The sequence below is a fragment of the Monodon monoceros genome, unplaced genomic scaffold (genome assembly GCF_005190385.1).
Source record: "Monodon monoceros isolate NGI ecotype Baffin Bay Population unplaced genomic scaffold, NGI_Narwhal_1 Super_Scaffold_20, whole genome shotgun sequence".
In the NCBI taxonomy this organism is placed as follows: domain Eukaryota; kingdom Metazoa; phylum Chordata; class Mammalia; order Artiodactyla; family Monodontidae; genus Monodon; species Monodon monoceros.
Genome location: NW_021703777.1, coordinates 46,423,411 through 46,495,499, shown reverse-complemented (window position 1 = coordinate 46,495,499; position 72,089 = coordinate 46,423,411). Strand labels below are relative to the sequence as shown.

Here is a 72,089-nt window from a genome sequence, read left to right as displayed (position 1 = left end):
ATTTTTTCGGCCGCACAGTCGCCTTCCTCCTTATTATTATTTCCCCAGAAGAAGACTCTGGAGAGGAAGCTCCTCTGAGGAAAGCAGAGAAAAGAGAGAAGCCCCAAACGTGCTGAAGTAAAAGAAGCCAAGGCCTCAGGAAAGACTAGAAAAAGATTTCTGTTTTCAGTGACTACACTAAAACTATTGGACTGGAAAATTAAGCATCTTAAACTCCACCGACTAGAAATTGTTCTCCTTGTCAGCAGTGAACATATTGGTTTATAGGTTATCCATGTTTGCAAAATACAAGCAATAACTACATTATTCTTACCTCTTAGTTTTTATGATCACAGGATACTTACGCAAGAAAAGTTCTAAAATAGGTTGTTCCAATAATACCTATCATACTGCAATACCAGAAGAATCAGCTCCATCTTCTAAATTACAGTGAAGAGCATTTAAATAAGTTGAGATTGTTATAAACCAAATGGAGACATTAATGACCCCTTTTATACTCACTGGAAAACTTACAAAGCAAGGCGCATTTACAAAGTGAACTTTAAAAGAAATTATAAAAAACTGAGGGGTTTCCCTGGTGGCGCAGTGGTTGAGAGTCCGCCTGCCGATGCAGGGGACGCGGGTTCGTGCCCCGGTCCGGGAAGATCCCACATGCTGCGGAGCGGCTGGGCCCGTGAGCCATGGCCGCTGAGCCTGCGCGTCCGGAGCCTGTGCTCCGCGGCGGGAGAGGCCACAACAGTGAGAGGCCCGCGTACCGCAAAAAGAAAAAAAAAACTGAAAGCTTCATTTTATTCTCTGGCAGTGGTTATTTATTCGTTTTTAATGGAGATATAATTGACATTATATTAGTTTCAGGTTATATAACATAATGACTCGATATTTGTATATATTGCAAAATGATCACCACAGTAAGTTCAGTTAACATCCATCACCTCACATAGTTACAAAACTTTTTTCTTTTGATGAGAACCTTCACGATCCACTCAGCTTTCTAACAACAACAACAGCAAAAGAAATTATAAAGATTAAAACAAAACAAAGTTATGGGGAGTCTGACTATAGGTAATACTTTAAAGGTATTATAAGCTAAATTACCTAACCAAAAAACTCTTTTTTAACTGTAATATGTACTTCAGCAACCGATGAAAATTAGTTTGATAAGTATCTCACTGTTTCTCCCGTTATCATCATATAGATACTAGTTTAAACGATGTGCTTCCCCTAAAACTTTCAACATGATTCCAGGCTCAAAATTCCAATTAAAAGTTTACAGGATGTTCCTATAACTCTAGAACTCCACAGACACAAGTTCACTCAGCTACAGGAACCTTGTATTCTGAGGATGCAATGTAAGTAACAAATCCCACAGGCTGCATTCACTGGTTATTTCTTTAGCCATTCTGTACAATACTGCCTCCTGTTTGTGCTACTCACCTTGCCTGTAACATAGGAACTTTGGTTTCTCATATGCAATCAGTGGCTTACACCTGTTGTTCCCAAACATCTGTGTGCAAAGTTGCTGCTGCTGCTTCTACAAAGGAAAAAAAAGGGAGGGAGGGAGAGGACATAAAGACATGAAGACGCTGGGAACGTTGCCTGGGAAATGGAGAGAGAGAAAACGTCATGCTCTGTTTCTTCACTATATTAAAAGATAAAAAGTAAAACAATATTTCCTTTATTCACTTCATAGCAAATTTTCATTCTAAGAACAGCCAGGCTTAAATAAAACCTGTATTTGAAATCCTCACTAAGTATAAAATTCTATATTTTGTAATAAACTTGCTTTCGTTTTGGTTCGTGGGGCGTAATCAGAAAAGGGCCAACCTTGGGCAAACTTGAAGACAGCTCAGGGCTGTGTTTGAACCTCACCTCCCTCCCTGGACCCCCTCCTTCATTATGACAGGCTCGCCCCTCACAGCTGTTCAGTGAGTTCACGGCTCTCCACTGCCAAAAACCAGCCCAGCTCTGGCTGGGCTTTCTCTCCCCAGACATTTGAACTTTTGCAACCCAAAATTTAACTGCTCTGCAGTCCAGTCCCTAAAGATCTTGCTAGGTGATATATAAACCTCAGGAAAACCAAGACAAACTAAAGAGGGAGTAACAGCTTCGGTGCATCTATTATAGAAAGTGGGCTACTCCTGGCATGTTTCCTAGTGAGGGCCTTTTTCAAAATAACTCCAGGTAAAATTACATAATTCCCGCCCTTGAACATGCAGAGAGTTGCCTACATGAAAAGCAGCCCACAACTGCAATGAAAAGCGTATGCCTTTGTGACTTTGGGTTAGTAAATTTTTCTTTTAAAATACAGTGGTACCTAGAAGGTTTATTGACTTGGGGGGAAAGTTTTCAAGCACTAATATGTCAAAGTGAACTAGTTTATCACATGTGTTCCTCTTAGCACATAGGTGGGATTGTCTGCTTTTGAAGCAATGGCAGCCTGTTGGGAGTGTGTGATTTTTTTATGCATCTTTTATGATCTTTTATACACGCTTAAATGCATCTTTTGCTTTGTGGCAGAATGTAAGTCTAAAGTTTTAATTATGCTAAAAAGGCATAACCTGAATAGAATCATCCAGCAAACCCAAATTGAAAACATTTATAAAACAACTGCCCTGTAATCTCCAAAAAATGTAGATTTCATGGTAGACAAAGTTTAAAGACGATTAAAGAGACGTGACAACTAAATGTAACATGGTCCTGGAGGTAAGGAGGAAAGGGATTGCCATAAAGGATATTATTGGGACAACTAGCAAATTTTTTATGTGAACCATGTTTTAGGTAATAGTCTTATATCAGTGTTAAATTTTTTGATAATTATGTAAGAGAAGATCCTTATATAAAAATCTGTAGTATTTGGAGGTAAAGGAATATGATTTCTGCAACTGTCTTAAATTATTCAGGAAAAAAACACCTGTGTGTGTGTGTGTGAGAGAGAGAGAGAGAGAGAGAGAGAGAAAGAGAGAGAAAGAGAGAGAGAGAGAGAGAGAGGGAGGGAGGGAGGGAGGGAAAGTACAAAAAGTGGCAAGATGTTTTTACAATTGATGTATTTGGGTGAAAGGCATATGGCCTTTCTTTGTACCATTCTTGCAACTCTTCTGTAGTTTGAAATTATTTCAAAATGAAAGTAAAAAGACATTATTAAAAACAATACAGGATTTAGCAACAGGGGTTTAGTTGTGGAGAAGGAAGTGGCCAGTTCAGGACCTCAGGGGACAGACGGGGAGGTGACAGAGTTAGAAGAGACTGGGGGGTGGAGGACAAAGAGAAGGAAGGTTAAAAAGAAGACTAGATCGTGGGGGAAATATCCTGGGAAAAGCTGCGTTGAAAGTGCTTCTTTCAACGTAATTACTAATCATTTTCTTCCCTTTGACAGCATAAATAAACATTTGAGTTCTAAACCACCCCCAGAATAAAACACAAAAAATTAATCTTGAATTTATCCATGCCTTAAAGATAAGTTAAAAATAAAATTCTACAGGACTTCCCTGGTGGTCCAGTGGTTAAGAATCCATCTTGCAATGCAGGGGACGCTGGTTCAGTCCCTGGTCGGGGAACTAAGATCCCACATGCCTCAGGGCAAGTAAGCCCGTGCGCCGCAACTACTGAGCCCACACGCCACAACTGGAGAGAAGCCCACACACCGCAAGGAAGTGCGCCGCAATGAAAGATCCCGCGTGCTGCAACTAAGACCCCATGCAGCCAAAAAACAAATAAATAAATAAAATTTAAAAAATATAATCCTATTCCTACAGCCCACAATACCACCAACCTTGTAATGATTCACACATTGGTTATAAGAGTTACAGGGCGTGTAGACTGGTTGAGCTGGGACTCATGTTCCCTGATATTTGTGGAGGGTAGATTTTAATTGGGGAAGGAGGGGGAGTTTGTTTGGAACTTTGGGTCTCAATGGGAGAAATAAAAGGTATAAGATGGCACATACTTCCACAACTACCACTTGAATTGAACTGGAGCCGAGTAGTCAGAATCAGCAGCAGAAGCTGAACAAAATGTGTTTAAAAGAAACTTTAGGAGCCTCTGAACATAGCAGAGCTGCTTTGGGGCCAACGTGACAAAGTGTCACACAGATTTGAGAAGGGGGCCCTTCTCCCCACCTCTGCATAGAACTCACTCCTTCTCTGGAAGATAGCTGCTACTTTTGAAAAGTCAGGAGACAGTAGCATTCTCGTAGTAGGTGGCGGTTTCATCACGGTTGGGGGGTAGGGTGGTGTGCTGTCCACCTCAGCAGTGATGAAATGCCTTCTGGGGCTTTGTGGGCAGCAGGTGTCGACAAGGGACAGCCAAATCAGAAAGGAAGGCTATGCAGGCTGCATGGATCTGCTACTGAATGATTGGTTTGTGGCACATTCACACACTGGGGTTTGCTAAGTTCCTGATTAAAAATGAAAAATTAAGAAAGAGCCATCTTATTTTGTAAATGTTACCCTATGGTGTTTGGAAAATTATTTGAAGAGGTGTGTTAGTTTGCTTGGACTGCTTTTACAAAATACCACAGACTGGGTGGCTTAAACAATAGAAATTTATCTCCTCACAGTTCTGAAGGCTGAAAGTCTAAGATCCAGACATCAGCAGGATGAGTTTCCCCTGAGGCCTCTCTCCTTGGCTTGCAGATGGCCACACTCTTGCTGCCTCTTCACATGGCCTTTTCTCTGTGCCTGTGTGCCCCTGGTGTCTCTCTTGTGTGTCCAAATATTCTCTTCTTAATAAGGACATCAGTCAGATTGGATTAGGGCCCACCATAATGGGCCTGAATCACCTTTTCAAAGGTACTATCTCCAAATATATCACATCCTGAAGTACTGGCGGTTAGGATTTCTTTTTTTTTTTTTTTTTTGCGGTACGCGGGCCTCTCACTGTTGCGGCCTCTCCCGTTGCGGAGCACAGGCTCCGGACGCGCAGGCTCAGCGGCCATGGCTCACGGGCCCAGCCGCTCCGCGGCATGTGGGATCTTCCTGGACCGGGGCACGAACCCGTGTCCCCTGCATCGGCAGGCGGACTCTCAACCACTGCGCCACCAGGGAAGCCCTGGTTAGGATTTCAGCATGTGAATTTGAAGGGGATAAATTCAGCCCATAACAGCAGGTATCCAATTTTGATAACAGTAATTACAAACTCTCAGAAGAGCTGCATAATCTAGAGAGAGCTGCCTCTGATTCTAAAGAAAACAGGGGTTACAATGCTCAGGTACTTTTTTTATTGAACTATAGTTGCTGTACAATATTATATAAATTACAGGTGTACGATACAGTGATTCACACTTTTTAAAGGTTATACTCCATTTATAGTTATTATAAAACATTGGCTATATTCCCCGTGTTGTACAATATATCCTTGTAGCTTATTTTATACCTAATAGTTTGTACCTCTCATTCCCCTCCCCCTATATTGCCCCTCCCCCGCTCCCTCTCCCCACTGGTAACCACTAGTTCATTCTCTATATCTGTGTGTCAGCTTCATTTTTGTTATAGTCACTAGTTTGTTGTATTTTTTAGATTCCACATATAAGTAATATCATACAGTATTTGTCTTTCCTGTCTGACTTATTTCACTTAGCATAATGTTCTCCAAGTCCATCCATGTTGCTGCAAATGGCAAAATTTCATTCTTTTTTATGGCTGAATAGCATTCCATTGTATATATGTATACCACATCTTTTTTATTTATTTATTTATTTTTGGCTGTGTTGGGTCTTCATCGCTGCACGCAGGCTTTTCTCTAGTTGCGGCGAAGGGGTACTATTCTTCATTGTGGTAAGTGGGCCTCTCATTGCAGTGGCTTCTCTTGTTGTGGATCACGGGCTCTAGGGCACATGGGCTTCAGTAGTTGTGGCATGCGGGCTCAGTAGTTGTGGTTTGCGGGGTCTAGAGCACAGGCTCAGTAGTTGTGGTGCACGGGCTTAGTTGCTGTGCGACGTGTGGGATCTTCCTGGACCAGGGCTCGAACCCGTGTCCCCTGTATTGGCAGGCAGATTCTTAACCACTGTGCCACCAGAGAAGTCCCACCACATCTTTCTCCATTCATCTGTTGATGGACACTTAGGCTGCTTCCATATCTTGGCAATTGCAAATAATGCTGCTATGAACATTGGGGTACATGTATCTTTTCAAATTAGTGTTTTTGTTTTTTTCAGATATATACCCAGGAGTTGGATTGATGGAACATCTGGTAGCTTTATTTTCAGTTTTTTAAGGAACCTCCATACTGTTTTCCATAGTAGCTGTACCAATTTACATTCCCACCAACAGTGTAGGAGGGTCCCCTTTTCTCCACACCCTAATCAACACTTGTTACTTGTGTTCTTTTTGATGATAGCCATTCTGACAGGTGTGAGGTGGTATCTCATTGTGGTTTTGATCTGCATTTCCCTGATGATTAGTGATGTTGAGCCTTTTCATGTGCCTGTTGGCCATCTGCATGTCTTCTTTGGAAAAATGTCTATTCAGTCCTGCCCATTTTTTAATCAAGTTGTTTGTTTTTTTGATGTTGAATTGTATGAATGCTCAGGTACTTTTATACGTAAGAAAAAAATAAAGAAAACCACTTCTTTCCTTTTTCAAGCACAGAGCATATTTGACTAATTTTTATAATAAAATGTAAGTAAATATCAGGTTCCAATAGGAACTTCCTTGTTCTAAACAGCAGAAGGACCAAAGCATTGAGGAGTGGGAGGTACAAACGAGCAGACACAACTGAAGCAGTGTATTTGGGGCAATAAATTCTGTATACCTGAGCGACTCCTAGAGTTATCACCAAGTAAAAGCACTGAGTCATCATAAAACAGCTCTAAACTGGAAACAGCATGAATGTCTACCAACAGTAGAAAGGGTAAATAATGATCATCTCATATCCTAGAATACAACACAGCCATGAAAAACAGCAGATTGCTGCTTCACACAACAACATAAATGAATCTCACAATTTTGTGTTGAGTGAAAGAAGCCAAACACAAAAGAATACATACAGTAAGATTCCATTTATATGAAATTCAGGAACAAGCAAAACCAACCCATGGTGATGTGATAGAGGTCAGAATAGTGATGACTTCTGAGGGGATACTGGCTGCGTAAGGGCAAGAGGGAGCCTGCTGGGAGCTGAAAATATTCCATTTCTTAATCTGGGTGATGGTTACACAAGGTGTACACATTTCTAAAAATTCATCAAGCTGTATGTTTAAGATTTATGTATTTTACAATATGTAAATTATCTATCAATTGAAAATGTTTTAAATGCTGCAGTGCAGAGGAAATCAGTAAAGGTATGCTAATTATAACTGTAGATTTAATTTGTTAAACAAGCTTTCAAATATTTCATTGACTGGTAGTTAGCAAGGTTATATTAAGTAATATTTCACTGATAAGTCAGACATAGAAAGACAAATACTGTATAATATCACTTATATGTGGAATCTAAAAAAGCCAAATTCACAGAGAGTAGAGTGACTGGGAGAGGTGGAGAAATGGGGAGATATTGGTCAAAAGGCACAAACTTCCACTTCTAAGATTAACAAGTCCTAGGGATCTAATGTACAGTGTGGTGATTATAGCTAATAATACTCTATTATATATTTTAAAGTTGCTAAAAGAGTAGATCCTAAATGTTCTCATCACAAAAAAGAAATGGTAATTGTGTAACGGGATGGAGGTGGTAGCTAATGCTTTGGTGGTGACCGTTTTGCAACAGGTAAGTGTTACAAAATCAACATGTTGTACACCTTAAACTTACACAATGTGATATGTCAATTACACCTTAATAAAGCGGGGAGGGGGAGGCACTATTTCACTGAAATATCACCTCATAACAGTAAGCAGAAGGGACTTCCCTGGTGGTGCAGTGGATAAGACTCCATGCTTCCAATGCAGGGGACCCAGGTTCTGATCCATGGTCAGGGAATTAGATCCCACATGCTGCGACTAAGAGTTCACATGCCACAATTAAGGGACCTGTGCGCCGCAACTAAGGAACCTGTGTGCTGCAACTAAGGAACTGCGCGCTGCAACTAAGACCCAGCACCACCAAATAAATAAATATTAAAAAAAAAAAAACAGTAAGCAGAAGACTTTGCATATTTTTTAGCACGAAGCAATATGTATTTGTCTTTCCCAACTAAGGCAAATTTAAACCAGAAAATTTTTAACAGCCTCAAATATAACCCTATAGTTGGCTATCAAAAGAACCAGAAAAAGAGAGAAACACACATTCTGAACAAAAGATATCTCCCACAATGTTGACATTGGAAATTTATGATAAGCATGAATTGGACAGTAGCAGTTCAATGATTTGTGTAGAAGGGGCCATCTATACTAATACATCTGAAACCTCTTGACACAGATGTCCAGGTCCTTAACAGTGGCCGCATGACTTGGCCTCCCTACGCCTCATCCCCAGCCTCTTCCTCTCTGACCTCATCTCACACTACTCTTTTCCCTTCTCACTCCACTCCAGACACACTGCCCTCCTTGCTGGTCCTCACACCAAACACACTCCCTTCTGAGGACCTGTGCCCTGGTGGTCCCTCTGGCTACAGTTCCTTTGACCCAGATAATCCAGGTTATCCATAAGGGGTCCTCCCCTCACTCCTTTCAGGACCTTCATAAAATGCCACCTCTCAGTTCCTGGCCACCCGAATTAAATGTGCATGCACAGACCTACTTCCTCTTCCCATTCCTGGCTTTATTTTTATCCCTAGCATGAATCACATTCAATCATTCTATATGTATTCATAGTTACCTCTTTTATTATTTGTCTTTCACATCAGAAAGTAAGCTCTTTAAAAGCAGTGATTTGTATCTATTGTGTTCGTTCCTTTATCTCCAGGACTTAAAATAATCCTTGCATATAGTAGGGATTCAATAAATATTTGTTAAATAAATGAACTTTTAAGGCTCCTGGTATTTTTTTTTTGTTTTTTGTTTTTTAGGCTCCTGGTATTTTAACCCTATTTGCTTCCAAATCAATTCCCACATGTCAGAGGAAGTCTCAGGATTTTAAAATCTTCTCCAGCAAAAAAAGAACTTCTATTGAGGAGAGAAAGATAAGGTATAAACATCTCTCTCAAATAAAACAGTTACTGGCCACTGGTGCATGCTTTCAAACTTCTTTGAAGAATTTTAACATGAGCCTTTCTCTTTTCAGTGCTGATAAATTTTTTCCCTTTCAGTAGTTCGTTAGAAAATAGGTCAGAATGGTAACCAGAGACAGAGAATGCTCCAATTTAATTGCTCACTTAATTTTGTAATTTTTTCAGGCTTTTATTAGTAGAATCTATCACTTTTTTCAAAATCTGAGTCCAATCCTCTTTGTAAAATCTCTCCAGGCTAGGTCAAGACATACAGATTTCCTGGGAAAGCTATTATCTGAGATGCCGCTTCAAACTGTTATTCTTTAAATGTCTGTTCAACAAGCAAGGAGAAACTGATTTTCTGACAACAAAATTTATAGATATCTTGGCTTATGTTCTAAATAGGTGATTTATTACATGTTCTGCACATAGTAAACACTTTACCTTTTTTTGGAAAAATCTTTCACCATGTTCCTTTACTTGGGGAATTAGATGCCCACCATCACTCAGAATAGAGGTAGATTTCATATAGTCATAGAATTGTGTGTAAAATATGTCTTAAGTTTCTGTTTCCATGCCGGCAAAGTATTTCTCTTTTTCTATAGCCTCTTTTCAGTTTTCATTGGTGATTTATTTTTTCAAATCAACATGTTGAGAGGTATATTGAGGACTTTATTTTTAGACACATAATAGATAACTTGTTTCCCCTAAACAACATGCCCTACACTTTTGTAAATTCAGAACTCCAGTGGACTGACTGCTGACTTAACATACATCTTAGCTGACTGATACCAAGGTTGGAAATGTGCCTCAGGCTGTACCATGCGGACTCCCTATGCTGCATTCCAATATAATCAAGAAAAGTGGCCAGAGCCACAGTGTGGACTAATTTTCCAATTTCCATTCATTGTGAGCATCAACTTACATTTTGCTGCTTGTAAATCACACTTGAAAACCATATTTCCAACTCATTCCAAAGATGTTCAGCGCCCTTTTGTTGGATTAGCTCTCTTGGAAGTAGCCTGAGCAGCCTTCCTGCCACTCTGCATTTGCCCATCTGCTCCCATTTCATCGTTGTGAGGCAAATTTACTTTCATAACTCTTCAGGGTTTTTTTCTTTTGCTCAGGATTCTCAGTGAAGTCCACAGCTCCTCCTCATTGCCCCCACGCTCCCACCAGCCTAGCTCTCCTCCAGCCACTGGTTCTGCCTTGCTGACCTCTGAGTCACCAGCCACCTGCTGACAGTAGGGGAGCCCTGATCCAATCAGAGAGACAAACGCCACGTGCGTTGGGTCTCCTCGGCTCCCACTATGCTTCCTAAACCTTTAAGACCGGACTAACAGAAAGTTTAACTATCAATGTCCACCAGGGCGCGCCCCTCCACGGCCGGCACCATCTGATGGCCCGTCTATTACAGTTCTTCCTTGCCACCCCTGCGGTTCAAATAGATTACGCAATCCTTAACACTGGGCCCTTAAAAACGGGGAAAGAAGACGGCTTATTGCATGGACAAAAGAGCAGATAATACCTCTCAGGTGAAATTTATCGCAGGTTTTAGCGCTTCTCTCCTTGGGAAGGAAATCGCTCTCTACTGCCCCCTCTTGCATCACGCTTGACAGCCCTGGGCAGTCCTGGGCGGAGCCAAAGGAGTAAGGTGTCGTCGTAGTGAAATGGATGTAAGGCCAGCTGCAGCAACCCTCGAGCTCAGACCTTTCACAACCCTCCTTAAATAATTCCTGTCCATCCGAACAGAGCTGACGTCTTCATTCCTCTGCCCTAGATGGGAAAAAGTGCTTCTCCCGCATTAACTTATTTCCTCCCAAGACTCAGCAGAAGAAAGGGGATCTGAACACCTTACTTAGGATAAGTATAATTTAAAATACATTCTTCTGGCTGGGCTGCATTTCCCAGTTTAAAATAATTTTTGATCTACAATATACTTTGAGCCAAGCTATATTATCTGAATCTGGTGTTTACCTTTGTTTTCAGGAAGTATGAAACACATCTACAAAGGAAAATCTCCAACAGTCAAGCTAAAATCTGCCTCACTTTTTCTTTTTTTTTTGCGGTACGCAGGCCTCTCACTGCTGTGGCCTCTCCCGTTGCGGAGCACAGGCTCCGGACGCGCAGGCTCAGCGGCCATGGCTCACGGGCCCAACCGCTCTGCGGCACGTGGGATCTTCGCAGACCGAGGCAGGAACCCGTGTCCCCTGCATCGGCAGGCAGACTCTCAACCACTGCGCCACCAGGGAAGCCCTGCCTCACTTTTTAAGACCTTTAGTATCCTTTCTTCAAAGAAGGAACCCAAGTGACCAATAAATATCTAAAAAGGAAAAACTATATGAAAACATGTGTAACCTCAGTAGTAATCAAGAAAATGTAAACTAAAGCAAGACAATCTTCACTCAGCAGATTGGTCCACATGGAAATTATTAGTAGTATTATCTACCATAGTCCAGGCGTGGGGAGGTACTTTCCCAGACACTGTTGGTGAGAATGGAAATTGGTACGGCATTTTTGGAGGACAATTTGGCAGAATGGGTGAAAATCTAAAAGGAAGCATACATTTGCAGCTTCACAACATCCTTATCTGGTGAGCACTGTGACTGTTTTCTCCAGCATCCATGTCCTGTATGCCTCCCCAGCTATGCGGAAGCCTGGTGGTTCCATGGGTAGGCTGTCATTAGCCTAACCCAATGAGTATAATCCTGTTTCCTTTTGCTCTTGTTATTAATTCAGGCAAAGGAATTTAACAGAGCCCCAAGCCAATCAGTGCACACCATTCCCCTGGCTACAATGCTTGATTCAAGGTGAGCAGTATCCAAATCTGGCTTAATAAGAGTAAAGTGAAGTTTTGTTTATGGCTGGAGAAACATCCTTCCTCCTCTGTAAGTGGATGAGGATGTGTGTAGCTCCAGGAGCCTAAGCTCCCAAAGTTTTTATTATCTAAACAAAAAAAATTTTAATTGATTCCAGATCTAAGTAATCATGACCATATATCTATTTCAACAAACACCCATGGCTCTATCATTTATTGAGTGACACTGAGTAACCTTCTTAACTTTCAAAGCCTATGCAGTAAGTCCCCTACATACGAATGAGTTCCGTTCCAAGAGCGCGTTCGTTAAGTCCTGTTTGTTCATAAAGCCAACAGGGTTAGCCGAGGTGCCCAACTAACACAGTCGGCTATAGAGTACTGTACTGGAATAGGTTTGTAATATTTTTCACACAAATAATACATAAAAAACAAACCCAAAAAATAAAGAAAACATTTTAAATCTTACAGTACAGTACCTTGAAAAGTACAGTAGTACCAGCTACATCACTGCTGCTTTTACGCTTGCTTCCAGGCATCCTGGGCTTGAAATAAAGATACTGTACTACCGTACGCTATACAGTACTGTACGATGAAGTACACAACAGCGCAACCACTGGTAGAGGATGCACGCGCGTGACAATGTACGCCAGACACGTGAACTAACTTACGTGACTGGACACACGAACGCACGTTCACAACTTCGAAAGTTCAAAAATTGAAGGTAGAGGACTTACTGCACTTTGCCTCTAAACCATGACTAACATTCCTACCTTCACAGGGTTACTATTATTATCGTCACGTAGAAATCACAGAGCTAGATGGTGTGGAACAGAAATAGACAAATAAGATGTGGTTCCCCACCTTTAGAGACACAGAAATTTTGGTGGGGGCGGTGACACTGGGTACTGTACTTGCCCGTGTGCCTTCAGAATCTGGCCCTGACTCTTCTGGAGGGTCTAGGAGCAATTTAATAAACAGCTTTTCTACTTAAAAAATATACAGTGGAGGAGACAGACAGGTAGGTATACATGTAAGCAAAAGGAGTGATGATCTAAGGAAGAAGACTAAACGCAGGTTCAGGAGGGAAGTAACCAATGGGAACATTGCTGTGGGATGGAAGGATTGTTTTAAATTCTAGTGGCAATGTTAATGGAGATTGCTTTCCAGAACTAGAGGCATGGAGATAGCTAAATGGAGGTAAACTGACATTAAAAACCTGTTCTCTTGACTGATAAGAGAGCCTACCCTAGTGTAGGGACAGGAAGACATGCTGAATTGAAATATTTTGGTTTCATTTCCCTGACTCCTTCTTTTTTTTTCTGATTTAATTTTGTTTTTTAATTTTTTTTAAATTTACCTTTGGCTGTGCTGGGTCTTTGTTGCTGCGCACAGTCTTTCTCCAGTTGCAGCAAGCAGGGGCTATTCTTCGGTGCACGGGCTTCTTATTGGGTGCAGTGGCTTCTCTTGTTGCGGAGCACGGGCTCTAGGTGCGTGGGCTTCAGTAGTTGCGGCACACAGGCTCAGTAGTTGTGGCTCACGGGCTTCGTTGCTCCATGGCATGTGGGATCTTCCCGGACCAGGGCTCGAACCCATGTTCCCTGCATTGGCAGGCGGATTCTTAACCACTGCACCACCAGGGAAGCCCGACTCTTATTTAATTCACATTAACCAACAATACAGTTTTCAAAGTTTTGCTAGAACCTTCCTCACTTCTACAGGAAGTGATCTGGCATGCCAAAGTACAACAAGTAAGGATTAAATAAGGCTATGCCATGGGGGGAAATAAAATTTCACTGAAAGCAAAGGAAAATGACATTTGGTGGATGGGTTTTTGTTTTGTTTTCTGTTTCTCAGCATATAATAGAGTCGATATCAGATATCCACAAACATCTACAAACACAAACCTCTAAATCACAAGTTACTTACAAGTGATGATGAGTGATTTGTGGGAAGGCACTTCTCAGAAAGACGTGTTAAGAAATAGATAAGCTTTATGGTAATTACATTTTCAAGTTACTTCATGTCTGAAGCTATAAAGAGAGAAAATAAGACCCTTTAAAAAGCAATGTGAGAACATAATTTTTCATTCACATAGAGGAGTGTTAAGGACCCATTTCCAATTCTAAAACACAACACAAAACAATAGAGAAAAATCCATTTAGCCTAATTCTCTAGGACTAGCCTTAAAACCTTAAAAGCAGTGATGCTGGTGTTTCTAATTCCTGCCAGTGGTTCGGTTACATAGAGGAGCATTTAGAAAACAAGTGAAGCACATTTTTCCGTCTAGTCTGACTCATAATTTAGTACAGATCCAGCCTTATATTGTAGCACAACTAAAATAAAGGAACCAATAATGAGAGAGTCACATAAGAAAACACATCTTCTGTGTCCCCATTTCTATAGGAAGTCAGCTATTCTAACCAAGCAAGGATTCTCAATCAGGAGAACCAGGTTCTAAGCGTAAGTCTGTCACAACTTTTACCAAGTCATCTTTACAAGACATGCTACTTTAGGACCAGGTTGCTTGTATCACTGGCTGTACAAGAAAATTAACTTGCCACCCCTATATACAAAATTTCAAAAAGATAATTAACAGATTATTTCAAACTTATTTGTTAAAACTGTACGGTGTTGTATACATTATTCATGGTCTCTTAAATAAATTCAAGTAAAAACCATTTATGGAGCTCAGTAAGATATAATATTTATTAATTTTAAAACATACATACACACAGCAAGCCCACTTCCCCCCCACCAGTACATATACATATTTTCTATTAGTAAGTGGCTTAATCACATCCTTGTAGGTGAGACAAAGTAAAGTAATCTTAAACTGAAAAAAGGGATTATTTTGGTTCAGTGTCTATGGCCCCAATTTGCAAAATCTTCTTTTTCAAGTTCTGCCACGGTTCTAACCAGATATGATCCTCAAGTCTCAAGTTGGACTTATAGTGAATAACTTTTAGTTCTTTAATTCTAAAGTTCACAAAATGTTTTAATAAACAAAAAATACCAAAAGCAAATGAGAAGGTAATTGATCTTGGACCCTCAGACACTGGGGTGATATTTTCACACTGATCTTTACATAAAAATAACACTGAAATAAGCTAGAGAAACACTTGGCTTTTAGGTATTATCTGCTTTCCACGCTAGAGTCTGTTGACAATATTTTTCAGAGTAAAAATAAAATAACAATATTTTAATGTGAAGCCTACAAATACTTACACACTAATTTTGTTCAGCACGTTAGCCACACCAATCTAGTCAAACACCTGGTCAGAGTTTAAAGATAGAGCTTCAAAACCAAGACCAAATTTCAGTTGAACCACCTATAGACTCTACATTGGAGTCCCTTATTTTGCCTCTGGAGTGTCCTACTCTTTTGAAAGCCCAAGTGTCTAAGGTCAGAATTTCAATATTAAGCTCTTTAGAGTAATAGAGAAAAGTGCTAGTTAAATGTTTGGGCTAAGTTCTAGCCAGTGCCTTTTAGAAAAAACAACATATTGCTCATTGGTTAAGGCAAAAAAAAAGTCCACACAAGTTCTGGCCCCCTTAACAACCATCCTCTAAGATAATGAACGCAGAGCACAACTTACAACCCAGAAACCAAAACCTGCAGTCCAATTGGTTTCACTCTCCCACCTAAAAGTTGTGGACCAGCGCATTAGAAAAGATGCGTGGGCTGTAGGTAAATGATTTTGCACCTTGTGAAAAGCTTTGGGGGAGGCCTTGGAGGACCCAAGGAGACAGAAACGTCTCTAGGTTCTGTCTGATATCACCTTCAAACTATCATTGGGACAAGAGTGAAGTCCTAACAGTGGATATTCCCTCCCCAAAACTTCTCCAGCTGGGGAGTTCCATAGCAACTGGCCCAGAAAAGAGTAATCAGCCCTAGTCAGTTGGTAACCCAGCTTCCATCCCCAAATTTTGTATGTCTACCTCTTTTTTTTAATGAGAAGCACAGTACGCAGCTCCAAGGTAAACGTACAAAATTCTCCTTCACCACTCTTGTTCCAATCACGTTCCTACACACAAGAACATTAGCACCAGAATCTTATAAAACAGAGGACTACCCAATGCCAGAGTCATACTAGGTCGTTAGAAATAAAAGGCTTCTTTGCGACATTTGCTTTAGTGTGGTTCTTAGAAGATCAGCAGAGAGGCCAGATTCCCACAATAACACTGATCAAACATCAACAATAATCACAGAAACCAAAGATGTACATCCATCCACAGAGAGCAGTTACATTTCTCCTTAAAGCCTAGAAACAAGCAAGATTTTTAAATGTGTTTTATAGTTAAGTTAGGGTAAAGGAAACATTTTCTCCTACTGATCCTAGGTTTTTTTTCCATTTTCTTCAACTGATCCTAGTTTTTATCACCTACCACCACCAAACCCACTCCCAAATAAATGTACACATTTATACAAATAACACACAAGATTCAATGCATAAATAACATGACCTTTTAAATGCTTCTCTCTTTCTCCCTTTTTTTTTTACTCACTTTAAATACACGATCTACTAATATTAAATACACATTCACGTAACAAGAACTCTATCACTATTCTTTCATTGGATACATGTTGAAATAGCCATCAGTGGACTTGAAAAGTGATGGGATAACATTTGGGAAGGGACAGTTGTTCAATGTTCCTTTGAAACACATGGATGTCTTTGTCTTTTCTTCTGCTGCAAGGCCTTTCTCAGAAAATGTAGTCAGTTCAGAAGTCAAGGCTCAAAACCACAAATCTCTGCTTCTAGGATATCAGTACTTTTGTTGCACAAGGATGTCATCTCAAGTGCTAGGGCAGCATCTAAAAGCAAAGGGGGATATATGCCACCAAATAGTTTACATATATTCTTTCGAGAAATTGATTTCTACCTCACTTGCTTTCTCATATTGTATATGTTGACAGTATTGGTAGGTATTACATGGTCTAAGAAAACCTTAGATCATATGTATAAAAAACAAGATTTTAAAGACAGTCTTCAGGATAATTATCCACCAAAACTACCATGTATAGCACAACATCTCCTTTTGTGTAAATAATGACTAATTTTGACAAAATAGATACAAGTTTTATAGAGCTTGCAGTTTATGCAGTATGTATAGCAAATGCATTGCAATGACTTCTACTAGGCCCTTGGAAGGGACCTGTAAAAATGAGAAATTAAAACTTAAGATTTATGCACATCACAGTAAATTCACATTTGATGTCACAGACATTCAAAATGCTTTGTGGAGGTTAACAGGTTAATTCCAAAAACACACTTATAAGAATGCAGGATTTTATTTTTGAATGACTTGTGTGAACTCACATAGCAAATTATCACCCAAAAATGTCTGATTTTTTTCTCTTTTTTTTTTGGTTTTGGTTTTTCAGTACTAAAAAGTTATATTTAAAATGAAGGCAATCACTTGGTATGATCCCACTTTATTAGGAAAAAGATTACCAAGCAATCATTTACTCTTTCTTGCTTTACAAATCCAAAGGGCAAATGACTGATACGGGAGATAAGTATTTATCCTTCTGGAGCACTTGTCACCCTAAGTTCACATTACTGTATCAATAAAATACAGGAGATTAGTTTAAAAGCAAGAGATGCAAGCGCTATGAAAAGGGATTTCATCACAGAGACAAAGCTACTCCTGTTTTTTTAAGTAGTACAATTCTTTGTCTATCAAGAGTCCTCATAGAATCAATCATTGGAGTATGTTTCAGCTGTAGAATTTGTTGCTTCAGCAAGCTACAAAATATTTCCCATGAAAGGTTACACAGCTTCAAGGGTGAGAGATCAGACCTACCCAGCTCAGAACCAAAATGACAGTCAGTGCTGGTGTTCCACTCGAGGCAAATCGGCCTCTGAATCATCTGACAGGGGAGATCCTGATACCTACAAGTTAATAATTGAGCATATAGAGTCTCAGTAATTGTAAAAGTCTTACTTCCTCAAAATCCCAATTCTTGTTCAAATATCAGACGATTAGAACTTGGGAACTAGTCGTAGCTCAAGTTGCTTACACAGAAGAAGATGAAGTAAAGGCTTCATCTTATTCTTTGACCTCTTTGTTGATACATATGTTAAAAGATACTTCTGATGTGCCAGGGCAATGTAAACCCACTATAACCCATGTCTACCTATCACCAAAATAAATGAACAAACAAAACAAAACAAAACCTTTTAGAAAAAATAGAAAAACAACTGAGGATTAAGGAAAAGAGTCAAAACTTGGAGATGTATCCCTTCACAAGGGGGTAGGTTTCTAATTTTGTTTGTTTTTCACTTCTATGACTTTGCCCAAAGGGCAAGCCCTAGTCTCAGAGTCGTAAAGAAGTGCAAGAAGCTAAAAGTCTGAAAGGAACCCCATCTTTATAGTCAGAGAAACCAGAGAAAGGGGTCCCTGCAGGGCAAAAAGTATGGGCGGGGGGACTCCAGAGGGAAGAGAACTAGAGAAGGGGACCCTCTAATTCTATGTATAAACCCACAGAAGTCTCCATGCAGTTCCTGAGGTATGCATGCATGGGATAGCTCCCAACAGCATGGCAATTGTCTAAATTCAATTTAGAGAAGTGAATGAGATTTTAATCACTTGTACAAGCCTCCAACTAAGCCCTGAACTACACAGGTGCAGGACAGATGCAAACTAGGATGACAAAGACTTAGAGAACTGAGGTTTAAACCGCCTCTCACAGAAGGTAAGGCAGAATTTACAGTGTAAACAAAACTTGGGTGACTGCTTACTAAAATAAAAATTTCAACATTCTCCTGAAGATTATAACAAGACCCAGAGACTATACAATACAACGTTTACAATATCCGAGATACAATTCAAAATTACTGGACATAAAAAGATCCAGGAAAGTGTGATTCATTCTCAAGGGAAAAGGCAGTCAAAAGATAAAGGCAATCCTGAGGTGGCCCAGATGCTGGAAATTTATATATACTTGAAATGAATGAAGGGACAGGAATTCTTAGTAGAGAAATAGAATTTCTAAAAAAGAACTAAGTGGATATTTTAGAACTAAAAAATACATTATCTGAAATTCTAAAATTACTAGCAGAATGGAAGTGACAAAGTAGTCAAAGAACTTGAGGAAGGATCCATAGAAATTACTCAATCTGAAAAATAGAATGAAGAAAGACTGAAGAAAGTGAACAGTCTCAGGAACCTGTGAGAAAATACCTACCAAAAGGTCTAACATATATGTCATTCATTAGAACTTCAGAAGGAGAAGAGAAAGAAATTAGGCAGGAAAAAAATGTTTGAAGAAATAGTGACCAAAAACTTCCCAAATTTGGTAATAGAGATAAATTTACAGATTCAAGAAGCTTAGCAAACTCCAAAAGGATCCATTCAGAGAAAACTATGCCTAGACATATTATATTCAAACTAATAAACACAAAAGGTAAAGATTAGATCTTGAAAGCAGCTAGAGAAAAATGAAACATTACTTAAGGGTAACAATTCAAATACCTGAGAATTTCCCACCAGAAATCGTAGAGATCAGAAGACGAAGAAATAATACCTTTATAGTCCTGAGAGAAAAAGAAATATTTTAAACCTACCAACTCAAATTCTATATCCAGTGAAAATATATTTCAGGAAAGAAGGCAAAATAATGTCATTCCCAAATGAAAGAAAACTAAAAGAGTTTGTCACCATCAGACCTGCTCTGCAAGAAACACTAAAGGAGGTCTTTCAGATTGAAGGAAAATAATACCAGAAAAAAAAACTGTAATCTTTAAGAACGAAGAACAACAGAAACAGTAAGTAGCTAGGTAAACATAGAAAACTACTTTCTTCCCATAAAATACTTATGACTATTGAAAGCAAAAGGTACTAACATAGCATAGTGAGGTTTTCAATGTATGTGAACAAAATACAAATGCAAACTGTAACATAAAGTTCAGGTGGGAGGAACGGAAATACATTTGCAAGGTTTCTACATTTTATAAGTGGTACAATATTTACTCTAAGTAGACTATGAAAGATTAGTTATGTATACTGTAATCCCTAGAGAAGTCACTAAAAAATAATGCAAAGAGGTATCTTCAAAAAGCCAATACTAACAATATTCAAATACAAAAGAAGGCTGGAAAGGGAAAACAGAGGAACCAAAAAACAACTAATGAAAAGACAGAGCTAGATCCAAACATATCAATAATCACATTAATGTTAATGGCCTAAATATTTAGTGGTAGGCAGGATTCTAAAGATATTCCACTAAGATTCCTGTCCCTGGCTAGTCAATCGAACTAATTTAGCTATTGCTGTGAAGGGACTTGGCACATGGAATTAATGCTGTTAATCAGCTGACCCTAAGACAGGGAGATTATCCTGGTGGGCCCAAGAAATCACATGTGCCCTTAAAGTGGGAAGAACGTCAGAAAGATGAGGCAGAAGGGGACGTAAGAGAGAGTCAAGGAGTAAGAAAGGTTCAACCACTGTTGCTGGCTTTGAGGATCATGGAATTAGGCCATGAGCCAAGGAATGTGAGTGGCCTCAAGAAGTTGAGAACGAGAACAACTCCCAGGAGCCAGCCAGCAGGGAAACAGGGACCTCAGTCCCACAACCACATGGAACTAGACGCTGCCAACAACGTGAAGGAGCCTGGAAACGGATACCCGCGCGAGCCTCCAGAAAGAAATGCAGCCCTGCTGACATCTTGGTTTCAGCCCATGAGACTCTTAAGGAGAGCAGCAGCTGTGCCTGGACTTCTGACCTATGGAAGCGATAATAAATGGAGATTGTTTTAAGTTGGTAGTAATTTGTTAGCAGAAATAGAAAACAAACAGACATTCCAATTAAAAGAATCAGAATTGAGAGAATAGCTACAAAGGGAAGACCCTAATTTATATGCTGTTGGCAAAAGAAACACTTTAAATACAAAACCAGATAGGTTGAAAGTAAATGAAAGTAGAAAGATGTACTATGGAAACAAATAAGTGGAAGTAGGCTGGAGTGACTACTTTAATCTCAGATAAAATAGACTTCAAGGCACAGAGCACCATGAGAGAAAGAGACATTTCATAATGATAAAAGGGAGAATGTATCAGGAAGACAAAGCAAGTATAAATGTGTATGTACCTAATAAGACAGATTTAAAATACATGAAGCAAAAATAGATGTAAGAGAAAAATAGACAATTCCACAATCATAGTAAAAGATTTTGACAGCACTCTTTCAGGAACTGATGGAACTAAACAAAAAAATCATCAAGGATATAGAATGTCTAAACACTATCAACCTTAATTGGATTTCACATTTATAGAATACTGTATCCAACAACTAAAGAATATACATTATTTTCAAGAGAACAAGGTTCATTCACCAAGATAGACCATGTGCTGGGCCATAAAACACATCTCAGTGAATCTAAAAAAATCAAAATCATACAGAGTATATTCTCTGACCATATGGAATTAAATTACAAATTAATAATAAAATATCTAAGGAACGCCCAAATATCTAACTATTAAACAACACATTTCTAAATAATTACTGGGTTAAAGAAGAAATTACAAGGAAAAATGTTTTCATGTTTGAATGGAATGATAATGAAAATACAACATATCGAAATTTGTGGGATGAAGAAAACAGTGCTTAGACGAAAAACTCTGAAGCTATGTATATAAGTACATAAGACATGTAAGCATGTAGGGGGTGAGGGAGTGGAGACAGATTCCATGGATTAAGTAATATTGTACTTACAAAATCTATCTTACAGATTGTTCCAGAGGTACATAATAGAGTTTCATAAATGTGAAAATGTTTGTGTTATGTACAGAAACAAAATGTAGTTCAGTGCATAGATGAATACCATAAAGACTGCAAAGCAGGTCACAGCCTCTGCCAGCAGGCCTTTTGCTTTCAGTCTCCTGTTCTCTTTCCACTCAGATTTTCCAGACATAAGCTCGTGTTACTTTGGTGTTAATTTGTGTTTTTCACTACACCTACTTTCTTCTTTATTTTAAATGCAAATGGAAATTTAACAAATAAACTGAGAGTAAAAATGCAGAACCAGTGTATAAATATAAAAGGATTAGTTCCGAACGAGAAATAAAAATATTGAAGGAGTGGGAAGGCATCCAAAGCCTTTCTTCCATTGCATGAAACTAGATTGAGCTATGTCAACCCTGAAACGTGATTTGAACAACAGTGTGCTCACAAAGAGCAAGTGGAAAATCCTGCAGCTTTAAAATCCATATTTAAGTTTAGAAGTATACGGGAATTTCCTGAGACTCTGTAGTCCCTCAATGTAAAATCTGTGGCAGTGATTCATCTTCACACAACAGGAATTTGTTTAGCTTTGACGATGTTGCTCCCGAAATTGCTGGCAAGAGATAAGGCAAAAGCAGCAGCAGTCTGTAAATGTTTTCTTCAGAATCACTGGGTAACTGCCTCTGCAATTTGTTATCCTCAACAATATCATTCCCCTTGTTTGCAGAGCTCTACAAAATAATTTAAAGAGTAACAGTAGGAAAAAGCATCGGCATAGAGAAGGAGGCTACCTACAGGGGCTGTCTATGAAATGGAAATCCTTAAACAATGAGGATGGAGAATTCCAAAACAAAAGTTGCCTAGCATCAAGCAAAGGTGAAAATCTGTTTGAAGAAGTAAAGGGAAAGTTCAATGATTCATATCCCAAGTTTGTAGTTAGTTAGGGATGGCTCAGAAGATTAAAAAGTTGGCCAGTTTTCTTAGTGATATGACTGTTGTTGATATAAAAGTAGCAGAAACATAAATATTCTGAAGAGATAAGAGGAATTATAGCAAAAGACTATATGGAATAGAAAATCTTTAGCATGGATGGAATGGATTGCCCCGGGGAAAAGTGTCAAATGGAGAATACATTTTAAGATAATAAAAACTATTCCAGGGCTTCCCTGGTGGCGCAGTGGTTGAGAGCCCGCCGATGCAAGGGACGCGGGTTCGTGCCCCGGTCCGGGAGGAGCCCACATGCCGCGGAGCGGCTGGGCCCATGAGCCATGGCCGCTGAGCCTGCGCGTCCGGAGCCTGTGCTCCGCAACGGGAGAGGCCACAGCAGTGAGACGCCCGCGTACCGCAAAAAAAAAAAAAAAAAAAAAAAAAACAAACTATTCCAAAAAGAGTTTCACTCTTTGAAAGGTAACAACTTTGGTATTAATGCAGTGAAATATCATAAACTACCATAAAGCCTATAGTTATATTAAAGCCATAGCTAGGCTACACACACGCATGCACACACACACACAATTTTTTAATCTATGAAAAACTGATCACTGTAAACTGGGAAATGTTCATGTAAATATATATGTAATAAGGGTACTTAATGCAATGAACCATAAAACAAAATTTAACAAGCAAAATTTTATAAATCCCACTAATAAACCTGCCCAATTCTTAAGAGCAAACTCTCCATAGGACACTTTAAAAGGAAATATGAGAGAGACCCGAGTTCCATGCGTCCTACAGAGGGTATTTCTATACCTGATGTAATGCAGTATTGAAGGTGTGCAAGTCAATAGCGACCAGAGAAGGAATTCGAGATTCTGAAAGATTTTTGTTCTCCTTCTTTATTAGCCTGGAATTTCGAGCTAGATAAAAATAACCATAAACACAGTGAGAAAATCAGACGTTTTTGTTAGTTCTTCACATTCAGTATCTGTCCCTTGGTATGTACTTCTTGTACATAAGTCTGTACATTTTCACATACTTAAATATGTAAAGTTACTATAAATTTTTAATATTGTGTTAGTTTACTTAACATACATTTTAAATAATGTAAACAAAAGGGCTGAAAAAGTAAAAGCGTTACAAACATACCGATGCCTTCCAAGGCTTTTAGTTCACGGAGATGATTATAGTTTAGTTCAGGCAAACGGACATCTCTCTTTGAGTATTCCCTTCTTTTCTTATTTGCCTGAAGTAGACTCTTTTCACTAGCAACCTAATATCATCAGAATGGTTAACACAAATGAATTAGCCTCCAGGTAAGCTTGCCCCCTTTCATGACTACTATGTTCATATCCTAAAATTTATAGAATTGAAAAGCTAGAATAATACAAAATTTGAAGAACACTAATAACATACAAAACAATTTCATCCAGTTATTTCAAACCTCTTCCTCTTTAAATCTATTAAAATTACTAACAAGCAGATTGGTTGGTTGCTATGAGTTTCTCCTTCTCCCTCCACCAAACTTCAGTGTAAGTCCTGGCAAGTAGTACAAGGTTAAAAGATGGCCATCCATGTCCTGGTCTTTCAGGCCAGCAAGGTCAGGTCTTATGACACTTGCTGGGCTTTTTAGCATAGTTGCTGTTGCCACATGAATTTTGAATAGTACATCTTGTCATGTATATCACATCTCCTAGCACATTTTTCACTTTCCCAATGATAATCTTGTGACTCATTTTTTTACATCTGTCCTTGTCTTACTCCTCACTGTTAGCAAATATCATTTTCCTAGAAATACAGTTTATTAAGTATAAAATTATAACTTCAATCATATTCCTAATCTTTCTAAGCACTATTACTTCATATTTGATAAAGTCTGGAAAAATAATAAAGAGAAGAACAGCACAGCAGCACCTCAATTCTGCACCTTTATGAATTTGACAAGTTCCCAATCTGTTTCATTTGAGAATCACAGAAACTCTACATTCTTTTCCACATTTTCAAAACAGATGATACATAGAGAGATTATATGATTTACTAAAAGGAAAGAAACCAATATAGATAATGAAATCCTATGTATGTCCATGTATATCCACATATATGTATGTATACTGAAATATACACACAAAGAGTATAATGACAGTGTTAAGCCACTGAGATTCCAGATACCTCGAGCTTAATATTCTGTGAATTATGCTACTCTGCCTCTCAGAAAGTCTTCAAAAGTCCTGTAGTGAGCTTTTGAGTGTCTTTCTTTTGGCTGTTTCTATTTGCTCTCTCTCTTTTTTTTAAAATAAATTTATTTATTTATTTATTTATTTATTTATGGCTGCGTTGGGTCTTCGTTGCTGCACATGGGCTTGCTCTAGTTGCAGAGAGCGGACGCTACTCTTTGTTGCAGTGCGTGGGCTTCTCATTGCAGTGGCTTCTCTTGATGCAGAGCACGGGGTCTAGGCAAGCGGGCTTCAGCAGTTGTGGCACACGGGCTCAGTAGTTGTGGCTCAAGGGCTTAGTTACTCCGTGGCATGTGGGATCTTCCTGGACCAGGGCTCGAACCCATTACCCCTGCATTGGCAGGTGGATTCTCAACCACCGTGCCACCAGGGAAGCCCCCTCTATTTGCTCTTTTAATAGAATGAGTGCTAAGGCTCAAGGTTCAAATCAGCTGTAAAATAAAATAGTTTTAAAAAAAACTATCTGCAAGTATAAAACAATAAAATAATGAGTCCAAACTACTAGGTTTATATACTCAAAAAGTAGCACATGGACTTCCCTGGTGGTGCAGTTGCTAAGAATCTGGCTGCCAATGCAGGGAACATGGGTTCGAGCCCTGGTCCGGGAAGATCCCACATGCTGCGGAGCGACTAAGCCTGTGTGCCACAGGCTTCGTCCTGAGTTCTAGAGCCCGCAGGCCACAACTACTGAAGCCCGTGCGCCTATAGCCCGTGCTCCGCAACAAGAGAAGCCACTGCAATGAGAAGCCCACACATAGCAATGAAGACCCAACGCAGCCAAAAATTAATTAATTAATTTACAAAAAAAAAAAAAAAAGTGACACATAATATACATAAGAGATGTTTATAATAATATATGTATTCACATCTCAGAATCAGGGCATAAAGCATGGGAGAAGGCTATTGATGTTCAACCTAGAAGCTGAAGAAAGTTTAGCCTTAGTTCTGCCTCGGTTAATTTTCATTAAGAAAAGACTCCAGTGGGTCTTCTCCCTACTAATCTTTACCTCCTTTCTTGATTGCCTATTCCAAAGAAGGATAAACAGAAATGAGATCTAAGATTATCAGCCAGCACTGATAATGCAATGCCTGAAAGAAGGCTAATATCAATTCCAGCAAAATGGTATTGAGCCGGCTACTTTGAAAAGACTTGCTGATCAAAATAATCTTCCAGAGCAGACCAGGAAGGTAAAACACAAAAATATCCACAAATAAATGAGTAGGATATATCAAAAAGGAAAGTATTATTGGTAGTGAAATTATAGGCTAAGAATAGTTAAAAGAAAAACAATTGCAATCATCAGAGATATGAAAAGAAGGCTATATTTTTCAGCTCTGAGGATAATGGGAGAGGTAGAGAAGGGAAATGTGTGAGAAAAATACTCTGGGGAATACATCCATACCTCCCCCTCCCTGGCAGAAAAATCTATTCACCACATTTCTTAAGCAGCTTCAATGCGTTAGACACTGTTCTAGGTGTGGGGCAGAGAAGTGAGGAAAACAAACAAAGCACAAATCCTTCCTTGGAAGTTTACATTTGGGGTGGTGGGCAGGGGGAGGGAGAGACAGACCATATATAAATAAGAGAATAGAGGATGTCGGGTAAGGCAATGGAAAAAAAACAATTAAGCAAGGGGAGGGGAGAGAATAATAGACAAAATGAATTAAAATATTTGGGAAGACCTCACAATAAGGCTTCATGTAAGCCAAGGAGGAGAAAAAGCAAATTCTTTGGATTATCTGGGGAAAGAATGTTCTAAAACAGAGGAAATAGCAAGTGCAAAAACCCATATGTGGGAGTATATGTTCCAGGAATAACAAGGCAATCAATGTGGTTGGAATGGAGTGATCAAAAATGAGAGTAGCCAGGGATGGGATAGAGGGATGAGGGAGTGAGTCACTCAGGGACTAACAGGCCCTAAAAGCACTTTGGTCTTTACTCAGAGATGAGAAGCCAATGGAGGGTTTTGAGTGGAAGAACAATGATGATTCAACTTAACTTTAAAAAGAAGCATTCTGGTAGCTGTGTTCAGCATAATAACGCTCCTCTGAACCTTCAGAAGACCTCTGAATCTTGACATGCTTCTACTACTGCAATCTGACACTGTTTTAATGTGTTGATTCTCTACTAAACCACGAGATTCCTGAAGAGAAAGACTGACATTCTTCTTCAGTGACTTAAACATAATAGATAATCAATATTTATTAAATGAATAAATAGACTATTTCCACCAGAAACCTGGTGTGGGTGAGATAAGACAACTTATCTTCTCATCTACTCTAAAAAAGAACTGATCACCAAGCATTAGGTTAAGAAACTTTACCATTACTGAAAAAACTAAAACATATCATTTTAATAATAACATCTTTTTTTATTGAAGTATAATTGATTTACAATATTGGGTTAATTTCTGCTGTACAGCAAGGTGATTCAGTTATACGTATATATATCTTTTTTATATTCTTTTCCATTATCTCAGGATATTGAATATACTTCCCTGTGCTACACAGTAGGATCTTGTTGTTTATCCATTCTATATAATAACAACATCTTATATTTAAATTTCCAGACTTATGAAACTTAAACTTGTCTCTCACATTTATGATTTTGACATGCTGGGATGATATATACATAATTAAGTTTCCACTTTATGATACGTCTCTCAATAAAACTCTCAGTTCTTCACTATCATATTTACTATTAATAGAAGTCTAGAAATGACTAATGTTTGCTCTTCTGCCTCTGAAACAGATCACTTACCGATGTGGTCACATTAATATTATAAACTCCTGCTGGAGAATGTTTATTTGGTTTAGCAAATGGAATACAATACTTCTTGGTTTTCTCATCCACTCTGTAACAAAAGCCACAAAAAAATTTGCGTTAGACCCAGCAGTAATTTTTTTTTCAAGCACAAAATCAAAAGACCCAACACCAAGTGACATGCAGTTTAATCAGAATTTAATGCCTATTCTTAAACATACAATGCTCACAGATCTGGTGAAACATTCTGTCCTTTACCACTACCCTCATGCCTCCCACCCAGCCTTCAATGCCAATGAATTACCTTCCTTTCTGCGAAATTCCCAACAGGAGCTCCTTTGTACTATTACATGCCCACAGCCATGCCATGAAGCAGCAGACGCTCAAAACCAATTATCTCTTTTATAATGACAAACTCCTTTTGTGTTATTAGACTAAATAACTATAGATTCCTTCACCTTAAATAATACAACCTTATTTTCTTAGGACTCAGGTAAATTTTTTGATCAAATGCTAATCATTTTTATCACATTAGCCAAGAAGTCTTTTGAAACAGTAACCTGACAAAAATGAATAGGATTCAGAAACCTGAGAGTAATAATACATGTGGCTGAATCGATAAATATTTGCAATTTGTAAAGATGTCCTTTCCTTAAACAACATTTTGTTCTTATTTTCCTAATTCATACCTGTAACTCTGAACTCCTGAGATAGTTCCCATTCCAGAATTAATAGTGGGAGCCACTGCAGAAAGGTTGTACGTAAGTGGAGGAATTGCCATGCCTGGATTTCTTGTGTGGCCCACGCTGCCATTACTGCAATCTCGGAGGCTTGTTGAAGGCACTGTTTTGATGTGGCTCATCCCATTGTCATTGAGACAGCTGGCATTTGAAGCTCGACTGACTTTTTCAACTTTTTCTCCATCCATTTTTGAGCCTTTTATTTTAAATGCTTTAGAATCCTTAATTTTGGGATCAGCATTTGTATCCTGTTACAAAAATGTTAATAACATTAATGATCTGAGGAGAATGAAAAATCACCTTTTCCTATAAAGTACTTTATCAACGAAAGCAGAATTCCAGAGATATCCCCTTTTTTAAAAAAATTTTTGGCTGCACTGTGCAGCATGTGAGATCTTAGTTCCCTGACCAGAGATCAGACCAGGGCCCCCTGCATTGGAAGTCTTAACCACTGGACTGCCAGGGAAGCCCGAGATATCACCTTCTTGTGCTCCAGTTTTTCTTATTCTACCTATGGAATTATAATTAAACCCGGGATTCTCAGTCAGACATCTATTTCAAATGAAAATGAAACTCACACTAGCTCTGAGATATATATATATATCTCAGATTTAATGATATACACACATATCACATTTATATTTCAGTGGAAAACAATGGAAGAGGACTCAAACATGCTCGCTTTTGTACTCATATATTTAGAGTCAGGGAACACAGAATTGAGGACTCATTCTTCTTTGGGTTCACTTGAGAAATGGGAGTGGGTTGGTGGTAGATTTGAATTATCTTACCAAGAACAGATTCTGGATAAATTACCAAGAAAAGTAAACTTTAAATAAATTGAGTACCCAAATCTCAAATTTTAAATGCTCTACTTTATATAAAATTCTAAAAATTACATTTTTCTTTCCTATCATTTAGGGCAAAGAAATGGTGTGTGCATGTGTTTGTGTCCATGTGTTTGCGTGTGGGTGTGCACACATGTGTCTAAATGCTCTTGGATGAGAGTGATTTCCTGACAAGCCCTATTGCACAGACTGGCACACAGTAGGCATTCAGTACATGATATGCTAAGATTTTTTTTAAACAGGTAATGTCTACAGAAAAGATACACTTTTACAAGTAAGCTAAAAGTTAACTTGTTAGCCACTCAGGAAACTTTTAAGATCTTCATTATTCCCTGCCCCCCACCCCCCAAATTTAAGGATATATTAAATTTAAAATTTAATACCCATTAAAACATGGAAATTTACCTGTACCACAAGTGTTTTTCTCTCTTCACCCAAGGAATCATCTTTTTCCTTTTCCTTCTTTCTGTTTTGGGGTTTTTTAGATAAAGAAATGTTTCTGGCATCTTTCTGTACTTTTAACTGCAGTTCCTGAGAAAACCTACATAAAAATTACATGTGTCAATAAAATAAGATTGTATGAGACAGATAAATCTAGAAAAAAAAATGGTTTTCAAGATATTTATTTTTAAAAATTGAGTATTAAACTCAACTGTGTTTTCAAAACAAGAAATGAGGTAGTCTGCAGAACTGGGAATCCCTGAGAACATTTCAGGAGGTTCACGAGGTCAAAGCTCTTATCTTATTACGAAGGCGACTTCTTTTTCACCATGTTGACATTTGCACTGATGGTATAAAAAGCAGTGGGGGGTAAAACTGCAGGTGGCTTACCAAGAATTGAAGCAGTGGCACCAAACTTTACTAGCAGTTATTGTATCCTTCCTAGCCACACATTCTCAGGTTAAAAGGGGTGGGGGGCAGTTTTGTTTAAGAATGTCCCTGATGGAGCAGTAAAAAATATATATATTTATTTAATTAAATCTAAACCCCTGAACATATCTTTTTCCACATTCTGTGTGACAAAATAGGAATATGCATAAAGTACCTCTGCTACAAATCAAAGTGCAATGGTTGTCTGAAGAAAAGTACTTGTGTAACTGGTTGAGATACAAGCTAAACTAGCCACTTTTTTCATGGGACAACATTATTACTTGAAAGACTGACAGAAAAAAAAATTATTATTATTATTCAGACTTGTGGTATTCAGCAGATATTTTCTTTTTAAAAAATGAACAAAGGAGGTTGTTACTTCAAGGAAAACAACTGATAATATTTGCATCAATGATAAAATTCAAATTTTTATGCAAAATTAGAATTCTGTTCAACTTGTCTCCACTACCATGAACTTAGCAGATTCCTAATACTACAGACTTTTCTGATGAGAGAGAATATGACTTTTTGATATTGTATAATGAAATATCAACATTCTAAAGCTCTGCATAACTTAGCAAAACAATATTTTCCAAATGACTAAGGCATCATGCTACAAAAGCATGCATGGGTAAAAGGTCAATTCAAAGTGCAAGTTAGACAAGTGGATTTTAATGTAACGGGATAAGAAGTTCATTGGTATGGTTTCAGATTCCACAATGCAAGCAACGTTAAAGAAACTACCACTGTCAGTTTTGGTATAGAATCAAAGAAGAATACCCACAGTAATCTAAAAGGGCTATTAAAATACTCTTCCATTTTCCAGCTACATATTTGTGTGAGGCCAGAGTTTCTCCACTTATTTCAACCAAAACAACATATCACAACTAGTCGAATGCAGAAGCAAATATGAGAACCCAGCTATCTTTTATTCAACTAGATAGTAAATAGATTTGCAAAAATATAAAGCAATGTCATTGCCACTCATCTCACTACTTTCTGTTTTGTCAGCTGCTCTGATGCCAGCAGCTGGAACAGCACAGGAGACCATGCCAGCCGCTCTGGCACCTACAGGTTTGGCACATCAAGGTCTCCAGCACATCAGCAGTGTCAGCAGTGTCATAGGACTGGGTATGGTATGAGTTCAGCAGCAACACGAGATGGCACCATTGCAAATGCATCAGCACCCAAGATGATGGCATCACACAGCTGGTAGCAACACAGAAATCAGTGACCTGAGTGGTAGATGTCACCAGGGGGAGACAGAAAGAAAGCATGAAGGGACTGCTTCGTGAAAACCAAGAGCCCTAATTTACTGAATGCAGGGGACCACTCTTAGGAATACATTATTGCTAAGGGTGAATGGAGGTAGGGTGGTAAATATTTGAGCTCCTGTAATAGTAGGTGGGTAGAGTAATAAGAGAAATACTGTTTGTTACTGTTATGTACTGTATGGGGGCCTTATTTTAACTCTAGGTTGGTATGACCTAGAAAACACAGTACTATACCTCTCAGCAAATCCATCCTTATGAAAGAAATCATGGTGCAGGAGCTCAGCACAGAAGGGCCTTTTGTCTGGGTCAATATGTAAGCATTTCTGGGAAACCAAGGAATACATACAGTTCATATCAAAGAAAAACTGCCTACATTTACATTTCTAAATATAGAAAATTCCTTTTCACAGTCAATGAATTTTAAACATCTATAATAAATGATAAAGAATAAAGCACAAATCTAGACTATGACTACCAATGATTGCTAATATCACAAAAAGAAAGAACACCAGACATTCAGTGTCTCTGGACAGAAATATACAAACCTCTTACGAAGTAGTCTTGCCAAAAAATCAACCTGATTCTGACTGAGCTCTAGGTCTGCTGTGAGTTTATACAAAATACAGGACACAAAGGAACATATTAAACTACATTATGTGGAAAATTCTAAGGGACAAACAACCTATTTTCTTTAACAGATAAATGGCAAGGTTTAAACAAAAAACAAAGAGATGAAGAAGAGCTTGTAAATTAGGAATCTTAAAAGACATATCAACCAATTGAGAACTCTAGTCTTCATGTGGATCCTAATTCAAAGAAATTACGAGAAAATTAATGAAATTTTGAGCACTGATTAGATATTTTACAATACTAAAGAATTTTTGTGAATTTTTAAAATTTAAAGTACTTACAGAATGGAAGGGAAAGAACCTACTCTGTGCTTATTACTGTGCTAGATACTTGACATAGATGATTTTATCTACGTTCTTTCATTTTATTATAGATTTTATTATATCTTGTTCTGATTCACTGGAACCACTCACTGCCAGTAAGAATAGAAGGGACTTATCAATAAGTAGCTTTAAATGAACAAGAAAATTCTGCAAATAATTAGGGCATTTATAAGTGAAATAATATAATATCTGGAATTTGCTTCAAAATACTCCAAAAAAAAAAGTTGCTGAGTGTGTGGACAGGATAGATGAAATATTTTCCAAATATTGTTAATTGTTGTAGCTAATGACTAGCTCGTGAGATTCATTACACCACTGCTTTTTCTACTTTCTTTTCTATGTTTGAGATTTCTTATAATAAAATGTTTAAAAAGTTATATGATTCTACCATAAGGGATATAAGTTGCACAATATTGTTTTGCTTTTATTCCCTTTAAATCTCTTCACAGATCATAAAGCTTGTCTCAATGAAAAATATTTGTATCTGTTAGACTATGTAGAAAAATAACAATGTATTATTCTAAGAACTTGTTATAATTAGTTATAAGCTTACTAAGCTTTTTTAAATGAGTTATTTAAAGAAGTAAAAAAGCAAAAAATATCTTGGGTAAATGTTATGTGACCCTGCTCTTTTAGAGATACTTAGTTTATCAACACTTTTGGACAATCCTAACTAATAAGAAATTTTTGAGCGAATAATTCCAAAAGGTCCACTTTTAGAGACCATTTGATCCAGTGAGGATCTCCCTAAAGTCTTCCTCAATCAAATACAAGGCAAAGGTGATGATCATTTAAAAATTAGCTTCAGTGAATCTAGTGGTTAAGCAAAAGCCCCTTTTTAACAATACACTACAGGCCATGCCTATGCCTTACACTTTAATATTTTCCTGCTTCTCTACCCTTCTTTTTATTTTCTTACCCTATTTTTCTTCTCTTTTCCACTTACACAAGGCTTGCATTTTAAATGTTAAACATTAAAAACATGTCATTATGAGAATGTTTTCACACTTAAGACTTGCCAGATAGTATGAAATGGGTTTCTTAAAACAAGCAAAATTTTCAGGTCTTTATCTCTAAAGTCCCTCCATCCCCACGCCCCCCAAATAAAACTCTTAAAATGTACAAAAATTTAAATCATCAGAGGAAACTGTTGTCCTAAAAGATCAACTGGACAAGAAAAAACGAAGAGAAAATCAAATTTCCATAATGTAAATTCCCTGTCAGAAAGTGCAAAGAAAAAGTACGATTACCTTTGCTAAATCTATCACAACTTCAGGGAGCCTGGGATAGCGTCTTTCAAGAGGAACCGTTTCTTTGACTTCAGGCAACCTTACTCCAGCAAACACAGGATTTTTATAAAACAGCTCCTGATGTCTCGGAATGAGATTACCTGGTAGTGAGAATGGTACACATCTCTGTCATTACGCATCATGGGACAGGTGGTGTGGAGTAGAGATGAGTGTAACACAGCTTGTAGAGCGGGGACTCTCTCCGCATGCAAAAACAACCGAACACACAGTGTTCTTATTGTGGTGGCGCCTGGCAGTCTTTAGGTGGCTTTGACATAAGTCAGCGCAAAGGAATTAACATTCTTATCTCAACATACTCATTCAGAAAAGTTCACACGCTACTATACATAGAACTGAAGATGCCAGGGAGTATAGGAAAAGCACAGGTAAAGAACATTGTATAATTTCTTAGATATAAGTACCAGCACTGCATTTCTAACTACAAAGCATAAAGTGCTGACCAAAGATGAAAATATTAATAGTCATATGGTCAGAATCTAATCTAGATAAATAAGTTCCACCCTTTAAGAATTTAATTTTTGCCCAGTGTATCTGTATCTAAGGGCTGATTTGATCACTTTTATCTTTTCTCTCAACTTTAATACCTAACCTAATATAAAATATATATGAAAATTCTGCTATAAGAAACCATTGTATTGTTTATTGAACTTCTAACCTGGAAACTAAAATCTAAGAGTTAAATAACCCTCAAGTAATTACCCATTATTTCTATTTTACAAACTCCATCACCCAACAGAAAGTTGATATTTCAACAAATGTAAGATGACTTTGATAGTCTAGCTTTGAAATTCTGTCCAAAGCACTAGCAACAAAAGTCAGAACTGCAGCAAGATTAAATTACTTTGGAAGGGGCTTCCCTGGTGGCGCAGTGGTTGAGAGTCAGCCTGCCGATGCAGGGGACACGGGTTTGTGCCCCGGTCCGAGAAGATCCCACATGCCGCGGAGCGGCTGGGCCCGTGAGCCATGGCCGCTGAGCCTGCGCGTCCGGAGCCTGTGCTCCGCAACGGGAGAGGCCACAACAGTGAGAGACCCACGTACCGAAAAAAAAAAAAAAATTACTTTGGAAGTCCCTGTGTCTCTCAGTTTGAAGATGAGAAAGAGGGTAATAGATATATAACACAAATGCTTGCTGACCCAAAGATAATATGATCATTTGTATTTTCTCTACATGTGATTTATTGAATGCAAAAGTGCAGAGAGAATGTACAATGTTTGCTTTTTTCTTTAGCGGGGGAGTTGGCAGGAGGGCAGGTGAGAGCATGATTAGGACAATATGTCAGATAGACAAAAGCCAGACTGAGAATGACTGAATATATATATAAAGAGAGAGATAGATGAGTTTTTCCTACTTGCTCCCTACACCCATTCAAAACACGTATCATCTTTAATGTACCAACAGCTTGTAAAATAAATATAAACAATCACTAAAATTTAAAATGCAGACGTATAATCTTACCCAAACACACCATAATATGATATAACTGATCGATATCAGAATCTCCAGGAAAAAGGGGTTCCCCCATGAGCATTTCAGTTACCAGACAGCCAATGGCCCACACATCAACAGCCCTGAAAGAAAAGCAATGTGGTATAAAACCTGGCATCTTACTATGCTTACTATGACTGAATCTGTTCTGCATATTACTATTTGGTGTTCTTGGTACTGAAAACGTAGTAGTAAGCCTTAGATTACTCTACAAAATACATTTCCCTATAAACTTAAAGTGTTAATTTCCAATTTTACATATATCAAATTTCCAGAAACTTCAATCATGTGACATGAGGGAAAAGACTTCCGAAGACTCAAAACAGTTGTTAAGTATACTTTATTCTGAAAATAAGCCTTTTGGGTTTCCATTCAGTGGCTACTCATTTTTTGTTCACACATAATTTTGACAAGGTTCCTCAGTCTATCCCACCATACGCTGAAAACAGCACACCAGAAGGAGAAGGATGTTGCGAACACAAACAACAAGGAGAACTGAAAGCTAATAGGGGGAAATAGAAAAACTGTCTTAAAAATCGGTCACAAAAACTTAAAGAATATTCCGGCATCATTACCATAGGGACAACTACCTTGAAATTGCTTAAGGTCATAGTGGAATTATAACATGGTACAAAAGTGACAGTATGGCGGTAAAACGAGAGCTCAGAGTAATTAAGAAAATATTAAATGAATTGTACTCTGAAAGCAGAGAAATTGCAAAACATATTTTAAAACAATTTCTATCAAAATCAGTAAAACTTCCAATCCCTTCTTCTTTGAAGAATTCATTTATGAAGACGATTTATCTTTTTGAAACTATTCACTCAGTTCCATTTCTACCCTCACCCTTGCCCACGCTACTTTGCCTCATTGCAAGTGTCAGACTTACCCGGTCAATGTTACCTCTCTTTACAAGTGAGAAATATACCTATTTCTAACTTACTATTAAAAACAGACCACTTACCTTGATTTCCCTACCTTTAAAATAATTATACTCACACCAACTTGCTTCACAAGAATGTTCAAAGGGGAAGAACCAAAAATGTTTACAAATAACTTTATAAAGTTCTCTGAACTGAAAACTTCCTTTCCGTGTTAGAGGGATCTTTCATCATATTAAAAACATGTTCCATTTTATCAAGAAAAGAAAGTTAAATCTGCCCTCCCCACCGCCCACCTTGCTCATGTCTTACTTGCCATACTTGACATCACCAACCAATAGTTCTGGAGCTCTGTACCATCGGGTTGCCACATAATCAGTATAAACCTCCCCAGGAGCTGCCAGTGTCCGTGCAAATCCAAAATCACATAACTTGACAACACCAGACTGGGAGACTAATATATTCTCTGGCTTTATATCTCTGTGTATGATCTAAGACAAAAAGCAGAGTATGAAATATACTGGCACATCAAGTTAAGCAAACAAATTATTTTTGAGCACCTGTCATATGCAGGGCACTGTTTTTGTCCCTATAATAAGTACAAATAAAAGCCTATAAAACTGTTCCTGGCTTTAAAGAACCTGGGACCTAGTTGGGAAAAAAAAGAACATTTATGCTTAAAATTTTATTTAAACGATCAAAGATATTGGATGAAATATATATTATTAATTACCAAATCAATTGCTCTGATAAGGACAGCTCTCAAGACTAAGAGAGTAAAGCTGTCATTGAAGACTGGGCTGGTCAGGGAAAATTTTTGTGGAAAAGGGTGGGCTAAGACAGGTCTTTAACACTAGTATGACCTGGATAAATGTAGAAATGAAAGGGCAATCCAAGTGAGGGTAGCAAAGAGAGCAAAAGAGTGAAGATGGGAATAGATCAGGAGATGCTGGGGAAATGTTTTTTCTGGAGTAGAGGTTATGTACTAGGTTTTGCCTCAACTGCCACTCTGGGAAGTCTGAGCTTGTGTCAGGGCCATGGGAACCCATGGAAGTGACATGACCAACAAGGTGTTTAAAGAAGATGTTGGCCACGAACAAGGTAAAGCAGAGAGGGGGACTAGAAGTGGGAAGAAGAGCAGTGGGACAACTAGGAGGTGATAAGGGTATAAACTAGTCTGGTGCTCAAAGGAATGGAAAGGAAGAGGTGCAGTGTAGAAATATTTTAAATCAAGAATCAACAGAATTTAGGAAGTAATCTCAGATATTTTACTTAAACTTGGAAAACTAAAAGAACAGTGGGTCCATTACCAAAAATAGAAAAGTCTGGAAAAAGTTAGGTTTGATTAAGAGTAATTAGTAGTTTAGTTTTAGCCATATAGGCTTTTAAGTGGATTTATGAGTACCCGATTGGAGGCACTCATCAAGCAATTATAAATGTAAAGAGGCTAAAACAAGGTCAGCTGGTTATGATTTCTAAAAGAGAGACTATGGAAGGAGAAAACAGGACACTGGCAGACAATGTTAAAAATTCTAGAGCTGGGCAAAACAAATTATGAGGCCTAGCTCTCTAATATAAGTAAACTGTATTTTGAAATTTTAAAAAATATATTTATTGTAAACTCAGAGGACCAGTATCCTAATTGGCATTGCTGAGCATTTTGCATAAGCTACCAATTTCTATTACATCCTAGACATCCATGGTAAAGGTCACAGGGCCAGCCCCGCTTCTATCATTAGCATTTGTTACTTTTATAATCACACAAAAAATGTCATTTAAAGTATTTTGTAAAACTGGCAGAATCACTGTGTTAGTTATTTTATACTTTGTGTCATTTTACCTAGAACTGCTTTTCTTTTTTAAAAATTAATTAATTAATTAAGTTAGTTAGTTTTGACTGCATTGGGTCTTCGTTGCTGCACACGGGCTTTCTCTAGTTGCGGCGAGCAGGGGCTACTCTTCGTTGTGGTGCGCAGGCTTCTCATTGTGGTGGCTTCTTTTGTTGCGGAGCATGGGCTCTAGAGCGCAGGCTTCAGTAGTTGTGGCACGTGGGCTTAGTTGCTTCGCGGCATGTGGGATCTTCCTGGACCAGGGCTCGAACCTGTGTCCCCTGCATTAGCAGGTGGATTCTTAACCACTGCGTCACCAGGGAAGTCCCCTAGAATTGCTTTTATATAATTCTCAAAGGATATAAAATTGTTGTGATAGACAACAGAGTAATAGCAGGGATTTTCATATTTCACAACTAGGCAAGAGAATCTGAACTAACAAATAAATGGATTCTTACATGTATGTATCTGCCAAAACTCATTACTTAAAGTTTGTGCATTTCACTCAGTAAATGCTACCTCAAAAAAAAAAAAAAACTCTGCAAACTCTAGTTAATGACATGCAGAGCTGAAGTATTTAGAGTTGAAGTCTGCAACTTACTTTAAAAAAATGCATAAATAAGACAAATTAATAAGTAGATAAATGGATGAACAGATAAGTAAATATGTCATAAAACAAATATAGCAAAGTGTTAACAAGTATAGAATTCAGCGGTAGGTATATGGGTGTCCATTGTACACTCTTCTAAATTTTCAACTTTTTAAATAATTGTTTAAACTAAACACTTACATTGTGACTGTGACAAAATCCAATTCCATTGATAATCTGAAACAAATACTTTTGAGCTAGTTGGTAGTCTAGTCCATTTGGAAAGAGCTCCAAGTCATCAAGAACTGTATGGTCAACAAATTCAAAGACTAGGTACCATCGCTTTTTTTTCTTACACACTTCCAACAGATTCACGAGATTTTCATGCCTCAGTTGCTATTATAAAAAGAAAAATACAAAATAGTTTTTACAAGATCAAATTACTAGTAATTAGTCACAGTCTAAAAGAGATCTTAGCATAAGAGAAACATAAATAAAATGCATAAACGGTATAAATTGTGAAACTATATTTTGGTTTTTGTGTGTGTGTGTGTGGTATGCGGGCCTCTCACCGCTGTGGCCTCTCCCATTGCGGAGCACAGTCTCCGGACGAGCAGGCCCAGTGGCCACGGCTCACGGGCCCAGCCGCTCCGCGGCATGTGGGATCTTCCCGGACCAGGACACGAACCCATGTCCCCTGCATCGGCAGGCGGACTCTCAACCACTGCGCCACCAGGGAAGCCCTGCTTTTTAAATTAGAGTCAAAAAGACCATACTGCTCTATTCTCCTCTCAGAGAACACAACAAAGCCAATGAGACAAAGAAATGTAGCTCCATCTTTGATGAAACTAAGGATTTATGACCCCTACCCACAGCAAACGAGGTGGCACTGTGAAGGTCAAACAGGAGTCTAGGAAGATACCAAGAGATCATCTGTGGCTACAAAGCTGGCAGAGCAGAGTTTTCCAAAGTTGGTGACATACCCTGAAAAGAAAAACAACAACAACAAAAACAAAAAACCTTCTTTGGTATAATGAGAACAGGGTTCATAGACTGTCAGTGAAACCATCCCTAGAACTGAATGGCACCAGGGAACAGGAGGAGAGGGCGTCTGAATAATCACATAGGAACTCATTTGCTGGAAACAATCTGTCAGTGAAGCCAAGTGGAAGGCAAAACAATTCATTATGAACAAATCTGCAACTACAAGTTTCAGAGAAAGTAAGGATAACATAAGTCAATCCCACACTCAGGCTTGTGTTGTAAGGAAAATCGTTGTGAACCATGGTGGATTCCTGCTAGCCTGGAACAAGACCACAGGTTTTCCTGAAAATGAACCTCCTACAAATAGCAGTCCAGGAGGGGCTCACTTTGTTACAAGATAAGAAACAATCAAAAAGGAACCGATCCAGTCTCTATTCAAAGATACTATAAGAAAAGAGAAGGAAACACAAATGGCAGATGAACACTCACCAGGAAATGTTGCCTCTTTTTTTTTTTTTTGGCTACACCACGCAGCTTGCGGGATCTTAGTTACCCGAGCAGGGATCGAACCTGAGCTCTCGGCAGTGAAACCACAGAGTCCTAACCACCGGATCGCCAGGAAATTCTTCGTTGCCTCTTTTTTAAAGAGGAAGAAACTACTAGAATACAGTCCTCAAAATCCTCAAGGAAAGAATATTTATACCCAAAAAAACTGTCATTCAAGAAAAAGACAGCAGAGAAAATTTTCTGAACATGAGCAGTAAATCCATTAGTGCAGGACTAAGTGTTATACAAATGTGGGTATCACAGTTACAAAATAGAAAGTGAATATTTAAAACCTAACAATGTACAAATGATACTAGCAACAAACTTAGGAGAAAGAAGAGAAGATGCAAACAAAATAAGAGTATGAGAAAAAAAAGAGAGTATGTATGTGGATTTCCTTGTCAATGGGACAGAATTATACTTTTAACCTGAAATGTTTAATTATAAGGTCTAATTATATTTACAGGTTTAATGGTAAGCACTAAGATAAAGAAGATAGCTTCTTCAGATGGCGGATGAATGGGAGAGAGGAGGAAACAGAAATATAATAATTACTTTACAAAGGATTAACTATATTATATAACTTTATAGTTATAAAGGTAACAAAAAGTACAAAATAAAACCTTTCCAACAAAGTATAATTTATAATTGCTATTTAATATTTTATGTAAAAGTTATTAATCTTCTGAAGACTCAGGGAAATCATTGTAGATTAAAATAAGAACTAAAGATTTTCATTTATAAGAAAAAAAAAACCTTTCCAAATTACCAAAGGAAACACATCCAATGTTTAAAAAGTAATTAGGGACTTCTTCCCTGGTGTCAGAGTGGTTAAGAATCCACCTGCCAACGCAGGGGACACAGGTTCGAGCCCTGGTCCGGGAAGATCCTACATGCCACAGAGCAACTAAGTCCGTGTGCCACAGCTACTGAGCCTGTGCTCTAGAGCCCACGAGGCACAACTACTGACCCCTTGTGCCACAACTACTGAAGCCCACGTGCCTAGAGCCCGTGCACCACAACAAGAGAAGCCACCGCAATGAGAAGTCTGCGCACGGCAACGAAGAGTAGCCCCTGCTCACCACAACTAGAAAAAGCCTGCGCTCAGCAGCAACAAAGACCCAACACAGCCAAAACTAAATTTTTTTTAAAAAGTAGACTATATAGAAAAATATTTTTAAAGTAGTAATAAAATACATAATATTATAAATAATAATAACTAACCCCTACATAGTGCTTACTATGTTCCATTACCTTAAGCACAAAAACCCTATAAAATAGTTGCAATTATTATCCTGTTTTACAGATGAGGAAACTAAAGCACATAGAGGTTAAGTAACTTGGTCAAGGTCACACAGCAATAACTGGTAGAGGAGGATTAGAACCCAGGAATTGTAGCCTCTGTCTTTTCCTGAAAAGATTTCAGTTTTGTTTAGTTCCTCCTTCATGTCCAGAACATCTGCCTTATAAACACACCCAGACCTGCAGCTGACTTGCATACAAAATATTTAGATTTCTTATTCTCAACCACTAAGCCATTCTGACTCTAGAGGGGAAAAAAAGGAAAACTAAGACCAAACTTATGTTACATCATGACTATAAATGGGCTAAACTTAGCTATTAAAACAAAAGATTCCAGGTTGGATCACAAAGCACTTTCCAAATATATTAAGTGAATTAACGCATATCCATACAATGAAATAAAATGCAGCAGTTAAAAAGAACAAGGCAGGGCTTCCCTGGTGGCGCAGTGGTTGAGAGTCTGCCTGCCGATGCAGGGGACGCGGGTTCGTGCCCCGGTCCAGGAAGATCCCACATGCTTGCGTACCGCAAAAAAAAAAAAAAAGAACAAGGCAGTTTTTTGTCCACGGGTATGCAATAATCACTAAGCTACATTAAGTGGAAACAAGGCAAGATGCAGGTCAGTGTGGAGAATATGCTGACGCTTGATATATGTACATACACCAGAATTCCTTTGATGGATACAGTTGCTTATGGAAGGTATAACTAAATAGCTGGTACACAAAGGTGGCAGGGAAATGCATTTTAATTTTATAGCATATTCATATGTTACCTTTTCAAAAATTAAAATAAGTAGATAAATAAAATTTGTATCAGTGTGTTAAAAGATAAACACGCTAAAATTGACAAGAGTTTATTTGAGCAAACATTGATTTGAACTGGGCAGCACGATACTGAAAGAGGTTAGGAACATTCTACTGGTAGAAGCTAAGGGAAAGGGTTTCCGTGGTGGTACAGTGGTTAAGAATCCACCTGCCAATGCAGGGAACACTGTTTTGAGCCCTGGTCCAGGAAGATCCCACATGCCGCAGAGCAACTAAGTCCCTGTGTCACCATTACTGAGCCTGCACTCTAGAGGCTGTAAGCCACAACTACTGAGCCCTCGCGCTGCAACAACTGAAGCCCGCATACCTAGAGCTTGTGCTCCGCAACAAGAGAAGCCACCGCAATGAGAAGCCTGCCTGCCACAACGAAGAGTAGCCCCCACTCGCCACAACTAGAGAAAGCCCGTGCGCAGCAAGGAAGACCCAACGCAGCCAAAAATAAATAAATTTATTTTAAAAAGAAAAAAAAGAAGCTAAGGGAAAAGCTTTTATAGAGCAGACATGGAAGCAAAACAAGTAAATTATTTGATTGGTTGGTTCCAGCTTAAGTGGTTGCTTTACTTGGGAAAGTCTAGTTGACTGTGATTGGTTGTGCTTAACTTACAATGTCTTAACCTTGAGCATTTACAGGAATTGAGTCTGACTTAGGTTTCCTTTGATTTGTTTACACAGGGTGCCAAGATATTACAGCCACCTTACTCTAATGGCCTATTGTTTCACTTGGTTTTTTATTATAAGTACACACACACACACACACACACACACACACACACACACAAACTTCTAGTAAACTTAAATTTTAATAGGTATGTAGAGAATTCCCTGGCAGTCCAGTGGTTAGGACTCCACACTTTCACTGCTGAGGGCCCAGGTTCAATCCCTGGTCGAGGAACTAAGATTCTGCAAGCCTCGCGGCCAAGAAATTAAAACATAATAAAATAATAAAAGGTATGTAGACTTCCAGTTTCCTTTTCCACATGTAAGGAGCTTGGAAGTCTCCACTCCATCCTAACAAGTAAAAAACTGAGTAGACTAAAAAATCAACAACTCTTTTTGGATTCATAAGAGATGAGAGGACATCTCATCTCTTATGAGGACATCTCAAACCACCAGCTCCAAGACTGGAGAGACAAACCAGCAAACACAGGGAGTCTCTGCTTCCTGGAACAGAGACTCACGAGGGCAAAGCTCTGTGGGAACCAATGCCAAGGTAGGAAAACCTGAACTGCAATGGATAAGTTACCGGAAGCTCAATGTGGCCAAGCCTGAGAGTTAAAAACTTCAGGGAAACCCTGTCACAGGGGCATCCACATAACACTGTAAGATGTTATTTCTAGGAGCTCAGCCAAGTTCCGATAGTAAATTTCAGAGAAGAATCTCCTTCAGCTTTCACAGGGAGAGGAATAAAGGAACCATTTGGAAAAATGCCACAGCACTCTGTCCTTAACAAGGCCTGCCCTTGGGGGGAACCAGTTAAGCAGAGCCTAACCAGCTGAGGAAGGGAGATAGCCAACTCCAGCCTACTGTAGCCATCCTATCCCACCTAAGGAGGGGACAAAAACCCTGAAGAACACTTGTAAAGTTCACAGGCTAGCAGCACAGGCTCACTGAAAGACTGAGACCTAATCATGGCACTACAGAACACTTCCCTTCCTCCAACCTCACCACCACATTACTAAAAGCCTATTTACAGCACTTCCTTTTACCTGGTACGTCATGCCCAGCTCTGAAGAAAAAAATTACAAGGCATACCAAAAGACAAAAACCACTATTTGAAGACACAGAAAAATCATCAGAAGCAGACATGGCAGGGGTGTAGGAATTATCAGACCAAGAATTTAAAACAGCTATGATTAATATGCTTAGGGCTCTAATGGGTAAAGTACACAGCATGCAAGAACAGATGGGCAATGTAAGCAGAGAGGTGGAAATCCTAATAAAGAATCAAAACAAATGCTGGAGATTAAAAAAACAAAAACCAGGGACTTCCCTGGTGGTCCAGTGGTTAAGATTCTGCGCTCCCAATGCAGGCGGCCCAGGTTTGATCTCTGGTCAGGGAACTAGATCCTGCATGCCGCAACTAAGGAGCCCGCATGTGGCAACTAAGAGCTCTCCTGCCTCAACTAAGACCCAGTGCAGTCAAATAAATAAAGAAAAATTAAAAAATAAAAAAATTAAAAAAAACAAAAGCACTGTAACAAAATAAGAATGCCTTTGATTGGCTTATTGGTAGACTGGACACAGCCGATGAAAGAATCTCTGAGCTAGAGGATATCTGAGCAGAACGCTCAAAAACCAAAAAGGGAAGAGAACAAGGACTGAAAATCTTCTTAAGCATATAGAGACAGACCAAAGATGATAGCAAGGAATTACTGGGTCAAAATCAATAACAGGAGAACTCAGAGAATTAATCTCAGGACTCAAAGCTGATTTTGCTATGAAGTAATCTAGTAACTGAGGTTAGATTTTTGTGTCCTCTTGGGACTAAGACGGAAGGAAGAGTCAAGTGTAAATGCCTTGCAAAGGTGGGGTCTTTCAGAAAACACCTCCAGTTTAAGCTGGGACCCTAAGGACTAAACCTTCCCCAGTGAAAATGAATGGAAATGAACCAGTCCAGGCTTCACATCACCTGTACCTTGAATTTGGATTAACATACTAGACTGGGAGCATCCCCATGCACCTGGCAGAAGCAACTGAATATCCTCTCCGGAAGAAGGTAACTTTTATCTATCTTAGCCTCAAAACATTTCTACAAATAAATTTCCAGACACAATATCCAATATAAATAATAATGAAGAACACAGAAAACAAGACACTCTAAGCAAGTACTTTGAACTTACTGAGGAGGCCCTGGGCTGGTAGTGTGCCTGTGCCAGGACAGGGAAAATTTAATGTAGATCAGTGTTAACTAGTAAAGGTAGTTAATCCCTAAGAGGGGTAAGAGGAATCCAAGGGATATGTAAAAATATGGCAGGGGCTTCCCTGGTGGCACAGTGGTTAAGAATCCGCCTACCAATGCAGTGGACACGGGTTCAAGCCCTGGTCCGGGGAGATCCCACATGCCGTGGAGCAACTAAGACCGTGCGCCACAACTACTGAGCCTGCGCTCTAGAGCCCATGAGCCACAACTACTGAACCCACGTGCCACAAGTAATGAGCCTGCGCTCTAGAGCCCGCAAGCCACAACTACTGAAGCCCGTGCGCCTAGAGCCCATGCTCTGCAACAAGAGAAGCCACCGCAATGAGAGGCCTGCGCACTGCAACAAAGAGTAGCCCCCGCTCGCCGCAACTAGAGAAAGCCCACGTGCAGCAACAAAGACCCAACGCAGCCAAAAATAAATAAATAATTTTTTTTAAAAAAGAAAGAAACTCAGGAATAATTGATAAATAGTGGAAAAGATAAATATTAGGTATTTATTTGAAGGAATAAAATCTTACATAGCGTATACTCAGATCACAGGGCAATTGGGTCAAAAGTAAATAACCAAGGAGAAAAACCTAGACATTTTCCACATGTTTGGCAATTAAGGAAAATGAGAAAATATTCTGAACTGCTAATCAAAATCTCTAGGATACATACCAAGCTGTTCTTAGAAGGAAAGTTATAACCTTAAATGCATATATGAGAAACAAAAAACTAGAAATTAAAGAAGTATATAACTCAGAAGTTTAGGAAAAAGAACTGTAAAATAAACCCAAAATAAGTAGAAGGTATGAAATACTAAAAACAAAAATTAATGAAATAGAAAAGAAATACACAACAGGGAAGATCAACAAAGCCAAACATTGGTTCTTTCTAAAGATAAATAAAATTGATAAACTTCAGGTTAGACTGATGGGGGGTTGGTGGTGGGAAGTAGTTAACATAGCAGGTCTGAGACTTTTATCCCTAGAAAGTTGGCTTGCAAAGTGAGCCCTTGTTCGCTACCTGGGTACTTGGATTTCAGAAGTGTTCCTTCATTTCCAGAACTGATAAAGTGGCTCACTGTGCAAACAATATGGTTTATGCTGAATACCCGCATTTCTTCTGAGAGTCTGGGATTTTGTTATGAGCCAGGCAGGGGGTACCTCCGTGATAAGGTCCCAGGAGAATTCTGGGCACTGAGTCTCTAATGAATTTCCTTGGTAGACAATATTTCACACGTGTTGTCATAACTGATTGCTGGAGGAAGTAAGTGCATCCTGTGTTAATCCACTGGAAGAAAAGTGACAGGTTTCCTCTGGAATTCACCCCATGTGCCTCTTCCCTTTGCTGATTTTCCTTTATATCTTTTCTCTGTAATAAACCATAGCCAAGAGTACAACTGTTTGCTGTGTGCTGTGAGTCCTCCTAGTGAATCATCAAACCTTGGGGTGGCCCGCCAGCCTGTACCGCCAGCTCAGACCTCCCGGCTCAACTGGCTGCGCAGGCGGCGTGGAAGCGCAGAGTCTTAACCACTGGACCGCCAGGGAAGTCCCAGGGCCAGGCTCTTGATGTCGAAAGTGCTCCTGTAACCCGACCCCACCCTCCTGGCCAACCACTGCTCACGCCCCCACAGGACACAGGGGACATGGGTTCGAGCCCTGGTCCAGGAAGATCCCACATGCCAGTTGCAGAGCAACTAAGCCCGTGCACCACAACTACTGAGGCTGTGTTCTAGAGCCCGTGAGCCACAACGACTGAGCCTGCGTGCCACAACTACTGAAGCCCGCGCGCCTAGAGCCTGTGCTCCACAGCAAGAGAAGCCACCGCCATGAGAAGAGCACGCACTGCGATGAAGAGTAGCCCCCGCTCGCCACAACAAGAGAAAGCCTGTGCACAGCAACGAAGACCCAATGCCGCCAAAAAAAATAAATAAAATAAATTTATTAAAAAAACAAAACAAACAAACAAAACCTTGGGGTGGTCTTAGAGACCCCCAACACAGTTGTTGGTAAATAGATAGATAGGCAGATAAGAGAGAAGCAACAAATAATTTTAAAATCATGTTTATATTCATGAGATAAATGAATATGTATATGTAATCTTGTTGTTTACTGCCAAAAAGGAAGAAATGTATACTTTAAACCAAGTTATGTAAATAAAACAAATATAAAAACAGCATTTAAAAAAGAAATTACTGTCACTCAAGAAACAACTCATTTTTTTTTCAATTCAATATATGTGATAACTTACCTTTAGTAACTTGATTTCTCGCATAGCAATTTTTTTAACCATTTTGTCATCATCACTTTCTAAGAACTTCTTGATGGCTACAATTCTTCCACTATCTTTATTCCTACACTTCATCACCATTCCATAGCTCCCTTCTCCAACCAATCCTAGGTTCTCATATTTTTCCATTTTAATTAAAAACCAGTAGGAATTCTTCTTGCTGTGGAAACCAAAACATAGAGTTAATTATGTTGAGTATATTAATTTCCTTCACCCTCCCAAATTAATTCTTCCACACCTGTTTTCCATATTAGAGCAGACACTGCATCTATGGCTGTCCTGTGTAATGTTTCTGCATCTAAGTTATGTTTTCAAAATATTCACATACATTTCATAATAGACAAGGCAAATGGAATTGAAGCCATTAACTTCAAATTTAAATTACTAAATGTCATGTTAATGAAATTTCAATATATTTTTAATTAAGATAAAGCAATACTTGAACTATTATACAAAACAATAACACTTTACTTTAGAAAAACACAATTCCTTTTCACTTTAAGGTAAAAAAGGCACAAGTGAATTTGGTTACAGTGAAGATAAAATTTATTTTTTTACATCAGGTCTAAAAGATCAAAGTTGAGGGTCTTTATGCGCTTTCTAGTCTATTGGGAAAAATATTACCAAGTAACACTAACAACTTCTGATCAACTATTTTTGTTTACTTTTATTACCATAGTAATTAAATTCCTATATTGAACATATAAATTAACAGCAATGACATCACAGTATGTAAGCAGATTTTTAATAATTAAATGTTAGTGTACCAAATACAGTATTTCAAAAATCTTTTTAATGATTAATCACTATAAGTATGATTATTTGAATTTTGTGTTTAGAATTCTTTTACATCCCATTATATGACATTTTCTGGATGAAGGCAATCCTAACAAAATCTTTCTTACGTTACTAATAATTGGTGAAGGACCAGCAATCATTCCACTACATATTTTGGTATAGCAAGAAACTTTTCAGCCCAGATACGGTTAGATTTTACTTCATAAGTTTTGATCGCCATGAAATATAAGAGCTAATAAACTACAACTTCAAAGTTAAATTTATTTTTACAATCTGATTTTGAAATTAAATTCCAGAAGCAAAGAATAAATAATATTTCTGTTAATCCCAACATGGTTCTAAAAGTTTTTTGGGGAAAAAAGTAGTCTATTGGTAACTATACATTCAAATGATGATTCATAGTTGAATTTTTTTTTTAACCTGACAATATAAAAACACTCATTCATAAAACTTGGTAAGAAAAAAATTCTTACCTATAACATTAGTAGTGTACCTACAGCAATCTAAAATTAATTTACGCAGATTGTGAATTGTGATGTTTTCCTTGCTTCCCTATTGGTACACTGATGACAAAGACAAAACAAATATCCTCTTTGTTCTAGCAAATTGTGATAATCCGATGTATACAATACATTTTCAACAGTTTACATTTGACAATTTAGGGGATATATATATATATATAATTATTATATAGATAATATATATATAGTATATATACATGGAAAGTCAGAAGACTGACCTTCGGGAGGGAGAAAATAAATAAATCCCAGTCAACACCAACCCAATTATTTCATTATTTTACTACCAGCTTTGATAGTAGGTTCTACTATAAACTGTTTACAGAACAGTGTCTCTGACACTAACTTTCTATACATTTGACATTTTAACTTCCATTTAACCTCTATTAACTATTTTTAAATAAAATGTCAGTGTTTGAAAAAAAATTCTCAGTGTAATTCTCTCTTTCCTTTAATTTCTTTTTCCTTCCACTAAAACAGCATATTTTATTAAGGACTAGACTTTAGGCTTATCATACCAAAGACAAAAATAGCTGGAATCTATAACCTGGATCATTTTAAAGCATTTGCAATTAGTGTGCTCAATATTTGGAAATGCAAAGTGAACACAGTTAAAATTACCTTAAGCATGTCTAAGAGGTTCTGAAGCATGTCACAAGCTAACATTCTGTACGTTGACTACAATTGCATTCTCCCACCAACTGCACATTTGGTCACAGCACACTGAACACACGTGTTTTTTCAAGTGGCACTTCCCACAAATACTTTAGAAGTATCAAGGCTTAAAAAGCCTCTTGTTTCCTGAAACAGTTACTCATAAACCATAACTTCTCATGCCTTCTACTTGGGAATGTTAAGGGTTATACAAACTAAAAGGAAACCTGGCCAATTGGCAATGCGGTAGATCTGGACATGTGCCACGGAAGCATATGGTTCTCATACTAATAATTTAGATAATAAAAAATTGCTAGTTTTTATTTTGTTAAAGACAGGTTGAAATCTTTTATAGATAAAAGAACGAGATAATAGAAGCTTTCAAAAGTATTATACTTACTGTTCCTTTTAAATCCTTTGGCATGGAAATACCCAAAGGTTTTCAACTTGGAAATAAAATTGAGGTAAAATGCATCTCGTTCTCAGGTCTAAAAGATGCTGACTAGCAAACTAGCAATTCTACTGCTGTCGCGATTTCTTCCGCAGACACAGTCTTCCCAGGTGAAGCAGGCAGGGAGGCAGACTGGCCTCAACCCACCGCAAGTTCACACTCAGGAGGACCGCGGCCCGCATGCTGTCGTCGTCAAGGCAACGACCTCACTCTGTCCCCAACCATAGGCACAAAGTCTCCAGAGAGAAAAGACCGGAGTCCAAATGCGTCCACGGCAGGCACCAATACCTGTTAAGGCCAAGGCCTGTAGGGAAGTTAGCTGGGGTGCTAGGGCACCGCCTCCCAGCTCCTAAAGCGCCCGGTCCCTGGAGTCCGTGAACCTGCTCGGCTCTAGCTAGCCCTGGGCCAAGGCGTTGGCCACCAAGCTGCAAGGGGCGGATCCTCACCCGTCCGGGCCCGCCCCCGAGTGCGCCGAGCCTCCCGTGTTCTGATTGGCTGGGTTCTGTCATCGAGATCTCTGATTGGCTTAGCGCCAACCACCCATCCAGTTCGCCTGGGGCTTGGCTCAGGTTCTGATCACTGACGCGCAGACGCCAGCATCAGCACACACCTGCCTTCTCAAGTAAGGAAGCACCTTTCTGCCTTCACCTGGAGACCGCTCTTCGCGACTGAGGACAACAGGCGATTCTGGTGCTCACGGGGAGGCTAAAAGTGGTGGTGGTTTTGTAGGATTGGGTGAAAATGTTAGGGGGTGACCGTGCAAAGAGCGCGATGAAGGGTTCTTCAAGCTCCTCGGCTGGGCCGGGGAGCGGGCTCTGAAGCCCCTCAACCGGGAAGGTTCGGGCTTGACGGCGATTCGACGCTTCCTTTCTGGTCTGGGCAGTGGGGTCAGTCTGCCAGGTAGGAGATGAGGGTGACAGTCTAGGAGGTGATAAGTAGGCGAGGCAAAGGTGAAAGTAGGTAAATGATGACAGAACTGGCGTTAGAAGGGACCCTGGGGAGGACAGCCTGGGCAATGAAAGTGAGGGAAATACCTGGAGATAACGGAAGGGGAAGAGAGGACATGAATGAAATAAGAGGAAAAGGGCTAAGACGGTTGGGGAACTAAAAGACATGAGCAATACTGGCATATGACAGACAGCCAAATAGGGTGCAGCTGGGGATGCGATGTTTAAGGCACAGACCAACTCAATCCATCATTAGGCAAGACTGGTAGGTCAGAATCATGCACATGCTGAAGTCACACAAGAAACAGGGCTTTCCTCATATTCAAGGAATTTGGGGTTTAAGCCATACCTCTGCAGTAAGGAAGCCTTAAGCACTCAGTTATTTTCATGTTAAATCATAAAAACTAACCATTTTGTAATTCTATTTGGTATCCATAATACCATGATCCAGTTAGGAGAGTGTCCTGGATAGCAGGTATTTATACCCATAGTCAATATTAAGGTATTAATTCCTTCTTGTATACAAAGAAATAAACATTCTGGTTTATAAATAAGCTTTTGTTGAGTTTGCTTAGAATGAATTAATCTTCCAGTGCCGGATCACCTTGATCGAACTGCTTAAAATCCAGTTCCTGAAGCTGTAATAATGAGGACCAGACCTGGGACCTGGATATGGAAAGAATATAATTCTTTAGTTAATGCAAGATGTAATAAGCTCTCCCTTAGGTGTGACCACGTTGGAGGGAGCCATGCCCCTTTTAGTTATCTCTATAGGGTATAATAGAATGTGATGAACTTCTTTTATATGAGAAGCAGATTCCCTTTTATAAAGTGGCAAATCTGGCTTTGTTAGGCCTGAAGCTTGAGAAGAATTTTAAAGGTACCTCTAAGCAAAAGGCCCTGAAGTTTAAAATAACCTGTTTATATCCCACAGGCAACCAAAAGGATAAAAACTAAAAAACTGGATTTGGTGACTAGATAATGCTTGAGAAAACAATTTCAAAAAGAATTGAGTTTGAAAGCCAACTGTAAAGGAGGCATAGCATATTCAAGAATTACACATCCCTGGTGGCCCAGTCCTGCCCCTCAGCCCAGGCCTCCCACGGGAACCAGGTTGTACCATGTAGGGAAGGGGGGATCTATTCACATACCTTGTGCGGATGGGGGAAGGGACTGCGCAGATCAAAGGCTGGGGGGGGGGCGTGTCATGGGGATCTCAAAAGGCTTGAGGATGGGGCTACTTGGGGGGATGGCGAGGAGGCAACCTAGCAGGGGACAAGTGGGGGACCCAGCCGGGTTGAGCCCCTGGGCCCCAGGTTTGTACAATACGGTTTGCTATAAAACTCCAATCTTCTGGGGGGCGGAGGCGGGGAGGCAGAGAATTACACATCCTGGGTAAAGTCATCTATTGATACATGTTTGGTGAAGAGGAGGTAGTATTATGTAGAAGCGAGATTGGGTTATTGTTTATTTTAAAAAGAAATTTTAAACAAGAAAATCTTTGTAGGGAAAAGGAACAGAGAGAGAGGGGCTTTAAAGAGACAAGAAAAGGAATAATTAATGAAAAACCAAGGACAGGTAGTGAAGAGAAGGTGATAAAGTATGAAAAGGACTTAGCCTTGAAGAAGTTTCTAGAAAAGAGGAAAAACAGAAAAGTGTAGGACAGACACATTAGCTGGCTTAGATCTTCTCTAAAAAAAATTTCTGCAGGAAAAAAGATAATGGTGAGATTGAGGCTCAAGGATATGTGAGCAGAAATTCCTTGAAATAGGTAGTTATGAAAGAAGACATTTTGATATGAAAGGAATACAAAATAGTAAAATGTGCCGACTTGAGCATGGACACCATGAATTTACAGTGAAACCAACTGACTCTGTTTCATAGGACTTGGCATCCTCAGGTTCAAAAATGGAGAAAATAGGGGCTTCCCTGATGGCGCAGTGGTTGAGAGTCCGCCTGCCGATGCAGGGGACACAGGTTCGTGCTCCGGTCCGGGAGGATCCCACATGCTGTAGAGCGGCTGGGCCCGTGAGCCATGGCCAATGAGCCTGCGCGTCCGGAGCCTGTGCTCCGCAACGGGAGAGGCCACAACAGTGAGAGGCCCGCGTACCGCAAAAAAAAAAAAAAAAAAAAAAAAAAAAGAATGGAGAAAATAGACAGTATGTAAGCTACTTAGAGAAGTGGTAGTGCAAGGAGATTAAACAAAAAAGTTAAGAAATCAAGGGTGATGGAGAAAGCACAATTGAAATGGTTTGCCATGGTTCCAGCTAGATCAGAAGACAAACTATGACAAGTTAACTAATAAGCTGAAAATACAGGGGCACTGAGAAAATGGAGCTCATCATAGGCACGAAGAGTAAGTTTAATGGGAGTGAAAAAGGAGAGAAAGTTACTGTCCAAGAAAGCAAGTTGTGAATTTAAGGTTTTGGAAATGGCACAAGATGATGGTGAGCTCTAAAGAGTGGAATGTTTGGCCATCCCTTTGGGTAGCTGAAGTTTATTGAAAAATGTCATTGGAACTGAATTCAAAGAAACCTGAGGTCGCAGTATGAAAAGTCATAAACGTTTCCTAAAAAATCGTAACATGAACAAGTGGGACAATACAGAAAGAGGTTGAAATGCACATTTTAATCACTAAAGAAAGTGAAATGTTCTAAAAATCTAAAGAAAACACTGTGGGAGTGTATGAGACTGGCAACAAGAAGAAAGCCTGGAGAGATGGCAAAGAAACAAAGGTTAAAAAGAGACTGAGGAGGGCTTCCCTGGTGGCACAGTGGTTGAGAGTCTGCCTGCCGATGCAGGGGACACGGGTTTGTGCCCCGGTCCGAGAAGATCCCACATGCCGCGGAGCGGCTGGGCCCGTGAGCCATGGCCGCTGAGCCTGCGCGTCCGGAGCCTGTGCTCCGCAATGGGAGAGGCCACAACAGTGAGAGGCCCGCGTACCGCAAAAAAAAAAAAGAGACTAAGGACCATATGACCCAGCAATTCCATTCCTAGGTATAGACCCAAGAAAAATGAAAACATATGTTCATACAGAAACTTGTACATGAATGTTCACAGCAGTACTGACATTCATATGAATTGATTTCATAGTAGCCAAAAAGTGAAACTCAAATATCCATCAATTGATGAATGGATAAACTGTGCTATATCCATACAATGGAATATTATTCCCCCTTAAAAAGGAATAAAATACTCATAGGTGCTACAACATGGATGAATTTCAAAAACAGTATGCTGGGACTTCCCTGGTGGTCCAGTGGTTAAGACTCCGCGCCCCCAGTGCAGGGAGCCCAGGTTTGATCCCTGGTCAGGGTACTAGATCCTGCATGCTGCAACTAAGAGCCCACATGTCGCAACTAAAGGAGCCCACATGCTGCAACTAAAGATCCTACATGCCACAACTAAGACCTGGCACAGTCAAATAAATAAATAAATATATATTTAAAGAAGTATGCTAAATGAAAGATGCCAGACACAGAAGATCACATATTATGTGACTCCACCTATATGAAGTGTCCAGCATAGACAAATCCATACAAACAGAAAGTAGATTAGTAGTTACCAGGGACTGAGGGGGATATGGGAATGAGGAGTGAGTACTAATGGGTATGGGGTTTCTTTTTTTGGTCACACTGCATGGCTTGCAGGACCTTAGTTCCGTGATCAGGGATTGAACCCGACCCCAGCAGTGAAAGCGCCGAGTTGTAACCACTGGACCACCAGGGAATTCCCTGGGGTTTCTCTTTAGGCTAATGAAAATGTTCTGGAATTAGACAGTGATGAGTTATACAACCTTGTGAATATACTAAAAACCACTGAATTGTACACTATAAAAGGGTGAATTTTATGTATGTGAATGACATTGCAATATAAAACAATAGACTTACAAGAAGATAAGAAGTACATAGCCTGCCTAGAAATCTTTTTTCAGTAAATTTATACATTTTAGCTTAGAGTAGCCCAATTCTCTTTCTCACCTTAGCAATCATCTCTGTTAAGTAACTCTTGGCAACAATCATTCTCTACATATCTGGACATCCCCGCAAAACGTGCTTTTCTTGCCAAAAAAACAAAAAAAAACCCACCACTTAGGTCTCATGAAATACTGATTGATCATGGGTTTTGGCACACTTCAGCTGAGTTACCAAATGAAAGGAACGGCCATAAAATCTTCAGACTACAAAAAGGTTCTTTATTTTCAGTATATTATTCAGCATACAGCTGTGAATACATTCTGACATTCTGTCAAAAAATTGGACTGGGGACTTGCCTGGTGGTGCAGTGGTTGGGAATCCGCCTGCCAATGCAGGGGACACGGGTTCGATCCCTGGTCCGGGAAGATCTCACGTGCCGCGGAGCAACTAGGCCCGTGCACCACAACTGCTGAGCCTGCACTCTGGAGCCAGTGAGCCACAACTACTGAGCCCACACGTCACAACTACTGAAGCCCAAGCACCTAGAGTCCGTGCTCTTCAACAAGAGAAGCCACCGCAATGAGAGGCTAGCGCACCGCAACGAAGAGTGGCCCCCACCCACCGCAACTAGAGAAAGCCCATGTGCAGTGACGAAGACCCAACACAGCCAAATAAATAAATTAAATTAAATTATCAAAAAAAAAAATGGACTGACTCATTTTGAAGTTCTTGTTCTTTGACGGAAGGACATTTGCCTTAGAAGAGAGAATTCTGTTCTCAATCTAGTAATTGATTCAATGACCTCATTACTACATTTAAAAGTGATTAAGACAATCAGATTTGGGGGGGTGAAGAAAAATGAACCCTCCTACACTGTTGGTGGGAATGTAAATTGGTACAGTCACTATGGAGAACAGTACGGAGGTTCCTTAAAAAACTAAAAATAGGGACTTCCCTGGTGGCGCAGTGGTGAAGAATCTGCCTGCAAATGCAGGGGACACAGGTTCGATCCCTGATCCAGGAAGATCCCACATGCTGCGGAGCAAGTAAGCCCATGCGCCACAACTACTGAGCCTGCACTCTAGAGCCCACATGCCACAACTACTGAGCCTGTGTGCCACAACTACTGAAGCCCGTGTGCCTAGAGCCTGTGCTCCACAAGAGAGGCCCCTGCTCGCCGCAACTAGAGAAAGCCTGCATGCAGCAACAAAGACCCAACGCAGCCAAAAAAAAGAAAAAAGCTAAAAATAGACCTACCATATGACCCTGCAATCCCACTCCTGGGCATATATCCAGAGAAAACCATAATTTGAAACAATACATGCACCCCAGTGTTCATTGCAGCACAATTTACAATAGCCTGGACAAGGAAGCAACCTAAGTGTCCATTGACAGAGGAATGGATAAAAAAGTTGTGGTACATATATACAATGGAATGTTACTCAGCCATAAAAAAGAATGAAATAGGGCTTCCCTGGTGGCACAGTGGTTAAGAATCTGCCTGTCAATGCAGGGGACACGGGTTCGAGCCCTGATCCAGGATGATCCCACATGCCACGGATCAACTAAGCCTGTGCACCACAACTGAGCCTGTGCTCTAGAGCCCGGGAGCCACAACTATTGAGCCTGCGTGCTGCAGTTACTGAGCCCATGCACCTTAGAGCCTGTGCTCTGCAACAAGAGAAGCCACCGCGGTGAGAAGCCAGCGCACTACAACAAAGAGTAGCCCCCGCTCGCCACAACTAGAGAAAGCCTGTGCATAGCAACGAAGACCCAACACAGCTAAAAATAAATAAATTTTTTAAAAAAGAATGAAATAATGCCATTTGCAGCAACATGGATGCACCTAGAGATTGTCACACTGAGTGAAGTAAGTCAGACAAAGACAAATATCATATGCTATTGCTTATATGTGGAACCTTAAAACATGGTACAAATGAACTTATTTACAAACAGAAATAGTCACAGATGTAGAAAACAAACTCACGGTTACCAGGGGGGAAAGCGGGCAGGGGGGAGGGATAAACTGGGAGACTAGGATTGACAAATACACACTACTATATGTGAAATAGATAACTAATAAGGACCTACTGTATAGCACAGGGAACTCTTCTCAATACTCTGTAATGGCCTGTATGGGAAAAGAATCTAAAAAAGAGTGGATATATGTATATGTATAACTGATACACTTTGCTGTACAGCAGAAGCTAACACATTATAAATCAACTATACTGTAATAAAATTTTTTAAAAAAACATGGAATACTATGCAGCTGTGAAAAAATGAGTAGGCACTTTGTTTACTGATATGGAATGACCTCCATGATATATGGTGAAATAATAAAAGTAATGTGCGTTTTACAGGAGGCCACCACTTATGCCTAAAAAGAAAAAAAAATGTTTATTTGTATTCTCTTGGATATAGAAAGATCTCTGGAAGGGTGTACAAAATAATTAGATAAAAAATGGTTGCCTCTAGGTAGAATTTTGTGGTGGGGGATGGAGGAAGGCGGCTTTTCACTTACAAAACTACCTTTTGAAGTGTATTCCATGTGAAAGTTTTCCCCATTAAAAAAAAAAGTAAAATTTTAATTAAAAAAAAAAAGACAATTAGATTTGGAAACCTAAAGTACAACACATCACTTATTTGGTCAAGTTCAGCATACGCCATATTTGATCTGTCAAGTCACCGACACAGCTATATCATACCAGTATAAACCTGGGAATCCATTCCTCAAATGTTAAAAACAGTATACATTCTGTCTGCACGGATAACAAGCCTCTTATAAACTCTCCCTTGATGTTCCCTCTTCCTCTAGCCTCTGCTGCATTCCTGTTCATATTCATAGGAAAACTACAGAAAAACGTCTGTTCATTTCCTACATCCTGTTCTCCCTTGGGCTTTCATCCTTATCACTTCACTGGAATAGCTCTTCCCGTAAGTCAGTAAGACCTACACAAAGCCATCTGTGGCAGAGATTACTAGCTACTCACAGTAAGCTGGTTCCTTTTTTCTCTATGCATAGCTTGCTTATTTTCTGAAATCTCCACTGTAGTTAGGGGTGATCATGAGACTGAATTCAAGCCAATGGACTATGAGATGTGTACCATTCCCAGACCTGGCCCATGAAAATCTCCGTTCAAGATCCTCCATGTTGGGGCTTCCCTGGTGGCCCAGTGGTTGAGTCTGCCTGCCAATGCAGGGGACACGGAGCTCTGGTCCGGGAGGATCCCTCATGCTGCAGAGCAGCTAGGCCCGTGTGCCACAACTGCTGAAACCCACGTGCCTGGAGCCCGTGCTCTGCAGTGGGAGAGGCCGCCGAGGAGAGAGGCCCGCGCACTGTAGTGAGGAGCGGCCCCCACTCGCCACAGCTAGAGAGGGCCCGCGTGCAGCAACGAAGACCCAACGCAGCCAAAAATACATAAATAAAATTTAAAAAAAGAAAAGATCCTCCATGATCCTTTTCCCTTCCAGCTAGCTGTAATGGAGATGACTATAATGTGATCTTGAAGCCACGCTGAAGTTAGTAGAGCCTTCATTCATCTGGGTCCCTAAATGATTAAGTGAGGGGGAGCCAGACTACTGACCTCTTCATGACCACTCCCCCCTTTGTTATATGGTGGTGGTGGGGGAAACTATTGTGTTTGAGCCATTAGACATTTTGGGGTCTATTTATTTTAGCAGTTAGTCCACCCTAATTTATTCGCCACCTTCTTTGACCTCTCAGCAGCATGACACAACTTTCTATACTTTCCAAGACAAATTCTTGAAACTTAGCTTTCCACGACACCAATATTTGCAATATTTTGTCTCTGTTTTCTTTGCATGGTTCTCCTGTTCTAGAACCCTACATGTTGCGAGTGTCAGAGGGCTCAGTCCTCAGCCTCTTCTCTTCTGTACACTCTCTTCCTAGATGATCTCCTCTAACCCAATACCTGCAAAGACCTCTGCTGACCAATCACAGCACAGAGCTCTCCTCAGAATTCCAAAATCATACCATACCGCCTGACATTTCTTCTTGGATGTTCAACTGGCATATGAAACTTAACGTGGATAAGAGAACTGTTGATTTTCCCTCCACATTTCATTCCTGCTTCTCTATCTCAGTAAGAGTACTTACTGCCTTCCACACCAAGGTGCATAAAAATCCTAGGAGACATCCTTGAAAATTATCTTTCCCTCACATTCAAAATCCAATTCATAACCAAGTGTTGTAGGTTGTATCCCAAATTATCTTATTAACTGACCATTTATCACCATCTTCACTGCTCCAACCCTAATCCAAGCGACCATCGACATCACCCAACAGCCCTTCCTGACTGGTTCCCTAATTCAGATCACGTCACTTCCTTGCCCAGATCCCTACAATCCCAGTTCAAGAGGAAAATCCAACTCCAAGGCCATCCTCGATTTAACTGTTACCTATCTCTTGATATCAGCTGCTTACTATTATGGCCACACTGGCGTTAATGCCCTCGAACCCTCCAAGCTCCATCCAAATACAGGGCCTCTGCATTTGTTCTATTTGGAATGCTCTTCCTCCTCAAAGCTGCCTTCTCTTCCAGATCTCAAGTATACCTCCTGAGGCCTTTCATTACCACCCCCGGTTGTGATTAAGGAACAGCCCCATCTCCGGTTTCTATTACATTCCCTACTAGTTCTATCCCCCATTAGCCAGGTGCTATTGGAAAAGTAACCAACCCCATTGTGCCTGAATGTATCCTTCTGTAAAATAAATAGTATTCCTCACAGGACTGCCGTTGGAACTAAATGAGTTGTATTATGCCCAGGACTAATCAGGACTGCAATTACTTGTTTGTTGCTTCCGTCCCTCAAAAACTGCAAGTTTCCTGAGGGTAGGCTGTATTTGCTGTATTGCCAGCCAGCACCTATGGAGGTTTCTGGCACATATTAGATGCTAATATTCACTGACGGCTATACAAGTCTTTCACTTCCTGCACACATACTGGTTATCTTTAGTGCTGTCTTTGAAACATCACTACTCCTTTATGCTAAGTCAGCATCCAACTGAAATGTCTCACATCTCTTCTCTATTCCAAGTCACTATCCTTGTCACCATACGCCAGGCGGAGCTTTGTTTTTACCTCTCCAAGCTTTAGTTCACCTCTTTAAAAACAAACAACAGATGAACTTAATAGGGTTATCAGATTAAGATATATGTGAAATGACAAGCCCTCAAAAATTCTTCCCTTTTCTCAGCTCAGAGACTCAGTATTTCACAGCTATTTGATTTCTGTTCCAAGTCTGCACTCTGCCTCACTGCTTAACGCTGTAGTTCCTGAATGCAGTAGTTCCTTAATTAATTTTAGGTCGGCTAATGCGGGAGGCTGTGATTTCCCAATTTTCTGAAATAAAGCCAGGATAAAAATACGTTGCAAAGTTTAAGCTTTTAGCGCTTAAAACCCGTTTCTCCTAAAATCACTCATCTTTTAAAGTAGATCAACTCTTATAGCTAATCCAGTATTTCAAATCATTTCATACTAGTGTAACCATAATAAACTTTCTGAACCTGTCTCCCTGACTGTAAAATAGATAACTACACCTTAGTTTGCCTAAATATGAAATCAGATGTAAAGCTACCAGCAGTATGATTCACAGTATACCCTCAAATATTGGAGGAAAATCATTTTAGAGATAAAAATAGGTGTAAAGATAACTATTTTACTGGTTACACTATTTTAAAGTGGAAATATCTGATTTTCATTGATTTGTACGTTTATGCTAACTACTCAGAACTTGAATCATTCTCAGTTCCTTTCAGACACCTAAATTCAGCTGCCAAAAAATAACCTAAATAAATCTATTTCCCTCCCTCAGATATAGTCTTGAACTACCACAACAGCTTCATTTCCATTCTTATCCTCCTACCATCTAGCCTCTACATGGCATATCACTCCTATGCTTAATTCTCTTTAATGGCTTCATACTGCAATTGGAAAGATACCCAAATAAACTGGTTATGTAGGCTAATTATATGATCTAGTCTAGTTCACCTGTTAGCATTTTGCCCCCGTTGACCCCAATCCACCTATCCCAGCTTCTTCTCATTACCCTCTAAGTTTTTCCAATTTTATAAGCTTTACATGTTATCTAGTCCCTGAGTGGAGAGCTCCTATGTTTCATGTCAACTCTAGGCATCTAAAGTTGCCACTCAGTTGCTTTGTTTTACTTTACTTTACATCGCATTTACAACTACCCTTCTCCATTGTAAAGTACATAAGCTCAGAGGGAGGCCTACGGACTTGTCCTGCTCATGTACCCTCAACATCAAGAACAGTGCCTGGCACACAGAGGTGCTCAATAAACACTTGATAAACACCATTAAGTGGTCTGTCTTCATTAAAGCAATGTTTAATAGTATAAAGGAAAACACACACACACACACACACACACACACACCAAGGTATTTATAGGGATCATCTACAGGCTGAATTGTGGATGTTCATTCTTTTGGATTCTCTTTACTTTCTGTGATGTGCATACCATGCTTCTGTGTTGTCATAAAATAAAATACACATAAAACTTGCCACTCTATATACTGTTTTTGAAATTAAAAGGCGCAAGTCACAATTACATACCCTTCTATACAGCTTCCTCTTTTCAGGTCCATTTCACACCGAAAGCCAAGAGGGTTCCAATAGCACTCCTGCCTCCCCATCATGAAACCTGTATTTTTAATCAGTAATTTGTTCCACATATCACCTTACTTTTCCAATTATGCAAGTGAACAACTTCAGATTCTTAGATACCACCTTTTTCCTCACCAAGACCTGGCTGTTCTACCCCCTAAGTCTTTCAAATTCTTTAGGTTTCTAACATCACCACTGTAGTCCAAGCTACTACAACCATTCTATTTTCATAGCTCTTGACTGAACTACTCCATCATCCTTTCACCTCATTTACTCATATTTAACTCCTTCCATTAACCCAGAGACCTAACTTATTGAACTCCAGAGATTTCAAAGTAGAATTACCTTCCTGTCACTCAACAAAATCTTCAACTTCCTATTGGTCTTGGGATAAGGACCTACCTCCTTATGGTCTGCCCCCTAGCTACCTTCTTAAATATGCAAACACTAACTTTTAGACCTTTTTAACCTGAGAGCAGGGAACCTTGTTCATTTCATCATTTATCAACAGTACGCAGAACAGCACCTGGCACATAGAAGTTCAATAGTTAATGAATTAAATGAGCCAGTGAAAGTTAATAAGAGCATGAACAGATCTTCCTGCAGCCTGAACAATGGATAGAAGGGAGACAAACAGAAAATATTAAGTAGAACAGATGAGACTACAGACATTTCTAGGTTAAATAGGTCAGAAAAAGAGAGATGTTCATTATCAGAGAGCCAGGTATGCATATCACTTAGAAAGATAAAACACATTGTTTTGGACTTTCAAATTCTGAATTACTGAAGGACTTCAAAACGGGACAAGTGTTTGAAAAAGTGTTTGAAACACAGAATAGAGAGGCAGTAGAAATTCAACCGAGTAAAAAACAGTATCACGTAACACTTGCTGACTGCCCAGTACATTGTTTTAGGTGCTTTATGTATTAATTCACTGAATCCTCACAATCATCCACCTCATTTTACAAATGAGTTAAACAGGAGCTCAGAAAATGTAACCATTGAGGAATGGACATATATACACTACCAAACGTAAAATAAATAGATAACTAGTGGGAAGCAGCCACATAGCACAGGGAGATCAGCTCGGTGCTTTGTGACCGCCTGGAGGGGTGGGATAGGGAGGTTGGGAGGGAGGGAGACGCAAGAGGGAAAAGACATGCGGACATATGTATAACTGATTCACTTTGTTATAAAGCAGAAACTAACACACCATCGTAAAGCAGTTATACTCCAGCAAAGATGTAAAAAAAAAATAAAAAAAGAAAAAGAAAAGAAAATGTAACCATTGAATGGTGGAGTTGCCATTCAAGGCCAGACTGTCTCCAAAGCCCTTCTCTTGACCATCACGCTATATGGAGTCTACTGAATGGACAATATACTGAAGCTAAGGTAGTTCCTGGCCTAAATGAAACCGTTCAGAGAAAATTTGTGGGGAAAGAGACTGAGGACAGAAGAGATGTGTGTGTGTGTGTGTGTGTGTGTGTGTGTGTGTTGGGGGGATAATGGTGGTTATGGGGTGATAAAGAGTACAGAAAACAGGAACAGTTAAAAGAATATTATTAATGCCACAAAACAAAGCATTCCAATTAGGCAATCAGCTTTATCAAAACTCTTAGGAGATCAAGGACAAGAGTAGTAATCTTTCTGTGAATGCTTAATCCTAAACCCACACTTACAGTATTTTGCCCAGTATTTGGTAATGCTAAAAACAGACTTCATTTCCTATTAATTCTGAAGCAGGTTGGAAGATTTCAGTCTTTGTCAAAAATACCCAGAAACTTCATTACTTAGGAATTCTGACTTAATTATGCACTTTTTAAAACAATCACTATATGAACCCACTGAAATCCATCACGAAGGGAAATCTCTTTCAGGACAGAATAAATTAATTCATTTATCCAGTAATTTAAAATAATTTAGAATTCTGGCATTAAATTGATCAAGACTTAATAATTAGAAAGTCTTATGAACATAGAATGAAAAAAAATCAAGTCTTCATCTGTAGTTAAATATAAACGATGAGCAAGCTGTCCTAATTTAAAGGAAAAATATCAACATATATCCACTAAATTTTCATTCACTTGATACAAAGACTGTATTATACAACACAGTTTGAAACGTAGCATCTTGTAGGGCTAAAACTTTCAAATATTTTGTTCCATTAAATTTCCTGGACCAAATGATATTTTGCTCCTTCAAATCTGGTTCTGTTTGCAATATAGTATCGCATATACATTTTACCCCCTCTAAAAATTCTTTCCATAGGGCTTCCCTGGTGGCGCAGTGGTTGGGAGTCCGCCTGCCGATGCAGGGGACACAGGTTTGTGCCCCGGTCCGGGAGGATCCCACATGCCGCGGAGCGGCTGGGCCCGTGAGCCATGGCCGCTGAGCCTGCGCGTCCGGAGCCTGTGCTCCGCCAACGGGAGAGGCCACAACAGTGAGAGGTCCGCGTACCGCAAAAAGAAAAAAATAAATAAAACTTTCCACAGCCATAAAATTAGATGTTATTATACATTATAATTAACATTGAAAGGAGTTTAATATACATTTATAAAAATCTTAAGTCTTACTGCCCAGCAGTATTTAATGATTGTTCTGGCTTTGCTTCAGTACAAACCTGTGAAGACTGATTTAAGGAATCTTCATAAAGTGTTATGAAAATTCACTTTTATCATCCCTTTTAACAAAGTTCTGAAATTACATAGGCCTTATGACTTCACTACTCATTTAAAGTATATATTCATAACTATGACTATTCTTTCCTTTTTAATATTCCTTCAGAGCTTGACAAATCTGTTCTAATTGCTGAACCGGGGCATGTCCTTAACTTCAGATAACCTCAGTCTTCCCATCCCCTTTCTCTTTTCCTTCTGAGATCATTTAGCAATCCTTTGGAAAACCCAAGATTTTTATAAAAAATAAATGTTTAGCCGTCTTCTTTACATCATTCTCACCTTCCTTACCACCTATTATTCTGTTCTAACATTCTTTATCTTGTATACCAGCTATCTAACTGAACTGAGGTAGGTCTCTAACAATGTTCAAGTCTTACTTAAATGATTTATTTTATATATCAAATTTCACAAATAATAGTTGGTTTTAGAATAATTCCTTATTTTTACTTAGGTTGTGTGAAATGCAACTGGGAGAAAATATTCTGGAACACAAACCTATAGATTAAATTAGGGACATAGATAAATGCTGCAGACATCAGTAGTTTATTGTTTGTTTAGTCCAAACACATTCAAAATGGAAACTCAAAGAATACTTTCCACCTGAAACAATTAAACTAGATACTACTAGCATATAATGCTTAACACATTACAGCAATAAAGATGGTAATCCATTGTCTTCTATACCTACAAAAGCCAAGATGGTAAAGCCAATTTGGTTGCAATAGTGTCATAAGGATAGAATAGAATATTACCATCCCAAAAGAAAAAAAACAAAAAACAAAACAAAACAAAAAACAGCAAATAACAGTAATGATAGATGAATACTTTTACTCTGGTTCACTGAAAGGGGACAAAATGTTAAAAGTCCACAGTACTGCAGGTGAACAATCACCATGTAAACTTCTCCATGTGATGTTTTAATGTTTTACTCATGGTATGTAAAGACTGAAGCTGAATGGCTCTTTGCTTTAATTTTCTATTACACTTAACATTTGTCATTACTTTTGGTGCCAGAAGTTTTCATGGGTGGCAGGGCAATATCTTGGATTGGAAATTATATATATATATATATATATATATATATATATATATATATAAATAAAATGGGAGGGAGAGAGAAATGAAAGAGGGAAAATATGCTATAAAAAACAAAACACTGACAAGAAACCACTCATTTAAAAGCAGTTTGAATACAGGCTTCAAAACTCAAAAGTAATTTTCTGGTAAGAACTTCAAGTACTATACATCAGAAAGTGTAAAAGTATTTCAAACAGGAAAAAAATCCTTAACCCCCCCCCCAAAATGGAAACTGAGAAATCTGTGTCCCCAAAATATACGCAATAGTGCAAGACTTTTCCTCGAACATGGAAGACCTCATTCAAGGGGGAAAAAAGGGACAGATTTAATTTTACTTATACCGCCCAGTACATGAAAAACAAAACATGTGCATCATTTGCTAGTTTACTAAACAGCAAACACAGTTCCATAATTCAGAACCAGTTTGCTATTATGTCAAGTGCATTTTTTGTTTGTTTTTACTAAGATAGAATGGAGAAGTCTTCCATGCTAACAAGCAGCTTTAAGTGGTCACACTTATTTACCCCACTCCTAGCCTGAAACATCCAGAAACTAGTAGGTACTAAATGCTCCAAGCATAAAATTGGATATCCTTTTGTCATACTTGTGGTTTACTGGAACTTGCTATAAAGACAGACAATAATCCAGCAGCTACAAACTTTGCTCACAGAATTGTTTAGAAATTCATGTAAAAATAAAAGATGTCGTCCCAGACTTAAATTCAGAGCCACTCGGGTGCTGACATCGGTTCAAGAATTGTGCAAAATGAATGACAGTTCCCTGCCCCCCAAATAGAAATGCAAACACTTAAGAGCTGCTGTTCTTTTCTCTGAAAATTGCAGTATCCTCACTCCAGGTTTACTTGCCATTTATGGAATCTGACTGCTTTTAAAATGTCACTAAAAATGTGCATCAAGTTGATTGACTTTTCCAGCACCTCTCAAGTGATATGCTTCAATGTTCACATTCAGGCTAACAGAAAAGTCAACAAGAGACTTACTCAAATAACTGACTTCCTCCTTCCCCCTCCCTCCCAAACACACAAGACTCCCTCCCACAGAGAACACAAAGTTGTTAACTGAAGAACAAGGTAAATAATATGCTAGTCAATTTTACTGATTTTAAAGATACTGCAATTTTTATACACTTCAATGATTTTTCAACATTTTGTAGCTGTTTGGCTTTGCAGCACAGCAATTCATACACTATACTGTACAAAATTACCAGCAAGACTGGAATGATGTATTAATAGAAGGCACCATCATGCTCATTACATTACCAGAGAACAAAATACAGTAAAGACAATTTTCACTGTACACAGCTTAAAGAAAGGAAACGGGGGAGGAGGAGTGTGCTGAGCAGCCAGCCATCCCTGTACTGAAGAGGGGCAGGTAGAAAAATCTTAGATATGGAGCTACTAAATCTGGTCTAATATTCAAGACCATAGCATTTGAAGTTCGGATTTTTGTTATTTAGTTCATAACTAAATGATTTCCTTCTGGAATATACTTGTAGTCTTGTTAAGGTTTATGTATACACACGCTGGTCACAGCAAGCAGGTAAAAATGCCCTCATCATTTCACAACTATGCGCTACTGGAAAAAAAGATGAAAGATTTTTTCCCCTGTTGCCTCCTTTGCAGATGTCAATGTTAATGAGTTCAGAGTACCCATTAGTGCATAACAAGTTTCTGTTGGTTTGTATTTTTGGGGGGAGCCAAGGAAAAAGGCAAGGTTCTCCAATTGCACAAATTGCACTATTTGTGTTTCCAACATTAACAGGCAGAAACAGTAACACTTAAACAAAATGTGCAGCAGAGGATTTTTTTTGACTCAAAGGACCTGAATTCAGTTGGGCATGTCCTTTTAAGTTCATTTTTGTTGCAGACAGTTTAAGATATGGTCATTTCTCAGTCCTTAATTCTCCAAGTCTAGATTTATAAATTAACAATGCGAATCCTGTTGTAAAACTGGGGAAATAATGTCCACCTCAATTTAACTGATAACCAAAAGATGCTTTTCACATCAAAGAAATGATCAAAAAGGCTGTGTCACATTCCAAAGCCAAAAAAAATTAACAAGAATGCAAACACGATGAATAATGTACCACTGCCAAAACTTTGCCAACAGTGGAGCCTCAGCGACGCTGTCCTGTGAAGCGGCCTTCCATCTGCCCGGTTCCTCTCCCAGAGCCAAGTTTCTGTGCCATGCCACCTCTTGGAGGGGGTCCTCTTCCATCCCGGTCCCGCATCATTCCACCGCCCACTATTCCACGGGGACCACCAGGACCTCGATCATTGCGCCTAATATCCCTGCGATCATCACCACCACCTCGAGTTTCTCGCTCTCTGGCAGCTCTTGTCTTTTTCTCTTCCACATTTAAACGTACTTCCCCTCGAAACATAATTGGCTTTACAAGGGAAGAAAAAATTTTACACGGGCAGGTTAGACAATAATAGTAATGTAGTATCATAAATAAGTAAGAAAATCCAGGGAGACAAAAAAACTTTTCATGAAATTCTCAATATGCAACCTATTCCAACCTTCATTACCAGAGCAAATAATGAAATAAATTTAAAGCAATCCATACTCCAGACTTTAAAACTACTAACAAATCTTTATTCTTTGCATAAATACCATTTCATAGTAAACTATTTTTAACTTTACCATTTAAGAAAAGACATTCTAAGTAATACTAAATACAACAGGAATAATAAAGTATTGAATTATGCCCTTTAAGTCACTTACTTTTGCAATTAAGATTCTCTGAACTGGTTCAGAGTCATCAAAAACCACAAAACCAAAATTTGGAAGCTTTCCCCCAACACCCTTGGTATTGATGCGAAGTTCCACAACGTTTCCAAAACCTGTGAAAATATACATTACACCAAGGGTTAAATAGTTTAACAGAATATTTTGTGACTTTAATTGTTCAGGATGAAATACCTTAATCTCCTTGATCCATTTCAAAACAAAAGTTGCAAGCTGCTATACCCAGTGACAATTAAGGTACATTCACTCTTACAGGTCATTCACTTAAGATGCCAATAAAAACTAGCTTGTTTTGTCACCCTTCTGCATCTTTATTACTCCTTTCTAAAGGGAAGTTACCTACACAGTTTCAGAGAGACAATGTTATTTTCTATTTCTGACTTGAATTTGCCAGATGAATCCCATTTCCAAATCTAAGACTGATTCATCCAGCTCTTTCTTCTAACCTCTACAGAATCAGGCAAGTCAACACTCAGTACAGTCACTGAGAAACATCTGGTACAACCTTCTACACCCTTCTGATCAAGGTGATTAGTACCTAGAGATATACATAGTACAGAGAGGTAAATGTTTTTTTAAAAAATCCTCAATACACTATGAAAAGAGTTCTCTTCTCCTCCTGCTTAATTTTACAATAAAGCAAAATAAACTACTTACTCATGAAGAACTCTTTCAGTTCATTTTCATCAATATCGTGTGGCAAGTTACCAACAAAGAGTTGATGACTATCTGGATAGCGAATTATTCTACGGTTATCAGCTTCATTCTGTTCAATATCTCCTCTGCCTGAGAAAAGGAAAAGAGCAGATATTAAAGTTTACAATGTCATACAAAAAATAGCTCAAAGCAATGAATGTAAAAAAAAAAAAAACAACTTGATATTCCTGTTTTAGTTTATTTAATAAGCTCCTTCAACAGAGGTGGAAATGCCTATTATTAGTAGGTTAGTTAGAAAAAAACATAACACTGACTAGATTGCTGAAGTCCCTTCTTCTAGGTCTACTGGTCTGATTATATGAAAGCCAAATACTAGCAGTACAAGTATTCCTCCTTAACCAAACTCCGGCCATCACCGAGAAACCAAATAGATTTCAGATAGTGAGGCATACTTGTACTAAATAATTGTTTAGTATTTTGAAATTCACAAATTAATCTTTGGTTGTATGAAATTATAGCCAAATCCATAAATTTAATAGCAATAACATCTCATTTATATAGCCTTTTATACACATAAGAGTGCTCTTATATGTATATATATAAAATCTTATTTGATCCTCCCAATGACACAAGGAACACAATGAGGCATATAAAGAAAGGCATCACACAGGAAAAATGTGTGTAGTAACTGAATGGTGTAAGAGAAGCTCATGATTTAAGGGTCTCACCCGAGATCATAAACTCAATCACTGACAAAGCTGGGATAAACCCCAGCTCCCATGACTTATAGCACATCACTTATTTTACTTTTGTGGGAAAAAATTACATTTTCTAAATTTGATGTATACATCTCCCACCTCCTCCCAAAAGCAATCTAAACATACTTATAGAATTCAAACAGAGGTTCTACATATATTAGCTAACAATGGAAACAAGTCAAAAATCATGACAACTTACTTAATACCTAAGACAATCAAAATAAGAAGAATCAGGGTGTGCTTACTGTTTATCTGTGAAGAGATAAGAGTACTAAGTAAGAGAGTAGGTTATTGGCAGCTCGGTTTTGAATTCTTAGAACCAGTGACAATAACCAAATAAAATGTGTCTCTAAATTCTTTTACACCTTCAAAATACATGTATGTCTCTATGGCATGTCAACTAATCTTCCCCTCAAAGTTGTTTTGCCCAGGCTATATTTAGCAGGTTACTTAAGCCTTTAAGCAGTTTGGTACTAAAAAGATTTGCATATAAAACACATTATAATTTTTTTTTAATCTTTTTAAGTTCGGTCTTCAACTTTTCAAGTGCTTAAGTGCTGAAGGCCACAGAAGGGGCTGACTCACCTGGTCTTGGTCCTCTAGGAGGGAAACCAGGTCGTTCTCTAGGTCGCTGTTCACGCACACGAGGTGGCTGAGACTGAACTTCTGGTTTAGCTTCCACTCTCGGCTAAAATACAAGGGAAAAAACACATTATAAAGAAACATTCCACAGGAGAAAAACAACTAAAGAAACAACCAAGGCATAATGGTCATTTTAAGTTCAGAATATTTTTAACATAGTGTCCTATATATGTGAAACATAAATTTTTATAAAGATATTCTGTACCAATCTAGGACTGTAGGGTAAATTTTATTTTCTCACTCAAGGCCATAACTCACAATAAGCTGCTTTTTATTTACAACCATATTTTTTCAATAAAGTTACATCCACATTGAGATAGCATAAAAGGTATCGCTACAAAATTCAAAAATGCAAGATGAGCCACTCCATGTAAATACATATACAAAATAAAAAGCCATCTTTATCTTAGGAAGACAAGAATATATGACACATCCTTTCTAATTCTCTAGTATGCTGCCCTTCAAATTTAATAGTGCTCGGCAATATCTTCTAAACCCCATCCCATAATTTTATTTTAAAAAATCCATATTTTGATAGTTCAAAATATACAATTTAGTGTACTCTACCATCTAAAAATACTATGTTTAAGTTAAAATGCACATAAAAAAAAACAAGATAGGAACGTGTTGATAGCATCTCAAATAGTCAAAGAAGTCCTTTAGCTCCCTATTGTTCTTCCTAATGGGGGAGGTGTGCATTTATTTAAGGACTGACCCCAACAATATTTCTTAATTAATTCTTGGGGGTGGCAGGGGAAGTAATAGTTCATTTTAAGGTACTCTCCAAAAGTTTCTGCTAACTGCTAAATTGAACACATATATTTAAAGTAACTATGCTAAAAACAAAATGACATCCGCATCTACTATTACCTTTTCCTTAATACACTGGCATTTTCAGTATTCCCAACCTCTTCAGGCTGTGTCTATTGCCTAAATATTTATGGTCCGAGGAAGAGACAAAATACACGCACCTGCAAAGGATGCTGAAAACCCTCAGCAGGAATATGAAGAATGTATCCTCAAATCAGAAAGCTAGTAATTTCAGTCCTATCTTTATGGCTGATCATCTCTGAGTACCTCAGCCCAGGCAGTGGCTCAAACTCTTTCATAATTTATATAGCTGGGATATTATAATTTGCAAGGACACATTTTGATACAAAGAGATATGTTTCTTTCAAAAACAACCATTTGTTATAATTTCACCCACTGTAACCAAAAGGTATATTATCTCCTACCCTAGCAGTTTTTAACAGATTTGCCTGTCTCCCCCAATTGTTTTTCTTCCATACAGATTTCCCATTTCCCTCAAAATGAAGTTGCTTTCCATGTTCTAGAATTTTGCTAGTTAAAAAAAATTTTTTTAATGTTTAATTTCCCCAGGTTTTTAGTATGTATTTATTCCTACAATGACCATATCTTATTTCTACACCAGATAAAGAACCAAGCACAGTGCCATCAGACATAGATGTTCAGTAACTATTGGTTCATTTAAAATTAAATTACATTTTTAGTTCTCTAACAAAACATGTAGGAGAATGTTCTATGCCTGACCAGGGGACCTAAGTTACAGCCCTGAGACCACTTCTATCTGTATTTAGAATTTAAGACTACATAATAATTTGACCGAAAATGTGATGCCTGAAAAAGGCAGTTATTTAGAAATTTCAGCTAAGCAGGGCAGGGCCTAAAAGCAAAACTTACTTCAGTATGAAAGTAAAACAGAATTAAAGGAGATTCTCTAACAAAGTCTGACGAAGCTAGTATGTTTCATAAATTAATAAAAATAGCAAATGTACACCTTTTAATTTAAATGTCTCAGAAAAACCTCGACTCATTCAAACCAAGAAAAAGAATTCTTCTGGCTGACCGATTCAGATTCTTTTCAAAACATATTACTGAAACAAAACTAACTGCAAGTAACAAAACAAAAAAGTTCTTCATTATCCTTTAAGGATTTAAAATTAAAAAACACAAATTTAAGTAAGTGCCAACATCTTACAAATAAGCCACACATTAATTTAGCAACCTGACTTTTAGATATTAGATGATGCCAATATAGAAAAAATGAGACCAAAAAAAGTTATCAAAATTTCTTTCAGTAACTGATTACTGTATGTCAACTAAGCCAGCTGTACGCTTACAATTCTTCAGGCTCAATTTCATGAAAACTATTTGCTCCAAGGAGGTAAAAATAACTAAGATACCACATACTACTTTAGGGCCTTACAATTAATTCCATGCAACCAAAAAGTGTGCTCACATGACAAATTCCACAAATGAAAATCAAATAGAATATGAAATAAACATGAAACCATCAAATCAACTCAACAGCAGGTAAAACCACAACTAATATGTACTTCAACTGCACATAAGCTATTTAAATG

General features: G+C 38.8%; 3 protein-coding genes across 9 annotated transcripts in view; 1 reads left to right on the top strand and 2 right to left on the bottom strand.

Annotated features, from left to right (window-relative positions):
* Nucleotides 1-519, top strand: part of ODAPH (odontogenesis associated phosphoprotein) — a 6,782-nt gene extending 6,263 nt beyond the window's left edge. The window contains exon 3 of one of the 2 annotated variants that reach the window (XM_029235977.1): nt 38-519. In XM_029235977.1, the coding sequence (XP_029091810.1) occupies nt 38-121 (84 nt within the window). In that variant the 3' untranslated portion in view covers nt 122-519. The other variant, XM_029235976.1, reaches the window with a different exon arrangement.
* A 15,866-nt stretch (nt 520-16,385) lies between these two features.
* On the bottom strand, nt 16,386-50,042 carry CDKL2 (cyclin dependent kinase like 2). 4 transcript variants are annotated; one of them, XM_029235914.1, is made up of 14 exons: nt 49,558-50,042; nt 47,149-47,347; nt 38,539-38,733; nt 36,232-36,410; nt 35,009-35,121; nt 33,493-33,632; nt 31,524-31,612; nt 29,551-29,686; nt 28,247-28,545; nt 27,555-27,648; nt 23,709-23,832; nt 23,373-23,479; nt 17,706-17,794; nt 16,386-16,713 (listed from the first exon to the last, which is right to left on the bottom strand). In XM_029235914.1, the coding sequence occupies exons 2-13, from the start codon at nt 47,314-47,316 to the stop codon at nt 17,729-17,731; spliced, it is 1,710 nt and encodes a 569-aa protein (XP_029091747.1). In that variant the 5' UTR covers nt 47,317-47,347; nt 49,558-50,042; the 3' UTR covers nt 16,386-16,713; nt 17,706-17,728. The 4 variants fall into 4 exon arrangements, with proteins under 4 accessions (XP_029091747.1, XP_029091748.1, XP_029091749.1 ...); XM_029235915.1 differs by having other exon boundaries at nt 49,897-49,976; XM_029235916.1 differs by lacking the exon at nt 49,558-50,042 and adding an exon at nt 49,125-49,150.
* Nucleotides 50,043-65,972: 15,930 nt separating this feature from the next.
* Nucleotides 65,973-72,089, bottom strand: part of G3BP2 (G3BP stress granule assembly factor 2) — a 75,580-nt gene continuing 69,463 nt past the window's right edge. For 2 of the 3 annotated variants that reach the window (XM_029235373.1, XM_029235372.1), the window contains exons 9-12: nt 69,649-69,751; nt 68,306-68,434; nt 67,625-67,743; nt 66,581-67,286 (exon numbers count right to left, since the gene is read on the bottom strand). In XM_029235373.1, coding sequence (XP_029091206.1) covers nt 67,014-67,286; nt 67,625-67,743; nt 68,306-68,434; nt 69,649-69,751 — 624 coding nt within the window. In that variant the 3' untranslated portion in view covers nt 66,581-67,013. Of the gene's footprint in view, nt 67,287-67,624; nt 67,744-68,305; nt 68,435-69,648; nt 69,752-72,089 lie in introns of all 3 variants that reach the window. The other variant, XM_029235374.1, reaches the window with a different exon arrangement.

Coding starts and splice junctions, on each gene's coding strand:
- CDKL2 (XM_029235914.1), bottom strand. CDS start 47,316: ATGGAAAAATATGAGAACCTAGGATTGGTTGGAGAAGGGAGCTATGGA. Junction 38,734..47,148: donor GAGAAATCAAGTTACTAAAG/GTAAGTTATCAC, acceptor TTTTTATAATAG/CAACTGAGGCATGAAAATCT. Junction 17,795..23,372: donor TCAATACTGCATTACATCAG/GTATAGAAATAC, acceptor ATTAACTTGTAG/GTATCAGGATCTCCCCTGTC.